Source organism: Calonectris borealis, chromosome 3, assembly GCF_964195595.1.
Source record: "Calonectris borealis chromosome 3, bCalBor7.hap1.2, whole genome shotgun sequence".
Classification (NCBI taxonomy): Eukaryota; Metazoa; Chordata; class Aves; order Procellariiformes; family Procellariidae; genus Calonectris; species Calonectris borealis.
This window is the reverse complement of record NC_134314.1, coordinates 11,163,795-11,235,052: the sequence shown is the minus strand read 5'-3', so window position 1 is coordinate 11,235,052 and position 71,258 is coordinate 11,163,795. Positions and strand designations below refer to the sequence as shown.

Genomic DNA, 71,258 nt, shown 5'->3' with positions numbered 1-71,258 from the left:
CCATGTAAAGCTCAATGTAATGCATGAGGAAGGGCAAACAGTAGCATTTTACCTTCCCTGGGTGTGACTACTCATTTATAGGCCATTTTATTATTTGCAGTTAACTGTACAGGAGGGACAAGTGTAATTATTTGCCCATCACGGGTTTTTTTGCTTTTTGCATTTTCTAGTGCATAATGTCTGGCAAGTTGCAAATAGCACCAATTTCCCAGCCTCTTCCATGCTGCAAAGTTAAGGTTCTTCACCCCTTCATCCACAAAGGATTCAAGAGAGATTACACAAGGCTGACTGCAAGAGAAAGGGAGAATAAATGCAACAGCTTTCACAGATGCACATAGATAATCCAGGTGTCCTTTTACTCTGAAGAGTGGAAACCTTCCCCTGGGAGGGGTGTTTCTGTGGATGACATACCACTACCTGAATAGACACACATAGTACCACAGCACAGGCAGGAAAATAAATGTGTGCGGATATATTCTGGCTGGGACAAAGCACCAACCAGAAGTGACTGTGGTGCAGGAATCTACTTGTTTCTTTTGTTCCCCCCTACAGACGATAGCAGGTAGTCATAGGGACAGACGGAAATAAAAAGAGGGGGATGGGTATGTGAGCTGTTTTCCTAAAAGCAGCCAAAGGGGTTTACTACATGAAATCTAAAAGATAAAGAGAGACAATAATAAGTCAGAGGAAGCCAGAATTCTCTTAATGACAGTTGAAAATCTTTCCTTTTCTTGATCACACATCTCACTAAGGGAACACAGCACATTTTAGCAGCTCCCTCGTTAAAGACGGTTGTTCAATGCATAGAGCAGGTTATGCAAGTCAGGACAGATGTGAAGCGCTATGCAGCTTTGAGAAGTAACACTTTGGAGTTACACTTTCATCATGTGATTTCTTCATGAAAAAAAACCTAAAAACATACCACATTGAAATAAAAGTTCTGCTTTTGTTTTATCTAAAGAAATTATAATAGAATCCAGATTAAGTCAAACCTTAAATGAAATTCTCCCAGGGAGCTTGGAAATAAAGCATCAAAATTGCAGGGTGAAAAGTTTCTAAATCATAGGAACTAGCCAGAACTTGTTACGTTCCTGACTGATAAACACAAAGTTCAGCTGATCTTTCATGAAAAAAATATAAAATTTCCCTTCTGGGGGTTATATTTACTTTTCAGGTTGCATTATCGCCCACTGTAATGTATTTAACTTCCATTCATGAGTCATTCTGACACTATATTGCTTTTCAGCTATGCAAACAATACAAAAACTGAGTTCCTAGCCACAAATAAGGAAGGAATTTTGAACATACTGTTTTTTATCTATGAAATGTGTTGACACATGACTATATTGATGTCAGTCATATTTCTATTGAAGTTAAAAGGAATAAGAGCAGGCCAATATTTGATGATCATTTCACTAATGCACCGCATGATCTCTGAAGACCAAGCCCTAAGAGACATTGAACACAAGTTATTCTACCAATTAGTGGCAACTATGGATCTGCAGCATCTTTAATAATTGGCCGTGTTACAACTTCCATCATAAAATGTGTATACTAATACATTAAAACACATTTTAAAGGTGAGCATAGTGTATATAGTATATTGGAATGTAATATATACCTTATTAACAATGTTTCACCATATTTAAAGTTAGAAATAAAACAGTCATGTAGTGCTCATTTATGTTACAGACACAGTATTATTATAAGCAATAAATATTTTATTAAAGTTGAAGCAACAAAGAAGCATAACACATTAAACTGAGAATTAAACTGAGGCACATTTATATACTATAAAATTGGAATGTGGATTTGGGAGTGGCAAACTCCCATCGTTGAGTTCCTACCCCATTAGATAGGCAGTAAAGTATTTTTAAAAGATGTAGTTCACATACACAGTCCTGGCGGGTGAGATTTCCTGAGATAATCAAAGCTATCAAATAATAGATTTGGTCTGGATTCGGAACTTGATCTCCAGTATGGTCTGAGAGGTGGTGTCACCTGTGCTCCTGTAAGAGATCCCAGCCTTTTTACTAGACGCTAAAGGGTCGGTAGCACATGCATCACATAGCTCCTTCCACATCTGGACTCAGCACAGCTCTTCTTGGTGAATGATTCTTGGGAAAAATATCTGCTTGATTTCAGCAAAACTTAACCAAGTAGCCCTGGCTTCACAGAACGGTCAGGGATAGCTGTACAGGGGAATTTGGCTGGTAACGGTTTGTCTTTGTCACTAATGAACTCATAAACCATGAAAATGCACTGTTTTGCCAAAGGGAAAGTTTTAGGAATGAAACATGAAAATTACACCCAAGTGCTGTGGTCATAGGAGCACCTATGCCTATTTTTTGCACTGGGAGAACTCGCTCGAGGTTCCTTCCTAGTGCCCAGATGGGTCCTTGCATGCTCTGTTGCTCCTGCAGTTCCAGGTAAATGAGATATTTATTACTTCCTCTCCTGAACTGCTGGGAGCCTGATTATACACTGCTGATGTTTGCTCTTTCATGTCAGGACCTGGCTGCATTTCAGAAAGAGATGCTGTTTCTTAATGGTCAAAATTATTTCTGCTGTCAATCTATATACACAGCCAGAAACAATGCAGCAGTGAGGTAGAGATTTCTTGATCTGAAAATGAGATGGTGAGCTTGGAAGTCCTACCTCAATCCTGCCTCCACATATACCATAACATATAGTAACCTTTACATTCTGCTACACGGTGTATAAAATAATGCAGTCTGTACATTGACAGAATGCCATTAATTATATACCTAGCATCCTTTACTCTCTGAGGTCTTAAAAAAAATCACTGTGTAAACCTGTGCTAACTGAAAATCACTGACCAAGTCTGTTAGCAGCTCATTATCCCACTATCCCAGACAAACAGTAGGTTAGCAATAAATACATAATAAATAATAGGTTGTTATTTGCTGTTTTGACACCAGATGTCATTTCTGAGAGGCATTCACCCCGTGCCATGCTCAGCCCATTAGACGAAAGGAGGAGGAGTAGGACTTGCTCTCTGCTCTGCCTTCGAGCGTCGAGGCAAGGAGCCCTCCATGGACTGAGGCTGCTTCAGGCTGGGCGGGCAGCGATGGTGCAGCGTTCCTGAGATAATAGCTCATAAGTTGTGAAGTTTTAGGTATAGGGTTTTTGTGTGATTCACTCCCAGGTATTGCCATACCCTCAGTGAAAACTCACAGTGACTGCAGAAGGAGCAGATTTAAGGACGGAGACAAGCACTTTGCAAAATCCCATGTGTTAAACCGCTAATCGACCATCTCCAAAAGCCTTTTGAGGAAGCACTTGGGCTGCCTGGGGCCCGGGTACTCACCCGTCTTCTCAGGCAGGTTTTGCAGCTTCCTGGGAACAAAACTCCGTCAAGGCTGGATGGTTATTGACATCCACTCTGGAAGCCCTTTGGGCTGTATTTGTGCAAACTGGCTGCAGCACAAGCACCCCAGGGGCCTGAACCCCACCAGGATTAGACAAAGATCCATGATTTGGCCCAGGAAATAGCACAAGACGTGATGCCCAAGGTGATCTCAGATCTCCAATCTCCCTCCCTTCTTCTGCGCGGTGCTGGACTTTTTCACAAACACTCCCGCGCATTGATACCCCTGTGTGCCAGGCCCCACTACTTCACATGCAGCAACCCATAAGGTCCATTGCCTGCCCAAAGCCTTCCTGTTCCTCGCTATGTGGACCATGGAAACCCCCTCGGGGAACCAGCTTCCCCCCTCCTGCCCTGGCGCACCACCCCGTCCTCATGGCTGAGGTCCCAGCAGGAGAAAAAGGGGGAGCAGTGGTCCCAGGAAACCATTCCTCACACACTTCAAGCAGGTGCTGCTGAGAAGGAATTGTGGAGGGATGGAAGTGCATGAAAAAAGAGTAAATTATTTTCTTCCTTCTTCACTGCCTCAGTAAAATTTCCTGGGCTAACTTTTCATCCCTCAGGCTTTTTGTCACTTCTTTTCTGATGTTCTTAGTCTTCCCACCCGCTGAACACCTATCTATCTGCTGGCACATTGCAGACTGATGGCACATCTTTTTGAAGTTGCTCATACTGAGGAAAAAAACTCAGTTTGTTGAAAGAAGCTTAACTGAAAGATGTTTAACTGAGTTTTATGAAAGAAAATCCTCTTCCGAACAATGCTGCTGGAAAGATGAGGCTTGCATTTATTACAGAAGATATAAGGGCAGATAAGCAGGCCCAGCATGTGTTTTGCAGACTGGCTACTGTATTAAAATATGATGAAAAAGCCCCTCAACAGGCACCGCAAAAGCCAGTGGACAACCTTTTTTAAAAAGGAAAATCGGTCTTTGCTTTAAAAATTCACGAATGCTCCCTTGATGACTCTGGCTGCAGGTAGGCTGGTGAAGCCGGCAATGCCCCTGAACTCCTGGTCCCAGGTGGATGTGTCCTGGAAATACCCCGGTTTCCAGAGGAAGGAAGGGCAGCGGGGACCCCAGTGGGGAGCTGTGCCACCATCCAGCTGCTGCCCCATCATCACAGAACGGGACAGGACACTTCAGTGCACCGCGACCTGCTCCACCAGCTACACAGCTTTCACGAATCCAGCCACAAAATGAAAGGATGACTCTGGAGCTTTGCGTTCTTAACTTTTATCCCTGCTGTGCTTGTCCTCTGCCAAAACATGTGCACAAGTGTGTCCACCCCAGTTCCTTCATCGTGTCTATAGGATGGAAATAACTTACACTTAATATTTTTCAAATGCCCAATTTCACGTTTACAAATTACTTCGATTTTAAAATCACTTAACAGATTGCATCCAGTTCTGGCTTATCTTTTCAATCTTTATTAATAAATAAAATAGGCCAGGGTACCATTTGCTAGCCCCGAGGCAAAGTGGCACAGCACAGCTCACATCCATATGGCTGAACTCTCTTTCTGCTCCTGTGCACTGTGGCTGAGTGAAAACTAACCACTGGAAACAGTCATTGGCCTGTGGTGTTCCCCAGATGGTGCCGGGGTGTTGTTGGGATAGTGCTGGTTGGTACAAGCCAACAATAACGGGGTGCATGTTAACAACTGAACATGTCTGCAATCCTGTCGCCTTCTAGGTACTTGTAGTATATGTTCCTAAGTAGCATGGATGGAAAAAGTTGAAATTTTTATCTAATTTATGTCACAATTTATCTGATTAACTTTCAACTTATGTACTTCATGGCTATGGTCAAGCAGGGTGTCAAGGTGTGCAAACTTGGCCTGAAAAAGCTTAAGAACTGCATCTGCAAAGGTGAGAAACACCAGAAGAAATACATAGGCAGATAGCTTAGGGGACAGACCACACTCAGAGTACAAGGTCTAGGAAAACCTCACCAAATACAAGTCATCCTAAAATTTAACACCCACATAGCCACTGATGCTTTCACCCTACAGAATCATAAACTATTTTTTTAAATTTTCATCAGTGATCTTGTCAGCATCCTGGAGCACAAGAAAGCTAATCAGCATCCTCCAATGGTCAAGGACCAGAAGGGTTTCTTTAATAGGACTAGATAAGCTTAAGAAATTGTCAGGAAGAAATAAAGCCCACACAGACCATTATTTTGCTATTTATTCTTCACTAAACACCTTCATGACTTGGATAGTTTCAGCCACAGTGTGAATGGGGGTGTGAGCAGGTAACGTTGACCAAGTTTTGCCAGGCAACCCGCACAGCCAAAGCCCACAGGCAGGTTCCTGTGGTGACTGAGCACTGTAAGGCTTTTTGCCTGGCTCTCAGGAAGCACTTAGCAAAGCAGGAATGAAATGTTACTCTGCTTAAAACCTTTTCCGCAGAATTTATTCACCTATAGCCTGGCAAGCAATTAACAAGCTGCATTACTCCTGAGGCAAGTGATAGATACTTGAAGTGTTGAGTGTATCTCAATTGTTCTTAGCTGTAACCATTTTTAGGACTCAGGAATTACTAGGGCTGAAATCTTGGAGATGTATTATCTGTCATTACTTGCATAATTCTCATTCACAAAAAAAAAAAAAAAGCCTTATTGAATTTACAGAGTTATAATACGGCTGGCATGCTACATAGCAAATGGATTATACACTAGTGGCAGAAGCAGGTTTTAAAGTAGTTTATTTATTTAATTGGCAAAAAGAATGAAGAGCCAGATTACAATTCATGCAATTTACAGCCTAACCCATTTATTTCTGAGTGTCTCATACAAGGCCCTCCCTGCGCCGATGAAAAACAGGAGCATCTCTAGCCTGGTCACACTCGCTTGAACTGCAGGACGTCACAATTTTAGCCCCGGAATTCAACTTTTAAACTTCTTCTGTATTACCTAAAATGGTAGCTACCACATCTGCAAGAGGAGCTGAGAGATAAGCTGCCCCTCAGTTCCCCATGTTGGTTCCCCCAGGAGTCGCTTCCCCTGTCGAGCTCCTGCTTTCCCTTCCACGCAGGTGGTCAGAAAATAGCTGGAGGCTTCAGGAGCTCTGTGTGCTGCCATAATCTGCCATAAACACAGCCGCTTACCCAGCTCACTGGTGTCAGAGACCATGTCACCTCTGGGCTGCCTCTGCGAAACACAGCGTGGGACTTACCTGGGACCGCGCGCATCGATGCTGCCCCTCACCAGGTCTGCAGCAGAGCTAGGTCTGTTGCTAGAGTCTAACCTGCCTGCTGGTTTTATGTGATCTTCGCAAATCATTCTTGCCTCTTTGTGTTAGGAGTCTTCTGAGCGTTGAGAGGAAAAACAAGTCATCCTGTGAGCAGTGGGATTAATTGGTCTTTTCCCGTGTTTGAAACATTCATTACAAAGCCCCTTCTCTCTTCATTCAGTTATCTAATATGGGCTGAACTCAGACTGTAGCCTCTCCCTCAGTACAGGCACTATTGGGGTCTGCTTTCTTTTCCTATTGCTATGAAACCCATGGGAAATAAAGACCTTTGCAGCTGCTACCTACTACTGGCTCCTAACTGTCCATATGAATGCAGGGTTTCGTGTAGGTATTGTACTTGACTCAGCTTATCAACACTAGGTTACCACGACAGTCAGGGTATATTCCCTAGGAAGGGAATATTTCTTAATCATGTTAATTTAATCCATTTTTCCATACTTCTAATCTTAGTCAGTGTAGGAGGACCTCCTAAAGTACAAGCACGCACAGTGTTCATCTGATGTTAGCAGCCAGGAATATATAGAAGAGCTGCTAAACCATACTAGAATCCTGAAATGGTTACAGCTATCCTGCAAATCAATGCAGCTGAAATTTGGTGGTGTCAATCATAAAAAATACACTCTATTTTGCACATGCTCAGAGTCCAGCTGGTTCTTCCCCCTGGACTGGCTTTCCAGCAGGAAGGAAGGAAGGAAGACACACACATGGCTCCATTAGCCAGGTTTGGCCTCCAGAGATCTGTTCCTAAGGAAGCATAAAAAGGCGCAGGTTTCAGCAATTAAGACATTCAGCGATGGTGTTGTATTTCACCATGATTCTTGCTCCTGAAGGACTTTGGACAACCTTTTGGCCTTCCTCCCTTGCATAAGCAGAACCATGCAAGAATAATAGGAACATGAGAACCTGCATAGGACAGGCTCCTTCAGTCTGAGCTCTCTGGACTTCAGAAGCCACGCGCTACACCGCAACCGCAGGACAGAGAGATGGCAAATGCAACCAAGTGCAGTGGCTGCTGGTGTGAGGCTGCTCTCCTGCCCCCTCAACAGATTCTTTTCCTGCCTTTTTCTAATTCATCACCACCAGCTGCTCACATCTTCATGTACTGTCCTGCTTGGTGGCCCTGCTTAGCTTATTCCAGCAGAGGAGTTTCATTCTGAACTTCAATTATTTTTTTTTCTTTTCACTTTCTTTCTAATCAGATACACTTTGTTTTGCAAAGGTTATTGTAAAAATACTTCCATTTCTAGCAACAAAGCCAGCAAGTGCTGGCAGACTTGTTGTACATCACGATGGTGTGTGATGTTTCCTGAGAAGTGAGTATTTGCTATATCTGAATGAGGTCAGACCTCACACCACAGGTGATGCACACTGGGTGCATGAAACAGCACAAGACTTAAACCAAGCAAGCTAAAGGAAAAGGCACTGCAAAGACAGGGAAATTACTCCACCGAAACCCAGCTGTTGGTTTCACAGTGACCACAGACATGGGACTGGTAACTAAATAATAATCCTTGTAGGAACAGGCATTCATCCCCTTTTTTGCTCCAGCAGTGATGCCAACTGATGAGATGATATTGAGCACAGATTTTTTCAAACAAACGTCTTCTATCAATTATATGCATATATACAGACTTTCACTGTGTGCTGGTAAAAACTTTTTAGCCCTGTCTGTACTAACTCTCAAATCATTACTGTAAGGCACAGGGTTTTTTCCCTGAATAGAGAAAGATCTTGGATACACAGGTGATGACCTTGGTGGAGAACAGCATTACCACATATGACATCCAAAATGGATTAGTCGTGTACTGCCCAATAAAGATATCTGCCTGACCCATGTTAATGAACACCTTTACAAATCTCAAATTCTATTAAATTTGTTTAACTGATTACTAGCTAGGTGAGCCCTAAAGCTCTTTTAAGATGCCTGATGATTAGACTATTAGATTGCATGCATATTTAAATTTAATTGTGCTTGAAGTTCTGGCACATTTGAGTTTTAAACATCTGAGTTTTACGAAGGTCTGCTTTTTACTATATGGAGAAAACAGAAGATAGCTGTGGGGCTTTGGACAACGTCACTGCACTTTAAAGAGATGCATGTGGCTGTGCTGGGCAGGAAGGCTCTGCTGTCATTATGCTCTGCTGGAAACCAGTTAACAGATATTCTTTTGGATTCAGCAGTAGCCACCAGTTTCTTGAGTGGCCAGGGGCTTAAAGTCTGACTTTTAGAAAAAGACACTGTTGAGTTACTGTATATTGTCCCTTAGCTAGTGATGTTTACGCACATCTTTAGACTTTAAGGTGTCAGACATGACTAGTTTCATTTGACTAGGTTCCATAAATAAACTATTTGCTCTACTGAAACCTATTTCAGCTTGAATTTGTTGTATTGCATATTTACAGACCTGTTAAGGAACAGAATACTCCAGTGTGACCATTTAAACTTTTACAAGGGAAGAGACAACACTGTAAACAATCTCTGTTTTGTGAATTCCTCTTTCTAAGCCTGAAAACCAATTTATAACATGACTAAAGTTCCTCCAAGACAGAATTGGGCACTATGCTTTTAGCCATTTAAAGCATAGTATCCAGTGTACAAAGGGTAATGTCACTACTTTATGATACTTCTTACATAATCATACAGCTCTTCTGCTTCCACTTTTTATTTGGGAACTTGCCAGAGGCAGATGCTGATAAGGAATTCATCTTTGACAGCACTGTGGTGATTGAACATCACGAATCAAAGTCTCGCAGTCCTCACTAGAGCACGGCCAGGCTCCACCCTGAGGTTTTTAAGACCAAAGCTTCAAATATCAGTGGGGTAGGCTGAACGGTTAATCACCAATCTAACTATCCTTTGTGAATAAAGAGGCAGAGTAGTTGGTTAATATTGCACCATCTTTTTGACTTACTGTTCAAAACAGCTGCCAAGAAAAAAAATGTAAAAGCAGCCTTGTTTTAGGAGAGCAAGATGGCCCAATGCAAAAGGACAGGGTGGAGATCTTCCTCCAAACTCAATTACTTTGTGCAGTAAGTTAAGAAGAGGATGATACGTGTAGAGGCTATCCTTAAGGTGTTAATATCATTTATGCAAGTTGTGGTGGCTTGTCTGTGGGCAAACTGCAAGCTCTCCAAGTTACAGAGAGGTCATTTACCTGGCTGTTCAAATCGGAGAGCTTTTGTGCGACAGCTGTCATTACGTCAGGCTGAGTTTGCAGATCTTCTCTTGTTTAAAATAAAGTAGGAGCTAGGAGTACCTTCTATACGACCTGGTATATCCTGCAGATAATGGAGAATTGTTAAATATCTTTGGTTGTGTTGCTTTGCCTATCTGGAGTCACTCTGGTGACAAGATGTCTAATTGTTTCCTATAGGAACTTATCTAACTCTTGCTATTGACTAGCATTTCGAACCAATGCTACAGGATTATTTTGCTTAGCCAAGTTCTATGTATTGAATGAAACCCTTCCAACCACTGAAGTCGGAAAGCCTGAAGTAAGCTCATTTGGTTCTTTTAATCTGGTGAGTGTATCAAGCCATTATTGTTACAGTTATAAAGGGAGTTTGCTATTGTGAATAAGGAAAGCATTTAGATACATCTTAACTGCAAGGAACTTCATAGTCTGTATATACTAATGAAGTACAACTCTGCTGCACTGCCACTGAACCTAGAAAGGAGCTACTCAGGCTTGCCCAAGTTAAAAGGGCTGTGGCATGGAGGTGACCTGGAAGCCCTGGGAGAGTGGCAGGATCACAACCCTGAGCTCTGGGGCTCACTAGGACCTCTACATGCCCAAGCACATATTGAAGCGAGAAAAAGATTGAGGAGGAGGATGTGAGCAGGATCCCCTAGTAGGCAGAAAAGAGCAGTGAGGGTTGGCAGGCGGGAGTGTGACGGAACAGCTCTTGCAGGGTCCCCTGCATTTCCTTAAGTGTTTAAATCACAGAATGGTTGAGATTGAAAGGAACCTCTGGAGGTCACCTGGTCCAAGTCCCCTGCTCAACCAGGGCCACCTAGAGCCAGTTGCCCAGGACTGTGTCCAGACAGCTTTTGAGTATCTCCAAGGATGGAGACTCCATAACCTCCCTGGGCAACCTGGGCCAGTGCTTAGTCACCCTCACAGTGAAAAAGTGTTTCCTGATGTTCAGAGGGAACCTCCCATGTTTTGGTTTGTGCCCCTTGCCTCTTGTCCTGTCCCTGGGCACCACCAAAAAGAGCCTGGCTCCATCTTCTTTGCATCCTCCCTTCAGGTATTTATATAAATTAATAAGATCCCCCTGAGCTTTCTCGTCTCTACGCTGAACAGTCCCAGCTCTCTCAGCCTTTCCTCATATGTGAGATGCTCCAGTCCCTCCATCATCTCAGTGGCCCTTTGTTAGGCTCTCTCCAGTATGTCCATGTCTCTCTTGTACTGAGGAGCCCCGAACTGGACACAGGAGCCAGGTGTGGCCTCACCAGTGCTGAATAAAGGGGAAGGATCACCTCCCTCGACCTGATGGCAATACTTCGTCTAATGCAGCCCAGGATACCATTAGCCGCCTTTGTTGGAAAGGCACATTGTTGGCTCATGTTCAACTTGGTGTCCACCAAGACCCCTTGGTCCTTTTCTGCCAAGCTGCTTTCCATCTGGGTGGCCCCCAGTGTATACTGGTGCATGGGGTTGTTCCTCCTCAGGTGCAGGACTTTGCACTTTTTGCCTTGTTGAATTTCAGGACGTTTCCATCAGCCCAAACATTTATCATCTTTGCTTCCCAATACCCTTACCAGTAATTCTATGCTTAAAATTAAGTTAAATTCTCCAAGTTGAATGTCCTTTGCGAACGACAAAAGTCGGAGTGCGATTGCTCTGCCTTTATTTCAACACATGAGTTTCCTCGCTGTTGTTCTTCCTAGTCTCTCCCCTGTCCCCACGGGTGCACCTCATTTCTGTGTGCATGGGGTTTTCCTGGACAATGTTTTGTAGCGGAGATGCTGCAGGGACGTCCTTTGTGGGAGGGGGTGAGGGGTTGCCCTGTGCCGGTGAAAATGCAGCCTTTTCTTTTACTGGCTTTGAATTAACACCTTTGAATTATCACCTTCCAGTTCCCTTGAAAATGGCTTTGTTCCTGTGCTGTGAGCCACAGGGCAGCTCCCAAAGTGCCCTTCTCTGCCATGCAGGGTGGAGCAGAGCCTCTCGGGACTGCCCGCAGCCACTGCCCCAGGGAGATGCCCTCGCAGCGCATCTGTGGTGGTGCTGGGAACCCAGAGCCGCCGGGGTGCAACCCGTGGCTGGAGAGAGCCTTGCTGTGGGAACCGGGGGGCTTCTGCCACATCTCAATGCTGCCCCGAGGAAGGGAGCGAGGCTTTGGCATCGGCTAATAGAGGGGTGTGCGGAGCCATGCCCCGATCCTGCAGTTTCTGCCAAGAAGCCACCCCCGGCAGCGTCGAAGCGTGAAACCTGTGATGCTGGACCATTCAAAACTGGAGGTGTTCTGGGACGGGTGTTTCGTAGCAAGTAGAGGTGGAGTCTGCAATGAACAGAGCCTCCCTCTGCCTTTTGGAGCCGTGCAGGGGCGGGGGTAAGGCGTGCTGGGAGCAGGGACGCCTTGTCCCTGCGGCCACCCCTGTTCCCACAAGAGACGGGTGGCGCTTACAGCGCGAGTCTGTGGAGGTGCTGATGGCGCTGAGGGCAGAGTCTGTCACGAACGAGCGCTCCAGCGGCAGGTCTTCGATCTCCGTTCTGCAGGGGCGAGGGGTGGCCTGTGCTGGGCATTAACAACAAGGGTTTGGCAGGGGGGCTGCAGGGGAGGCCTCTGTGAGGGGGGGCCGGGGCTGCCTAGTGCCGGTTACAGCCGGTTCCAGCCGGTTCCAGCCGGTTCCAGACGATTCCGCAATGGGTGCAAGGCCTGTCGGAGCTCAGCCAATCAGGGGAGTTCATGGTGGGGACATGGCGGAGGCCGGGTGGGGCTCGAGAGGGCCAGCAGGCAGTTCATGGGCTCTCGGAGGGGCAGCGCAGGCCAGGACCTGGGATTTGGCCCTTCCTAGTGAGAGGCCAGAGGCTTTGTGTGTCCCTGCACAGGGCCAGGTCTCGGGATGGGGTGGGTTGGCCATGGGCCAGCTGTGCTGAGCTTGGTCCAGCTGTGCTGGCCGTTGTCCAATGCTCGGGCGACTGTCGCCTCCCTCGGTTCAGCTCAGCTCGGGGAGGGTCTTTTCCCCCCATTGTCCCTGCATCACAAACGTTGCCGTAGCTGAGTGCTGGTGACACCAAAGATGGTGATAGAGTGAGAGCCCCGTGTCACGCCTGCATCACAAACACGGGCAGAATTTGTACGTGGGGCTGAGCGAGGCCGGGCGGCACTTTGCCTGTGACCTGACGGGTGAAGAGAGAGGCTCCTGAGCTGGGAAGGAAGAGCAAGTGGACTGCGAGCTGGGTCCGCCTGCTCCTCCTCAAGCTCTCCTTGGCTCTCTCTGGCACGTTGCAGGCATGCCTGTCATGTCCTGGGAAATGAGCTGGTTCTCCAGCCTCGCGGCCTTTGTCGCCTTCTGTGCTTTCCTGAGGTTGCTGCTGGCGGTGTTTCTCTACTGCCTCACACCGACCGTGGCCAAGCCCCAGGTAGGAGTCAGTGCTGGTGCTGAGCCGAGCCCTGGCCGGCAGGGTGGGGGGTCATCAGGGGCCTGGGAGCAGCCCCAGGGGCGGGCTGGAGGGGCCCTGCCTGGCAGGGGAGGCCGTTTCCCAGCCTGGGCCAGGAGGCTCGGGGCAGGCACAGGTCTGGCCCTGGCGGGCTCTGTGTTTTTGCTGGTGCCACTGAGGCTGCTGGGGACGTTCCCCTCTCACCCGCTGCTTTCTGTGCCTGTGTAGGAAGGGAAACCAAAGAAGCCCCGGTGCAGAGGCAACAAGTGTGATGGCAGAGGTGAGCAGCCCCTGGGCAAGGGCAGGTGCCCTGCAAAGACACCCCCTGGCCCCACATGCCCACTGCCCTGTCCGAGGATGCCCCATCCACTCACTCTGTCTCCTCTGCCTGCAGCCTTTGTCCTCCTGGAGACTTCAGAGTCCTCGAGGATACAGTAAGTGGAGCCGTTCCCCTGGAGCGCGATAGCCCCCTCTGGTATCCCCCCACCAAGGGAGGTCCCGCTAACGCTGCCCTCTGCCCCTCTGCAGCTGCCCCACACACCCGGACCCTGATGGCATGTGCGAAATAGCCCAGTACCTCAAGAGGAACGTCGAGGACATGCACAGATACATGGACATGTGAGGCCACTGAGGAGGGGATGGGGACAAGGACGGGGGGCGTGGCTGGGGACAACTGCCTGGGGAGGGCATGCGGAAATCCATGGGACTAAAATGTGAGGGGTGATGGCCTTCTGGAGGCAGAGCTGAGTGTCCCCCCCTTTTCCTGGGGCAGAGGGAGATGCTGTGCCTGGCAGGCAGGGAGGGGGTGTCGGGCACACGCTGGGTGGGCGCCCACGGCAATGACGCAGCCTGCCACCTCCTTCACAGCAGGAGGGAGAGCCCCAGGGTGCTGGGGAGTGCTGGGCTCAGGCTTCCCCTCCTCCTCCCCCTCCTCCTCACACAGGCTCAACAGGGACACGTCTGAGGGTAGCAACAACGCCTGGACTTCCATCATGGCCGGTGAAGTCGAATCCTCTTCGAGCATCTCTCTGTCCCTTTTGAGAGAAGACCCCCATTCTTGCACCATGGCGAGAGAAGCCAGCTCCTCTGCAGAGGTGTTTTTGTCCTCTCTGAGTGACGACTCCTGGACTTTGACCATGGCGAGCCTCAATGGCTTCTCTTCACAGGCGTTTCACCCCACTCTTCTGGGTGGAGCAGACATGGCTGATGCCTCCAGCATCCAGCCTGGCCTCGGGCATCCGAGGACCAACCTGGAGGAGCAGCCTGGCCCTGTAACTCACCCACCCTGCAGGGAGGAAGTGGCCAACTACCTCGAGGCCGGCAGCGTGCAGCAGCAGCAGCAAGACCTCGAGATCCAGCTGGGTGCTCCCACTCCACCTGCAGAGGTGCCCGAGGTGGACCCCAGGGAAACAGAGATGCCTATCACACACCACAAAGGCCGGGACACCTTGGAGGGCCTCATCCCAGCAACACAACTGAAGCGGGAACTGGGCTTGCCAGCCGATGTGGATAGGAGTCCGCAGGATGTCCCAGCCTCAGCTCCTCCATCAGCTCAGCGACCAGAAGAGCGTGACGTGATGGTAGTTCCCATCGTGCAGGACCTGCCCTTCCTGGATGAGGCTGTGAAAAGGCAGATGGAGCATCACATTGTCAAAATGAAGATACAACGGCGCTATGGGAGGCCAACCAAGGTTGTGGAATATGAGAAGAACTTCGAAGACATCGCCCTGGGAGAAAAAGCCTCCCAGACTCCCCCTCCACAGAGGCGCACTGGGCTGCCCTACCGCTCTCCCTTCCGGCACTGGGACAGGCGCGCTCATACCAGGAAGCCGGCAGGACAGCCGCCTGCCCCACAGGAAGAGTCCACAGATCCTGTGGACACATGCCTGCTAGGGATGCAGGCTCCATCAGCTCCTCCAACACCTCAGCCACCAGAAGAGCATGATGTGATGGTGGTTCCCATTGTGCAGGACCTGCCCTTCCTGGATGAGGCTGTGAAAAGGCAGCTGGAGCGTCACATTGTCAAAATGAAGATACAACGGCGCTACGGGAGGCCAACCAAGGTTGTGGAATATGAGAAGAACTTTGAAGACATCGCCCTGGGAGAAAAAGCCTCCCAGACTCCCCCTCCACAGAGGCGCACTGGGCTGCCCTACCGCTCTCCCTTCCGGCACTGGGACAGGCGCACTCGGACCAGGAAGCCGGCAGGACAGCCCCCTGGCCCGCAGGAAGAGTCCACAGACCCTGTGGACACACGCCTGTTAGGGATGCAGGCTCCAGTCCACTCTGGGCCAGCAGCGTTCCTGGGAGCGGCACAAGAGATGCCTCAGGAGCATGGGGAGACACCCCCATGCAAAAGCGAGCATGGGGGAACAGCCGGCAGCAGCACGGCCAGCCAGGAGACCCTGCCGGGCACCGATGGCAAGGAGAAGGGCCCTGGGACACAAGGGCATGTGCACAGTCCTTCCCCTTCTGACCAGGCAGAGCGGGCACCGCCACAGAGCGAGGGAGCTCCCGAGGAGCAATCAGGCCAGGTGTCTGACAGCTCCAGCAGCTCCTACGCGGACATGGGGCCACCAGAGCTGCCACTGGAGAACAGTGTCCCCGTGGGAGAAGGAGACTGCTCCCCGGAAGGCCACAGCAGCTCCACTGAGGACCTGGGGACACCTGAGCTGCCAGCAGACATGGCAGCTCCTCCAAGCAGAAGTTGCCAGCAGACACAACGCTCCTCCCATGAGGAGAGTCCCTCAGCTCTGCCACCACCTCCAGACACTGCGGGGACCAGCCTTCAGATCCCCCATCTGGAAGAGCTCCTCACAGCCCTCACTAATTACTACAGGACCAACCAAGCTGCTAAAGACCTGCAGAACCAGCTGCTGGCTTCATGGCTGCAGCAGCCCACAGACAATGCGGGGCGACCGACGACAGAGCTGGCAGCGGAGCTCCCCGGTGCCTTGCAGACCCGTGGCCATAGAGGAGCAGAGAAGGGCAAGGGAAGTGCCGAGGACACACCTGGCTCCAGGAGACTCTGCCCCAAGTGCAGAAAACCCCCACGCCAAAGCCTGCCTGGCAGTGAAGGCTCCCAGACTTGGGCTCCATCTGATGCTGCAGCCCCACGCGCAGGAAGGGAAGGGACAGTGGGAGAAAGGCGTCCACCAGAGGACAACGCCAAGAGGCAGCAGGGCCAGAAGAGGGCTGCTGCCACCCAGCAATCACAGCGGGTCCATGTGTGTGGGTCCACCGTACGGATCCCTCTGTTTCGGCATGAGTGGCTTCTGCCGTAGTGTGCTCCCACCAGGCTCATGCCCCCATGAGAGCAGCCAGACACGGGAGTCCTGGGGCAGAGACACCACCTCTGCCAGGCAGCAGCTGCTGTGTGCTCGCCCTCATCCTTGTTTGCTGTTAGAGTGCCTGCACCAAGCTCCAAAGAACACGCAAGGCCCAATCTGGCAGCAGCAGAAAGGAGAGCAGAGGTGAGGAGCCCCAAGGGAAGAGGACAAAGGGGATGGGAAGCAGAGCCTCAGTGCCCACCAGGCGCCAGGCTGAGGGCACTATGGTCTTTGGGTGGGTGGGGCTGGTCGCAGGTTGTTTTGGGGCTGGGGGATCAGCCAGACTCCTGGGGGATAGGGAAAGCCCGCAACCGCCTTGGGAAGCGATGGGCAAGGTTTCGGTGGGATCTCGGGGTGAGAGGCAGCGGGAGAGGCAGGTACCATCAGGACATGGTGCCAGTGAGACTGGGGGACAGCAAGGTGGCAGCAGCCCTGGGGACAACAGCTCCTCTTGCCTCCTGCTGTCCACATGCTGCTAGTTGGGAGTGGAAAGAGCAGCGCGACCCTCGGAATGTGACCGTGATCTTCCCCTTGCAGGTGTCCAGGGGCAGCAGGGCCCAGCGGGGTATGGACCCAGTGAGCAGCAGATCCCCTCCAGGCCCTACCAGGAGCAGGAGCTCGCCCAATAAATGTGTTTCTCCTGAAGTGAGCCTATGAGAGTCTTTTTTGCCTAGGGAGGAGCCGCCCCCTGGCCCACAGGAAGAGTCCACAGACCCTGTGGACACATGCAGGCTCCATCAGCTCCTCCAACACCTCAGCCACCAGAAGAGCGTGACGTCATGGTGGTTCCCATCGTGCAGGACCTGCCCTTCCTGGATGAGTTCGTGAAAAGGCAGCTGGAGCGTCACATTGTAAAAATAAAGATACAACGGCACTATGGTCAGCCACCCAAGGTGGTAGATTATGAGAAGAGCTTTGAAGACATTGCCCCGGGACAAAAAGCCTCCCAGGCTCCCCCTCCACAGAGGCACACTGGGCTGCCCTACCGCTCCCCCTTCCAGCAGTGGGACAGGCGCGCTCATACCAGGAAGCCAGCAGGACAGGCCCCTGGCCCGCAGGAAGAGTCCACAAACCCTGTTAGGGATGCAGGCTCCACTGCACTCTGGGCCAGCAGCGTTCCTGGGAGCGGCACAAGAGATGCCTCTGGAGCATGGGGAGACACCCCCATGCAAAAGGGAGCATGGGGGAACAGCCGGCAGCAGCACGGCCAGCCAGGAGACCCTGCCGGGCACCGATGGCAAGGAGAAGGGCCCTGGGACACAAGGGCATGTGCACAGTCCTTCCCCTTCTGACCAGGCAGAGCAGGCACCGCCACAGAGCGAGGGAGCTCCCCAGGAGCAATCAGGCCAGGTGTCTGACAGCTCCAGCAGCTCCTACGCGGACGTGGGGCCACCAGAGCTGCCACTGGAGAACAGTGTCCCCGTGGGAGAAGCAGACTGCTCCCCGGAAGGCCACAGCAGCTCCACTGAGGACCTGGGGACACCTGAGCTGCCAGCAGACATGGCAGCTCCTCCAAGCAGAAGTTGCCAGCAGACACAATGCTCCTCCCATGAGGAGAGTTTCTCAGCTCTGCCACCACCTCCAGACACAGCGGGGACCAGCCTTCAGATCCCCCATCTGGAAGAGCTCCTCACAGCCCTCACTAACTACTACAGGACCAACCAAGTCGCTGAAGAGCAGTCAGGCCAGGGTCCCACAGCAGAAGAGAGCTGAGAGTCCCAGCAGCTCCAATGAGGGCATGTGACTGTTCACTTAAGTCCTTCTCCAATTTTGGCTAACATGGAGGTCATGCAAAGGCCTGATGTATGCTGGCCATAGCGCCATGACGTCAAAGCGAGAGCAACACATGAGCAGGACACCGTGTCCAGGAAGGGCTAAATGTCGTTATACAGCCATTATCACCTGCAGCTTGCTGTCTGCTGCAGCCATCATGCTTACATATGGATTGTCTCGTAGTTGCTTCAGAATGTACGAACTGATAGAAATGGCATAGTCCAAAGTTCCACACCGGAAGGTATAAATCCATCAGGTTACACAGAATGTGAAGCCAACAGCAGCTGGACTCCTAAGGCTGTTGTGCTTCCTGGTGTGACACAGGGGATGTCCGTACTGCGATGGAGGAGGAAGGATAAACTCTCTCATGATAGATTATGCTACTATTTTGCTCTTAGGCCTGGGAGTTATGAGTTACAAGTTACAAATTCGGGAGTCGGGAATCAGGAGTCGGGAGTCAGGAGTAGGGAGTTGGGAGTAGGGAGTCAGGAGTCAGGAGTTGCGAGTTATAATTTGGGAGTTGGGAGTTGTGAATTGGAAGTTGCGAGTTGGGAGTCGGGATTTGTGAGTTATGAATTGCGACTTGCAAGTTAAATATTAGGAGTCGGGAGTCAGGAGTCAGGAGTTGAGAGTTGGGAGTTAGCAGTTGGGTTTTCGGAGCTGCGAGTTACGAGTTGGGAGTTTCGAGTTGGCAGTCGGGAGTTGGGAGTTGGGAGTCATGAGCTGGGAGTCAGAAGTCGTGAGATAGGAGTTGGGAGATGCAAGTTGGGAGTTGGGAGTCACAAGTCAGGAGCTGTGAGTTGGGATATGCGAGTAGGGAGTCGCAAGTTGCGAGTCCGGGAGTCGGGAGTTGGGAGGTGTGAGTTGGAAGCTGGGAGTTGGGAATTGCCAGGTGAGAGGTGGGAGTTGGAAGCCAGGTTTCAGGAGCTGGGAGTTGGGAGTTGGGAGTTGAGAGTTGGGAGTCGGGATTTGGGAGTTGCGGGTTACTTGTTGGGACTTGCGGGTTCAGAGTCAGGAGTTGGGAGTCGGGAGTTGAGAGCTGGGAGCTGGGAATTGCCAGGTGAGAGTTGGTAGTTGGAAGCCAGGTTTCGGGAGCAGGGAGTTGGGAGTCGGGAGTTGAGAGTTGGGAGTTGCGGGTTACGAGTTGGGAGTTGCAGGTTCAGAGTCGGGAGTTGGGAGTCGGGAGTTGAGAGTTGGGAATCGGGAGTTGAGAGTTGGGAATTGCGAGCTGGGAGTTGGGAGTTACAAGTTTCAAGTTGCAAGTTATGAATTACAGGTACAAGCTATGAATTACAGAGTTATGAGTCAGAAACCTCATGAATTAAGTGATGAATTGGTGAGTTCACTTTAGATCAACCTGTGTAAAGGGGATTAAGCCCTTGTTTGCCGTCTTTGCTTGTTTTCTTTCCTAATGAGCTCATAAAATAAAGTTTTATTGACGGAATACGTTGTCCTGTAAAATCGAGAGATCCAAACACACCGTGACAGGACATTGGGACCCCAGAAATGACATTGGATAATGGCTGCTGCAGGGGTGACCTGTGCCAGTGAAAATGCAGCCTTTTCTTTTACTGGCTTTGAATTAACACCTTTGAATTAACACCTTCCAGTTCCCTTGAAAATGGCTTTGTTCCTGTGCTGTGAGCCACAGGGCAGCTCCCAAAGTGCCCTTCTCTGCCATGCAGGGTGAAGCAGAGCCTCTCGGGACTGCCCGCAGCCACTGCCCCAGGGAGATGCCCTCGCAGCGCATCTGTGGTGGTGCTGGGAACCCAGAGCCGCCGGGGTGCAACCCGTGGCTGGAGAGAACCTTGCTGTGGGAACCGAGGGGCTTCTGCCACATCTCAATGCTGCCCCGAGGAAGGGAGCGAGGCTTTGGCATCGGCTAATAGAGGGGTGTGCGGAGCCATGCCCCGATCCTGCAGTTTCTGCCAAGAAGCTGCCCCTGGCAGCGTCGAAGCGTGAAACCTGTGATGCTGGACCATTCAAAACTGGAGGTGTTCTTGGACGGGTGTTTCGTAGCGAGTAGAGGTGGAGTCTGCAATGAACAGAGCCTCCAGCTGCTGCAACCCTCTGCCTTTTGGAGCCGTGCAGGGGCGGGGGTAAGGCGTGCTGGGAGCAGGGACGCCTTGTCCCTGCGGCCACCCCTGTTCCCACAAGAGACGGGTGGCGCTTACAGCGCGAGTCTGTGGAGGTGCTGATGGCGCTGAGGGCAGAGTCTGTCACGAACGAGCGCTCCAGCGGCAGGTCTTCGATCTCTGTTCTGCAGGGGCGAGGGGTGGCCTGTGCTGGGCATTAACAACAAGGGTTTGGCGGGGGGGCTGCAGGGGAGGCCTCTGTGAGGGGGGGCCGGGGCTGCCTAGTGCCGGTCACAGCCGGTTCCAGCCGGTTCCAGACGATTCCGCAATAGGTGCAAGGCCTGTCGGAGCTCAGCCAATCAGGGGAGTTCACGGTGGCTCTGAGCCAATGAGAGGAGTCCACCTCACCCTGAGCGAACACGCCTGAGCACACAGAAAGGCTGAGGAGGAGAGGAGGAGGTGAGCAGCGTCCCCCAGCAGGGAGAAGACAGCGGCGAGGGGTGGCGGAGCCAGGGGGGAGAGAAGGGCAGGGCCTGGCAGCCAGGGCCTGTCCCAAAGCACAGCCAGGGAGCAGGGCAAGCATGGGACTGGTGGGGGCAGCCCCAGCCACAGACACTGGACACCACTCTGGGGAGGGGGACAGGCGGAGGCCGGGTGGGGCTCGAGAGGGCCAGCAGGCAGTTCATGGGCTCTCGGAGGGGCAGTGCAGGCCAGGACCTGGGATTTGGCCCTTCCTAGTGAGAGGCCAGAGGCTTTGTGTGGCCCTGCACAGGGCCAGGTCTCGGGATGGGGTGGGTTGGCCATGGGCCAGCTGTGCTGAGCTTGGTCCAGCTGTGCTGGCCATTGTTCAATGCTCGGGCGACTGTCGCCTCCCTCGGTTCAGCTCAGCTCGGGGAGGGTCTTTTCCCCGCATTGTCCCTGCATCACAAACGTTGCCGTAGCTGAGTGCTGGTGACACCAAAGATGGTGATAGAGTGAGAGCCCCGTGTCACGCCTGCATCACAAACACGGGCAGAATTTGTACGTGGGGCTGAGCGAGGCCGGGCGGCACTTTGCCTGTGACCTGACGGGTGAAGCGAGAGGCTCCTGAGCTGGGAAGGAAGAGCAAGTGGACTGCGAGCTGGGTCCGCCTGCTCCTCCTCAAGCTCTCCTTGGCTCTCTCTGGCACGTTGCAGGCATGCCTGTCATGTCCTGGGAAATGAGCTGGTTCTCCAGCCTCGCGGCCTTTGTCGCCTTCTGTGCTTTCCTGAGGTTGCTGCTGGCGGTGTTTCTCTACTGCCTCACACTGACCGTGGCCACGTCCCAGGTAGGAGTCAGTGCTGGTGCTGAGCCGAGCCCTGGCCGGCAGGGTGGGGGGTCATCAGGGGCCCGGGAGCAGCCCCAGGGGCGGGCTGGAGGGGCCCTGCCTGGCAGGGGAGGCCGTTTCCCAGCCTGGGCCAGGAGGCTCGGGGCAGGCACAGGTCTGGCCCTGGCGGGCTCTGTGTTTTTGCTGGTGCCACTGAGGCTGCTGGGGACGTTCCCCTCTCACCCGCTGCTTTCTGTGCCTGTGTAGGAAGGGAAACCAAAGAAGTCCCGGTGCAGAGGCAACAAGTGTGAAGGCAGAGGTGAGCAGCCCCTGGGCAAGGGCAGGTGCCCTGCAAAGACACCCCCTGGCCCCACGTGCCCACTGCCCTGTCCGAGGATGCCCCATCCACTCACTCTGTCTCCTCTGCCTGCAGCCTTTGTCCTCCTGGAGACTTCACAGTCCTCGAGGATACAGTAAGTGGAGCCGTTCCCCTGGAGCGCGATAGCCCCCTCTGGTATCCCCCCACCAAGGGAGGTCCCGCTAACGCTGCCCTCTGCCCCTCTGCAGCTGCCCCATACACCCGGACCCTGATGGCATGTGCGAAATAGCCCAGTACCTCAAGAGGAACGTCGAGGACATGCACAGATACATGGACATGTGAGGCCACTGAGGAGGGGATGGGGACAAGGACGGGGGGCGCGGCTGGGGACAACTGCCTGGGGGGGGGCATGCGGAAATCCATGGGACTAAAATGTGAGGGGTGATGGCCTTCTGGAGGCAGAGCTGAGTGTCCCCCCCTTTTCCTGGGGCAGAGGGAGATGCTGTGCCCGGCAGGCAGGGAGGGGGTGTCGGGCACACGCTGGGTGGGCGCCCACGGCAATGACGCAGCCTGCCACCTCCTTCACAGCAGGAGGGAGAGCCCCAGGGTGCTGGGGAGTGCTGGGCTCAGGCTTCCCCTCCTCCTCCCCCTCCTCCTCACACAGGCTCAACAGGGACACGTCTGAGGGTACCAACAACTCCTGGACTTCCATCATGGCCGGTGAAGTCGAATCCTCTTCGAGCATCTCTCTGTCCCTTTTGAGAGAAGACCCCCATTCTTGCACCATGGCGAGAGAAGCCAGCTCCTCTGCAGAGGTGTCTTTGTCCTCTCTGAGTGACGACTCCCGGAGTTCGACCATGGCGAGCCTCAATGGCTGCTCTTCACAGGCGTTTCACCCCACTCTTCTGGATGGAGCAGACATGGCTGATGCCTCCAGCGTCGAGCCTGGCCTCGGGCATCCGAGGACCAACCTGGAGGAGCAGCCTGGCCCTGTAACTCACCCACCCTGCAGGGAGGAAGTGGCCAACTACCTCGAGGCCGGCAGCGTGCAGCAGCAGCAGCAAGACCTCGAGATCCAGCTGGGTGCTACCACTCCACCTGCAGAGGTGCCCGAGGTGCACCCCAGGGAAACAGAGATGCCTATCAAACACCACAAAGGCCAGGGCACCTTGGAGGGCCTCATCCCAGCAACACAACTGAAGCGGGAACTGGGCTTGCCAGCCGATGTGGATAGGAGTCCGCAGGATGTCCCAGCCTCAGCTCCTCCATCAGCTCAGCGACCAGAAGAGCGTGACGTGATGGTAGTTCCCATCATGCAGGACCTGCCGTTCCTGGATGAGGATGTGAAAAGGCAGCTGGAGCGTCACATTGTCAAAATGAAGATACAACGGCGCTATGGGCGGCCAACCAAGGTCGTGGAATATGAGAAGAACTTCGAAGACATCGCCCTGGGAGAAAAAGCCTCCCAGACTCCCCCTCCACAGAGGCGCACTGGGCTGCCCTACCGCTCTCCCTTCCGGCACTGGGACAGGCACGCTCGAACCAGGAAGCTGGCAGGACAGCCGCCTGCCCCACAGGAAGAGTCCACAGATCCTGTGGACACATGCCTGCTAGGGATGCAGGCTCCATCAGCTCCTCCAACACCTCAGCCACCAGAAGAGCATGATGTGATGGTGGTTCCCATTGTGCAGGACCTGCCCTTCCTGGATGAGGCTGTGAAAAGGCAGCTGGAGCGTCACATTGTAAAAATGAAGATACAACGGCGGTATGGGCGGCCAACCAAGGTCGTGGAATATGAGAAGAACTTTGAAGATATCGCCCTGGGAGAAAAAGACTTCCAGGCTCCCCCTCCACAGAGGCGCACTGGGCTGCCCTACCACTCTCCCTTCCGGCACTGGGACAGGCACGCTCGGACCAGGAAGCCGGCAGAACAGCCGCCTGCCCCACAGGAAGAGTCCACAGACCCTGTGGACACATGCCTGCTAGGGATGCAGCCTCCATCAGCTCCTCCAACACCTCAGCCACCAGAAGAGCATGATGTGATGGTGGTTCCCATAGTGCAGGACCTGCCCTTCCTGGATGAGGCTGTGAAAAGGCAGCTGGAGCGTCACATTGTCAAAATGAAGATACAACGGCGCTATGGGCGGCCAACCAAGGTCGTGGAATATGAGAAGAACTTTGAAGACATCGCCCTGGGAGAAAAAGCCTCCCAGGCTCCGGCTCTACAGAGGCGAACTGGGCTGCCCTACCGCTCCCCCTTCCAGCACTGGGACAGGCGCACTCGGACCAGGAAGCCAGCAGGACAGCCCCCTGGCCTGCAGGAAGAGTCCACAGACCCTGTGGACACACACCTGCTAGGGATGCAGGCTCCAGTCCACTCTGGGCCAGCAGCGTTCCTGGGACCAGCACAAGAGATGCCTCTGGAGCATGGGGAGACACCCCCATGCAAAAGGGAGAGTGGGGGAACAGCCGGCAGCAGCACGGCCAGCCAGGAGACCCTGCCGGGCACCGATGGCAAGGAGAAGGGCCCTGGGACACAAGGGCATGTGCACAGTCCTTCCCCTTCTGACCAGGCAGAGCGGGCACCGCCACAGAGCGAGGGAGCTCCCCAGGAGCAATCAGGCCAGGTGTCTGACAGCTCCAGCAGCTCCTACGCGGACATGGGGCCACCAGAGCTGCCACTGGAGAACAGTGTCCCCGTGGGAGAAGCAGACCGCTCCCCGGAAGGCCAGAGCGGAGCAGCACAAGAGATGCCTCAGGAGCATGGGGAGACACCCCCATGCAAAAGGGAGAGAGGGGGAACAGCCGGCAGCAGCACGGCCAGCCAGGAGACCCTGCCAGGCACCGATGGCAAGGAGAAGGGCCCTGGGACACAAGGGCATGTGCACAGTCCTTCCCCTTCTGACCAGGCAGAGCAGGCACCGCCACAGAGCGAGGAAGCTCCCGAGGAGCAATCAGGCCAGGTGTCTGACAGCTCCAGCAGCTCCTACACGGACATGGGGTCACCAGAGCTGCCACTGGAGAACAGTGTCCCCGTGGGAGAAGCAGACCGCTCCCCGGAAGGCCAGAGCGGAGCAGCAGAAGAGATGCCTCAGGAGCATGGGGAGACACCCCCATGCAAAAGGGAGAGTGGGGGAACAGCCGGCAGCAGCACGGCCAGCCAGGAGACCCTGCCGGGCACCGATGGCAAGGAGAAGGGCCCTGGGACACAAGGGCATGTGCACAGTCCTTCCCCTTCTGACCAGGCAGAGCAGGCACCGCCACAGAGCGAGGGAGCTCCCCAGGAGCAATCAGGCCAGGTGTCTGACAGCTCCAGCAGCTCCTACGCGGACATGGGGCCACCAGAGCTGCCACTGGAGAACAGTGTCCCCGTGGGAGAAGCAGACTGCTCCCCAGAAGGCCACAGCAGCTCCACTGAGGACCTGGGGACACCTGAGCTGCCAGCAGACATGGCAGCTCCTCCAAGCAGAAGTTGCCAGCAGACACAACGCTCCTCCCATGAGGAGAGTTTCTCAGCTCTGCCACCGCCTCCAGACACTGCGGGGACCAGCCTTCAGATCCCCCATCTGGAAGAGCTCCTCACAGCCCTCACTAATTACTACGGGACCAACCAAGCTGCTAAAGACCTGCAGAACCAGCTGCTGGCTTCATGGCTGCAGCAGCCCACAGACAATGTGGGGCGACCGACGACAGAGCTGGCAGCGGAGCTCCCCGGTGCCTTGCAGACCCGTGGCCATAGAGGAGCAGAGAAGGGCAAGGGAAGTGCCGAGGACACAGCTGGCTCCAGGAGACTCTGCCCCAAGTGCAGCAAAGCCCCACGCCACAGCCTGCCTGGCAGTGAAGGCTCCCAGACTTGGGCTCCATCTGATGCTGCAGCCCCACGCGCAGGAAGGGAAGGGACAGTGGGAGAAAGGCGTCCACCAGAGGACAACGCCAAGAGGCAGCAGGGCCAGAAGAGGGCTGCTGCCACCCAGCAATCACAGCGGGTCCATGTGTGTGGGTCCACCGTACGGATCCCTCTGTTTCGGCATGAGTGGCTTCTGCCGTAGTGTGCTCCCACCAGGCTCATGCCCCCATGAGAGCAGCCAGACACGGGAGTCCTGGGGCAGAGACACCACCTCTGCCAGGCAGCAGCTGCTGTGTGCTCGCCCTCATCCTTGTTTGCTGTTAGAGTGCCTGCACCAAGCTCCAAAGAACACGCAAGGCCCAATCTGGCAGCAGCAGAAAGGAGAGCAGAGGTGAGGAGCCCCAAGGGAAGAGGACAAAGGGGATGGGAAGCAGAGCCTCAGTGCCCACCAGGCGCCAGGCTGAGGGCACTATGGTCTTTGGGTGGGTGGGGCTGGTCGCAGGTTGTTTTGGGGCTGGGGGATCAGCCAGACTCCTGGGGGATAGGGAAAGCCCGCAACCGCCTTGGGAAGCGATGGGCAAGGTTTCGGTGGGATCTCGGGGTGAGAGGCAGCGGGAGAGGCAGGTACCATCAGGACATGGTGCCAGTGAGGCCAGGGGACAGCAAGGTGGCAGCAGCCCTGGGGACAACAGCTCCTCTTGCCACCTGCTGTCCACATGCTGCTAGTTGGGAGTGGAAAGAGCAGCGCGACCCTCGGAATGTGACCGTGATCTTCCCCTTGCAGGTGTCCAGGGGCAGCAGGGCCCAGCGGGGTATGGACCCAGTGAGCAGCAGATCCCCTCCAGGCCCTGCCAGGAGCAGGAGCTCGCCCAATAAATGTGTTTCTCCTGAATTGAGCCCATGAGAGTCTTTTTTGCCCAGGGAGGAGCCACCCCCTGGCCCACAGGAAGAGTCCACAGACCCTGTGGACACATGCCTGCTAGGGATGCAGGCTCCATCAGCTCCTCCAACACCTCAGCCACCAGAAGAGCGTGACGTGATGGTGGTTCCCATCGTGCAGAACCTGCCCTTCCTGGATGAGTTTGTGAAAAGGCAGCTGGAGCATCACATTGTAAAAATAAAGATACAACGGCACTATGGTCAGCCAACCAAGGTGGTAGATTATGAGAAGAGCTTTGAAGACATTGCCCCGGGACAAAAAGCCTCCCAGGCTCCCCCTCCACAGAGGCACACCGGGCTGCCCTACCGCTCCCGCTTTCGGCACTGGGACAGGCACGCTCGGACCAGGAAGCCAGCAGGACAGCCCCCTGGCCTGCAGGAAGAGTCCACAGACCCTGTGGACACACACCTGCTAGGGATGCAGGCTCCACTGCACTCTGGGCCAGCAGCGTTCCTGGGAGCGGCACAAGAGAAGCCTCAGGAGCATGGGGAGACACCCCCATGCAAAAGGGAGAGTGGGGGAACAGCCGGCAGCAGCACGGCCAGCCAGGAGACCCTGCCAGGCACCGATGGCAAGGAGAAGGGCCCTGGGACACAAGGGCATGTGCACAGTCCTTCCCCTTCTGACCAGGCAGAGCAGGCACCGCCACAGAGCGAGGGAGCTCCCCAGGAGCAATCAGGCCAGGTGTCTGACAGCTCCAGCAGCTCCTACGCGGACATGGGGCCACCAGAGCTGCCACTGGAGAACAGTGTCCCCCGTGGGAGAAGCAGACTGCTCCCCGGAAGGCCACAGCAGCTCCACTGAGGACCTGGGGACACCTGAGCTGCCAGCAGACATGGCAGCTCCTCCAAGCAGAAGTTGCCAGCAGACACAACGCTCCTCCCATGAGGAGAGTTTCTCAGCTCTGCCACCGCCTCCAGACACTGCGGGGACCAGCCTTCAGATCCCCCATCTGGAAGAGCTCCTCACAGCCCTCACTAATTACTACAGGACCAGCCAAGTCGCTGAAGAGCAGTCAGGCCAGGGTCCCACAGCAGAAGAGAGCTGAGAGTCCCAGCAGCTCCAATGAGGGCATGTGACTGTTCCCTTAAGTCCTTCTCCAATTTTGGCTAACATGGAGGTCATGCAAAGGCCTGATGTATGCTGGCCATAGCGCCATGACGTCAAAGCGAGAGCAACACATGAGCAGGACACCGTGTCCAGGAAGGGCTAAATGTCGTTATACAGCCATTATCACCTGCAGCTTGCTGTCTGCTGCAGCCATCATGCTTACATATGGATTGTCTCGTAGTTGCTTCAGAATGTACGAACTGATAGAAATGGCATAGTCCAAAGTTCCACACCGGAAGGTATAAATCCATCAGGTTACACAGAATGTGAAGCCAACAGCAGCTGGACTCCTAAGGCTGTTGTGCTTCCTGGTGTGACACAGGGGATGTCCGTACTGCGATGGAGGAGGAAGGATAAACTCTCTCATGATAGATTATGCTACTATTTTGCCCTTAGGCCTGGGAGTTATGAGTTACAAGTTACAAATTCGGGAGTCGGGAATCAGGTGTCGGGAGTCAGGAGTAGGGAGTTGGGAGTAGGGAGTCAGGAGTCAGGAGTTGCGAGTTATAATTTGGGAGTTGGGAGTTGTGAATTGGAAGTTGCGAGTTGGGAGTCGGGATTTGTGAGTTATGAATTGCGACTTGCAAGTTAAATATTAGGAGTCGGGAGTCAGGAGTCAGGAGTTGAGAGTTGGGAGTTGGCAGTTGGGTTTTCGGAGCTGCGAGTTACGAGTTGGGAGTTTCGAGTTGGCAGTCGGGAGTTGGGAGTTGGGAGTCATGAGTTGGGAGTCAGAAGTCGTGAGATGGGAGTTGGGAGATGCAAGTTGGGAGTTGGGAGTCACAAGTCAGGAGCTGTGAGTTGGGATATGCGAGTAGGGAGTCGCAAGTTGCGAGTCCGGGAGTCGGGAGTTGGGAGGTGTGAGTTGGAAGCTGGGAGTTGGGATTTGCCAGGTGAGAGGTGGGAGTTGGAAGCCAGGTTTCAGGAGCTGGGAGTTGGGAGTTGAGAGTTGGGAGTCGGGATTTGGGAGTTGCGGGTTACTTGTTGGGACTTGCGGGTTCAGAGTCAGGAGTTGGGAGTCGGGAGTTGAGAGCTGGGAGCTGGGAATTGCCAGGTGAGAGTTGGTAGTTGGAAGCCAGGTTTCGGGAGCAGGGAGTTGGGAGTCGGGAGTTGAGAGTTGGGAGTTGTGGGTTACGAGTTGGGAGTTGCAGGTTCAGAGTCGGGAGTTGGGAGTCGGGAGTTGAGAGTTGGGAATCGGGAGTTGAGAGTTGGGAGTTGCGAGCTGGGAGTTGGGAGTTACAAGTTTCAAGTTGCAAGTTATGAATTACAGATACAAGCTATGAATTACAGACTTATGAGTCAGAAACCTCATGAATTAAGTGATGAATTGGTGAGTTCACTTTAGATCAACCTGTGTAAAGGGGATTAAGCCCTTGTTTGCCGTCTTTGCTTGTTTTCTTTCCTAATGAGCTCATAAAATAAAGTTTTATTGACGGAATACGTTGTCCTGTAAAATCGAGAGATCCAAACACACCGTGACAGGACATTGGGACCCCAGAAATTACATTGGATAATGGCTGCTGCAGGGGTGACCTGTGCCAGTGAAAATGCAGCCTTTTCTTTTACTGGCTTTGAATTAACACCTTTGAATTAACACCTTCCAGTTCCCTTGAAAATGGCTTTGTTCCTGTGCTGTGAGCCACAGGGCAGCTCCCAAAGTGCCCTTCTCTGCCATGCAGGGTGGAGCAGAGCCTCTTGGGACTGCCCGCAGACACTGCCCCAGGGAGATGCCCTCGCAGCGCATCTGTGGTGGTGCTGGGAACCCAGAGCCGCCGGGGTGCAACCCGTGGCTGGAGAGAACCTTGCTGTGGGAACCGAGGGGCTTCTGCCACATCTCAATGCTGCCCCGAGGAAGGGAGCGAGGCTTTGGCATCGGCTAATAGAGGGGTGTGCGGAGCCATGCCCCGATCCTGCAGTTTCTGCCAAGAAGCTGCCCCTGGCAGCGTCGAAGCTTGAAACCTGTGATGCTGGACCATTCAAAACTGGAGGTGTTCTTGGACGGGTGTTTCGTAGCGAGTAGAGGTGGAGTCTGCAATGAACAGAGCCTCCAGCTGCTGCAACCCTCTGCCTTTTGGAGCCGTGCAGGGGCGGGGGTAAGGCGTGCTGGGAGCAGGGACGCCTTGTCCCTGCGGCCACCCCTGTTCCCACAAGAGACGGGTGGCGCTTACAGCGCGAGTCTGTGGAGGTGCTGATGGCGCTGAGGGCAGAGTCTGTCACGAACGAGCGCTCCAGCGGCAGGTCTTCGATCTCCGTTCTGCAGGGGCGAGGGGTGGCCTGTGCTGGGCATTAACAACAAGGGTTTGGCGGGGGGGCTGCAGGGGAGGCCTCTGTGAGGGGGGGCCGGGGCTGCCTAGTGCCGGTCACAGCCGGTTCCAGCCGGTTCCAGACGATTCCGCAATGGGTGCAAGGCCTGTCGGAGCTCAGCCAATCAGGGGAGTTCATGGTGGCTCTGAGCCAATGAGAGGAGTCCACCTCACCCTGAGCGAACACGCCTGAGCACACAGAAAGGCTGAGGAGGAGAGGAGGAGGTGAGCAGCGTCCCCCAGCAGGGAGAAGACAGCGGCGAGGGGTGGCGGAGCCAGGGGGGAGAGAAGGGCAGGGCCTGGCAGCCAGGGCCTGTCCCAAAGCACAGCCAGGGAGCAGGGCAAGCATGGGACTGGTGGGGGCAGCCCCAGCCACAGACACTGGACACCACTCTGGGGAGGGGGACAGGCGGAGGCCGGGTGGGGCTCGAGAGGGCCAGCAGGCAGTTCATGGGCTCTCGGAGGGGCAGCGCAGGCCAGGACCTGGGATTTGGCCCTTCCTAGTGAGAGGCCAGAGGCTTTGTGTGGCCCTGCACAGGGCCAGGTCTCGGGATGGGGTGGGTTGGCCATGGGCCAGCTGTGCTGAGCTTGGTCCAGCTGTGCTGGCCGTTGTCCAATGCTCGGGCGACTGTCGCCTCCCTCGGTTCAGCTCAGCTCGGGGAGGGTCTTTTCCCCGCATTGTCCCTGCATCACAAACGTTGCCGTAGCTGAGTGCTGGTGACACCAAAGATGGTGATAGAGTGAGAGCCCCGTGTCACGCCTGCATCACAAACACGGGCAGAATTTGTACGTGGGGCTGAGCGAGGCCAGGCGGCACTTTGCCTGTGACCTGACGGGTGAAGCGAGAGGCTCCTGAGCTGGGAAGGAAGAGCAAGTGGACTGCGAGCTGGGTCCGGCTGCTCCTCCTCAAGCTCTCCTTGGCTCTCTCTGGCACGTTGCAGGCATGCCTGTCATGTCCTGGGAAATGAGCTGGTTCTCCAGCCTCGCGGCCTTTGTCGCCTTCTGTGCTTTCCTGGAGTTGCTGGACATGGTGTTTTTCTACTGCCTCACACTGACCGTGGCCAAGCCCCAGGTAGGAGTCAGTGCTGGTGCTGAGCCGAGCCCTGGCCGGCAGGGTGGGGGGTCATCAGGGGCCTGGGAGCAGCCCCAGGGGCAGGCTGGAGGGGCCCTGCCTGGCAGGGGAGGCCGTTTCCCAGCCTGGGCCAGGAGGCTCGGGGCAGGCACAGGTCTGGCCGTGGCGGGCTCTGTGTTTTTGCTGGTGCCACTGAGGCTGCTGGGGACGTTCCCCTCTCACCCGCTGCTTTCTGTGCCTGTGTAGGAAGGGAAACCAAAGAAGCCCCGGTGCAGAGGCAACAAGTGTGATGGCAGAGGTGAGCAGCCCCTGGGCAAGGGCAGGTGCCCTGCAAAGACACCCCCTGGCCCCACATGCCCACTGCCCTGTCCGAGGATGCCCCATCCACTCACTCTGTCTCCTCTGCCTGCAGCCTTTGTCCTTCTGGAGACTTCAGGGTCCTCGAGGATACAGTAAGTGGAGCCGTTCCCCTGGAGCGCGATAGCCCCCTCTGGTATCCCCCCACCAAGGGAGGTCCCGCTAACGCTGCCCTCTGCCCTTCTGCAGCTGCCCCATACACCCGGACCCTGATGGCATGTGCGAAATAGCCCAGTACCTCAAGAGGAGCGTCGAGGACATGCACAGATACATGGACATGTGAGGCCACTGAGGAGGGGATGGGGACAAGGACGGGGGGCGCGGCTGGGGACAACTGCCTGGGGAGGGCATGCGGAAATCCATGGGACTAAAATGTGAGGGGTGATGGCCTTCTGGAGGCAGAGCTGAGTGTCCCTCCCTTTTCCTGGGGCAGAGGGAGATGCTGTGCCCGGCAGGCAGGGAAGGGGTGTCGGGCACACGCTGGGTGGGCGCCCACGGCAATGACGCAGCCTGCCACCTCCTTCACAGCAGGAGGGAGAGCTCCAGGGTGCTGGGGAGTGCTGGGCTCAGGCTTCCCCTCCTCCTCCTCACACAGGCTCAACAGGGACACGTCTGAGGGTAGCAACAACGCCTGGACTTCCATCATGGCCGGTGAAGTTGAATCCTCTTCAAGTGTCTCTCTGTCCCTTTTGAGAGAAGACCCCCATTCTTGCACCATGGCGAGAGAAGCCAGCTCCTCTGCAGAGGAAACGGAGGTGCACCCCAAGGAAACAGAGATGCCTATCACATACCACAAAGGCCAGGACACCTTGGAGGGCCTCATCCCAGCAACGAAACTGAAGCGGGAACTGGGCTTGCCAGGCGATGTGTACGGGAGTCCGCAGGATGTCCCAGCCTCAGCTCCTCCATCAGTTCAGCAACCAGAAGAGCGTGACGTGATTGTAGTTCCCATCGTGCAAGACCTGCCATTCCTGGATGAGGCTGTGAAAAGGCAGCTGGAGCGTCACATTTTAAAAATGAAGATAGAACGGAGCTATGGGCGGCCAACCAAGGTCGTGGAATATGAGAACAGCTTCGAAGACATCGCCCCGGGACAAAAGGCCTCCCAGGCTCCCCCTCCGTGAGGCGCACTGGACTGCCCTACCGCTCTCCCTTCCGGCACTGGGACAGGTGCGCTCGGACCAGGAAGCCGGCAGGACAGCCACCTGGCCCACAGGAAGAGTCCACAGACCCTGTGGACACACGCCTGCTAGGGATGCAGGCTCCAGTCCACTCTGGGCCAGCAGCGTTTCTGGGAGCGGCACAAGAGATGCCTCTGGAGCATGGGGAGACACCCCGTGCAAAAGGAACCTTGCGTGAGGGAACAGCCAGCAGCAACACGGCCAGCCAGGAGACCCTGCCGGGCACCAAAAGGAAGGAGAAGGGCCCGGGGACACAAGGGCATGTACACAGTCCTTCCCCTTCTGACCAGGCAGAGGAGTCACCGCCACAGAGCGAGGGAGATCCCCAGGAGCATTCAGGCCAGGTGTCTTAGAGCTCCAGCAGCTCCACTGAGGACCTGGGGACACCTGAGTAGACATGGCAGCTCCTCCAAGCAGAAGTTGCCAGCAGACACAATGCTCCTCCCATGAGGAGAGTCCCTCAGCTCTGCCACCACCTCCAGACACTGCAGGGACCAGCCTTCAGATCCCCCATCTGGAAGAGCTCCTCACAGCCCTCACTAATTACTACAGGACCAACCAAGCTGCTAAAGACCTGCAGAACCAGCTGCTGGCTTCATGGCTGCAGCAGCCCACAGACAATGCGGGGCGACCGACGACAGAGCTGGCAGCGGAGCTCCCCGGTGCCTTGCAGACCCGTGGCCATAGAGGAGCAGAGAAGGGCAAGGGAAGTGCCGAGGACACAGCTGGCTCCAGGAGACTCTGCCCCAAGTGCAGCAAAGCCCCACGCCACAGCCTGCCTGGCAGTGAAGGCTCCCAGACTTGGGCTCCATCTGATGCTGCAGCCCCACGCGCAGGAAGGGAAGGGACAGTGGGAGAAAGGCGTCCACCCGAGGACAATGCCAAGAGGCAGCAGGGCCAGAAGAAGGCTGCTGCCACCCAGCAATCACAGCAGGTCCATGTGGGTCCACCGTACAGATCCCTCTGTTTCGGCATGGGTGGCTTCTGCCGCAGTGTGCTCCCACCAGGCTCATGCCCCCATGAGAGCAGCCAGACACGGGAGTCCTGGGGCAGAGACACCACCTCTGCCAGGCAGCAGCTGCTGTGTGCTCGCCTTCATCCTTGTTTGCTGTTAGAGTGCCTGCACCAAGCTCCAAAGAACACGCAAGGCCCAATCTGGCAGCAGCAGAAAGGAGAGCAGAGGTGAGGAGCCCCAAGGGAAGAGGACAAAGGGGATGGGAAGCAGAGCCTCAGTGCCCACCAGGCGCCAGGCTGAGGGCACTATGGTCTTTGGGTGGGTGGGGCTGGTCGCAGGTTGTTTTGGGGCTGGGGGATCAGCCAGACTCCTGGGGGATAGGGAAAGCCCGCAACCGCCTTGGGAAGCGATGGGCAAGGTTTCGGTGGGATCTCGGGGTGAGAGGCAGCGGGAGAGGCAGGTACCATCAGGACATGGTGCCAGTGAGACTGGGGGACAGCAAGGTGGCAGCAGCCCTGGGGACAACAGCTCCTCTTGCCCGTAGGACAACAGCTCCTCTGGCCTCCAGCTGTCCACATGCTGCTAGTTGGGAGTGGAAAGAGCAACCCGACCCTCAGAATGTGACCGTGCTCTTCCCCTTTCAGGTGTCCAGGGGCAGCAGGGCCCAGCGGGGTATGGACCCAGCGAGTAGCAGGCCCTACCAGGAGCAGGAGCTCGCCCAATAAATGTGTTTCTCCTGAAGTGAGCCCATGGGAGTCTTTTTTGCCTAAGGAGGAGCAGCCCCCTGGCCCACAGGAAGAGTCCACAGACCTTGTGGACACATGCCTGCTAGGGATGCAGGCTCCATCAGCTCCTCCAACACCTCAGCCACCAGAAGAGCATGATGTGATAGTGGTTCCCATTGTGCAGGACCTGCCCTTCCTGGATGAGGATGTGAAAAGGCAGCTGGAGCGTCACATTGTCAAAATAAAGATACAACGGCGCTATGGGCGGCCAACCAAGGTCGTGCAATATGAGAAGAGCTTTGAAGACATTGCCCCGGGACAAAAAGCCTCCCAGGCTCCCGCTCTGCAGAGGCGCACTGGGCTGCCCTACCGCTTTCCCTTCCAGCACTGGGACAGGCGCGCTCAGACCAGGAAGCCAGCAGGACAGCCCCCTGGCCTGCAGGAAGAGTCCACAGATCCTGTGGACACACGCCTGCTAGGGATGCAGGCTCCACTGCACTCTGGGCCAGCAGCGTTCCTGGGAGCGGCACAAGAGATTCCTCAGGAGCATGGGGAGACACCCCCATGCAAAAGGGAGAGTGGGGGAACAGCCGGCAGCAGCACGGCCAGCCAGGAGACCCTGCCGGGCACCGATGGCAAGGAGAAGGGCCCTGGGACACAAGGGCATGTGCACAGTCCTTCCCCTTCTGACCAGGCAGAGCAGGCACCGCCACAGAGCGAGGGAGCTCCCCAGGAGCAATCAGGCCAGGTGTCTGACAGCTCCAGCAGCTCCTACACGGACATGGGGCCACCAGAGCTGCCACTGGAGAACAGTGTCCCCGTGGGAGAAGCAGACTGCTCCCCGGAAGGCCACAGCAGCTCCACTGAGGACCTGGGGACACCTGAGCTGCCAGCAGACATGGCAGCTCCTCCAAGCAGAAGTTGCCCTCAGACACAACGCTCCTCCCATGAGGAGAGTCCCTCAGCTCTGCCACCGCCTCCAGACACTGCGGGGACCAGCCTTCAGATCCCCCATCTGGAAGAGCTCCTCACAGCCCTCACTAATTACTACAGGACCAGCCAAGTCGCTGAAGAGCAGTCAGGCCAGGGTCCCACAGCAGAAGAGAGCTGAGAGTCCCAGCAGCTCCAATGAGGGCATGTGACTGTTCACTTAAGTCCTTCTCCAATTTTGGCTAACATGGAGGTCATGCAAAGGCCTGATGTATGCTGGCCATAGCGCCATGACGTCAAAGCGAGAGCAACACATGAGCAGGACACTGTGTCCAGGAAGGGCTAAATGTCGTTATACAGCCATTATCACCTGCAGCTTGCTGTCTGCTGCACCTGGGCTGGGCATTAACAACAAGGGTTTGGCGGGGGGGCTGCAGGGGAGGCCTCTGTGAGGGGAGGCCGGGGCTGCCCGGTGCCGGTCACAGCCGGTTCCAGCCGGTTCCAGAAGATTCTGCAACGGGTGCAAGGCCTGCCCGAGCTCAGCCAATCAGGGGAGTTCATGGTGGCTCTGAGACAATGAGAGGAGTCTCTGTGCCCAGAGACTCTGTGCTCTCTCTGTGCCCAGAGGCCTGAGGCAGGGCGGTCAGCAGCAGGAGCAGCAGGCGGTGCCCCATGGCAGATGGCATGCAGCCCACCGTGCTGCCTTGGGTGTGGCGAGCGGGAAGCAGGTCTGAGTGGTGTCTGCAGAGATGTGGAGGCTGGGCCTGGGGTGGGGGGCATTCTCCCTCAGCGTTTAAATATTTGTCGTTGTTGTTTCCCAATACCTGAACCAGTTTTCTGCAAGAACAATTTTGCAGGCCCACCTTCATCCCCTGCTCACTTCTCAGCCCTCTTTGCATGAGAAGGCGGGCACCGGTGTTGGCAGTCTCAAAGGAGAGGACCATGATGGCCTTCCACATTCCTAATGGACTGTGGCTGTGGGTGACCCGTGCTGTGTGGGAACACTGAGGAGAGCAGCATAATTTCCACTGTGACCTGGGGCTTCCTCCATGTCTGGAATGGGGCTGTGTAGCAATGCTAGTTCCAAGAGGGTGGCCTGGGGTGTCCGAGCCTTTACCCATCATGGCCTCCGTGCTGGCAGTTGGGCACTGTCCATTCCAACCAGCACCTAATTGGATACCTCCCCCTCCAACTGGGACTGCCCAGTGCCTGCCCCTACCCCCAGCCAAAGCTGTCCTGGAGCAGCGTCTCTGGGCAGGGCCAGGATCAGGCCTGCCCTGGAGTGGGACTGTAGCACTCCCCGCTTAAGCTGCGCCAGTGACCCCATGTACACATAGTACAAGGACTTCTGAAAACATATGTTTGCTTTCTGGAATAAACAAGGGAATATTTGGCTCCAAGAATGTCATTAATGTTAATAGCAGGGGGGAAAAGGGTTAAACACTGAAACTTCAGTATACTTTTTGGCTCCCTAACTGTGATACAGTCCTTGCGTGCCCAAAGGAGAAGCAGCAAGGGCTGGACATTAACTACAGCACACAAGGCTGTGTAACTGGCCTTTGGAGGGGAAGAGGTAGCAGTGCCCTATGAAGATTGTACCGTGGTGGTTCTCATTGATCTTACCTCGTTTCACATGGATGAATGCAATGGAAATGTGCTGGAGGACTCATGAGAACACAAGCAAACTTCTCAAGAGGCAGCTGTAAAATACCATGCAAAGTGTCTTAACTGGCCAGAGGAATTGTGTTGCGCAGACTTTATTTCCCCATTTACGAAACTGGGGATCAGTGTAGGAACCCACCACATGGGATAAGTTCAGATCTCCTTTTTCTCTAAGGGGTTTTCTAGGTAAATAGTAATGGCTTCTTGCTCAAGGCAAAGTTGGAGTTTATGTTGCCCCATGCAAAGAAAACATAAGGAGCCTGAGGCAAGCTTCTGTTACTCACTGCAGGTAGGGAAGGGTAGGGATTGTCTGAGACATGTGCCACTGGGGTAACAGGAAAACAAGCTGGAGCAGGCATTAGAGGCAGCGGTGCTTGGTAAGAAGGGAAATGAGCTCAATGCACAGAAAACATGCACTTTCTCAGAGCAATTCAGCTTCTCACATTACTGTAATATGTAAGTTCCTACCACAGCCTAAATTGCCTTTTCCAGGCAGGAGCCAGGGCGAGGACATGGCTTCAGAAAGCAGAATGGAACCACAGAAGCTGGCTGAGGATTCCCACCTTCAGTCCCCAAATACAGGGACGTCACTTCCAGCAATACCAGAAAGCTGCATTGCCTTGTTCCCAATGCTCAGTTCTCCTTGAGGTACTCAACAAGCAGTTTGAGTCTAAAGGAGCCTCACTTATTTATATGAAAGAGACTTTGTTGGTTGCTGACTTGCAATGGACCATGTGACACAGGCCTGGAGCAAATCAGTAAATTCAGAAGCCAGACTAATGTATAGAGAATTTTCTCTTGAGAAGGCAAGGGTGGGGCAGAGGACATGGTAATTACATGTTCTTCTTGAGTGCTGCTTTTCTTCTTTTGCCCAAAGCAGCTTTGGAGAAAGCATTCCTATTTGTGTTTCTCTCATTTGCACTGCCTTTCCCTCCCACAAGAAATATTCACATTAAGAAGGTTTGTCATTCTTTCAAGGGAATTCAACAGCAGTGGGGAGATAACGGAATCCGTGGTTGGTTGATGATGATCTGGGACTCGCTGGAAGCCCTGAAGTGTGGACTGTAGCACCAACAGTTGTCAGAGGCCAAAGCTTGATGCAGAGTGGCCCTACCAAGTCACATGTTCCTAGGGGGGATGCTGTCCTCTTTCTCCTTCCCCTCTCAGCTCTTCAGCTTTACTACCTCTGAGAAGATCCGGAGAGGATGACTTGGAAATGGAGTGCAGGATCCATACTTTCCTGAAGGCCTATGCAGAATGAGGTGTAGGGACATGTAGAGAGAAGGACGACAGTAATGGATGGTGGTTTTCTATTGAATAAAAAGCAAGAGAACTTGCTACAGCCTTTAGCTGTCATCTTGGCAATGAGCAAGGGTGTCCTTGCTCCTCACGGGCCTAAAGTTGTTATAATCACAGAGCCCTAAGTCATCATTTGGCACCACCTGCTTTGCCTCAGGTAGCAATGAAATAGCGTGGCTAAACACCATAACAGTGTGAGTGCCCCCCCCTGCCCTGGCAAGACTTGCTGGTTTAGAAACATTGGCTGACTCAGCTCTACCTGTAAGACCTTAGTGGACCATGGCCCATGGAAGTGGGGGAGACAGAAGACTGCCAGAGGAAAAGCTATGATGCATCATGATAGCAAAGTAAACAGGCCAGATGTATGTTGCACAATGCTGAAGAAAAATGGAACAGAAACCCACCTCCTCAGTAATAAGCAGCAGACTCAAAGGCCCTCAGTGTTTGGATGTGATTTTCCCATAGACATGTTTTTACAGCTGTGGTTAATGTGTGACTAATCCTTACTGTGGAGTAACCACACAACCACTCCTTAGAGCTGTGCAAGCACACATAGCTGCGCTTCAGCAGTAGGTAGGGGTTTTGTCTGAAAGTAGAAATGGTAACATCAGAAAAGAATACTTAAAACCAACAACACATTTGAACAGGGCTCTAATCATTTATGCTATGCCCAAGAAACTTGCAGCTAGGCTCCAGTTTACATATATAACAAAAAAGACAAACCACCTCCCAAGAACAATAAACAGTTCAAAGGCTTCTGTTTTCAGGCGGCTGCTATCAAACATTAACAGCAGTATTTGAGCAGGAAGAGCAGACTCAACCAATATATTCAAGAGCATATGCAAACTGGCTTTTTCTCCAGTAGTACATTAATAGCAATAATAATAAAGCCACATTTTCAGTCTGCATAAAAGGCAGGTAATGTAGCTCCAAAACAACCTTATTTTCCCCTGTGCCATCCTGAGAACAATAAAACTCCAAGAAGGCCTTCTTGACCCAATGCTCTGGGTCATGAAGATTGAACACTCAACTGCTATTTTAAGTTATTCATAAAGTCAACTTCAGGCGTGGATGTACTGAATGAGAAAGGACTGATTCCTCCATCAGCAGGGCTGTGTGCTGCATGTAGCTGCATGTACAATCTTACTCACTTCATGTGACAGTCCCTGAAGAGCTGGCCAAGCCCTGGTGTCCACTCAGAGCTGGGCTGTGAAGGCCTCTGACCATAGAGGATGGGCGATTAAGATGATTTCTGATTGCCAGCAAAGGTAGCTTTTCAGATATCCTCCAGGTATGGATGGATAAGTAATTAGATGGGCCATCCGCTTACGCGATTGTGATACATGCAAACTTTCTCTTTTTATGCAATCTCTGCTTTATTTTGAGGGCTTCTAATCTGTGGGGTTTTTTTTGAAAAGACAATAATATTCTTTTATGGCCTTTTGAAATTATTTCACCCTTAATTCCAGTTAGTTTGATTTTGTTCTGCACGGAGAATATCCTAAGTTTTAAATGCTTTTAAGCTTTCCTCAGCTACGGCTTTGCATAAGGAAATCTGGGTGTATCTATTAGAATAACAAAAAAAAAATGTGTGATTCCTTTAGGTCACACACTGGCTGGTCTCGTGCAGTGGGGAATGGCATCCAGCACACCACCTAAGCAGGGCAGCAGCAGGTTTATGAGCAGCATGTGCTCATGCTTAGGGAGCCACAGCAGCCTGGAGCATCCCCAGAAGAGCAGCCCCTTGCTCTCAGCACCTACTAATTCCAAATTCGATGGGAATCAGGAGACACTGCCTTGCAGAAAAGAAAGATATCTTGTTCAGAAGCTGCATTTCTCAGCTACTGCTGAGTTTCTGCTGGCACTCAAACCCTCTCCTTTCAGAAAGAAATGCAACCTGTTTTACCACTCCAGGAAAACAGCTAGCCAGTCACCTAAGCCTCGAGTTCCCAGGCTTTGTTTAGAGGGAGAAATGCACTGGTGGCATTAGCAGAAGTTTCTTCCATGCCACCCAGTCCTTTCCTCAATGTTCCCCCCACACCTTAATCATCTGCAGCAGCTCCTAGCTCTGTGTACAGAAGGAGGGATCTAGCTGGCTCCTGCCTATCACTTCCAGAGATAAGGCAGGTGTGACAGGTTTTGATGGCGGATTTTTGGAGGTTTGTTTTTTGTGGTTTTTTGTGCATATTATTTGGAAATATATTGCATATCACAGTGGTACATGTACCACAGTTTGGGGACCCCTGGACTGGTGGCGCATCTTAAGCATACAGCTCTCCCCCACACAGGTTTTCGGGGGTCAGGAATGCTTTGATGGTTGGCTCAGCCAAGTAGGAGCTCATGCTGAGGACCTTCCTATACAACAAAGTCACATGGCTTTAGTTAAACTGGAGCAGTTGTGTTCTGAGATCCACTATCTATCTAAATGCTAATCTTTCTTTATTTTTAAATTGTGCCTATTTATTCTTTGCTTTATGCCATTTTGAAGGAGGATTTTCTATTTCTAAAAGCACTTCATATTTTCTGACTTTTTTAAATTTAGTGATAGCCCTTACCTAGTTCCTGTTTTGATTTCTAGTTAGCACATACTTGTGTGTGCATGCACATGCATACACATAAGCACATGTACATACATACATGTGTGTTTGCACACGCAAAGCAGAGTACATTGGTCCCAATTATGTTTTGTTATCATCTCAAAGAATGGTCAAGAAGGCTGCGCGTCTGCTTTTCCCACGCTAAAGCACACTAGGGGAAGCATAGTAGTAGTAAACCCGAGTAAATAAAATATGGGATAAATAAGAGCAGACCATTGGCAATAGCGTAAGATGAGACTGTCTATGTGTGGAACAACAGAGCAAACTTAATGGCAATTCATAAACCCAGCAGTGTTGATACCTGAAGAAGCATATTGCTCCAGATGGCTACATGTTGCATCATCCTCTCTCTGTCCCCCCACTTTCCTCTTGCGTTTGCTGCTTTTATGCTAGTGGGGCTAAATCTTGTTAGAATCCCAGCCTGGCTTATCTGCACTGTGCTATAAGCAACGGTAAGTGTAGAAACATGATGGTTTAAAGTTTGAATTAGGATTTTTTTTCAGGCAGTGTTTGCAGAGAGGTATAATTTAGAAAGTTTAATGATAGACAGTTTGAGGGAACAAGTTGAGGAAGACCTATTTCACATTTTCTCCTAACAGAAGTGACACTGACTTGCCTAATTAGTCTAGTCTCTTAAAAGAGGTGTCTTTCCAGAAACCTCCACCTGGAAACGTGGCTCAGCTGATCTTGTCAGTATTAGACAAAGAATTTTCTTCTCAGCTCATAGTGAAGTGGCCTGAAAAACTCCTATCTTGATCTAGAGATTGTTAGGAGGAGAAACAGGATAAGAGAGGAAGGGTTTTTAACTGGTCTCTGTATTCTTTGCACAGACTATTGGCTGAAAGATGTCCTACTGGCTAGGAACATTTCATACCGTAATCTTCCTCAACGTCAAACTTTGTATTCAATCCATTGTGATCTTTTGCCCCCATCACTAATGGAAGGATTTTCAAGGTTTTAAATTATTTCAACGTTTATACTTGCCAGTGTCTTCTTTTTTTTTTTTTCTTGCTCCCATATTATTCATTAGCTTAAATTGCTCATCTCCATCATTTGTATTGTCCTGTACCACGACAAGCATGCAGACAGCAACTGTAGGACTTGTCAGTCTATGTTTTCCTGAGCTGAACAAACCAAACACCGTTAGTTTACTGTGGGAAGAGACTCTGTACTCTCACATCATTCTAATGTTTTTCTTCTGTTTCTTCCCAGCATGTAATCTTAGGTGATGGTAAGCAAAGGGCTCACTAGTTCTTTGTATAACGATACCCACAATGCTGAAAATTCCCTCTATTTGCTGGAAATGCCTTGGCTACTGCATCCTGTATTTATTTATTTTTTCCTTTCTTACAGCTGCATCACACAGATAATTATTCTAGAATCGACTAATTCACCTAGCCCTTTCTTCCCCTCTCTTATTCCCAGGTCAGAGCAGAAATTGTTGTTGTTACCCCTTCCAAAGCCTGACCCTGTCCTGTTGAAGTTGATCCTAATTGTTACTTGTCAGAACATTAAAATATTCTACTCTTGATACTCCACACTGTTGAGGCTGCCCAAATTCCCAACAGCAAATGTAATTCCATGTATTCCCTTCCATTTCAGCTAAATGACAGTATTTAGAAAGATGTCCCCAAAATGAGGTCTTTTCTTCCTACTAACTCCTCCTGCAGGCTCCTCCTTTGCCTGTTCCTCACCACTTTACAATTCTTCCACTAATCCCTAGCTTCCTCCTTTCGATTATTCATTTTCTGTGTGGCACTGATAAATTGCTTTACTTAAGTTCAATTAGATTAGATAGCAGTTTTTTCAGTCAAAGGCAATCAAAAAGCAAGAGATCTGATTGGTCTGGCACAATCTGCTTTTGGTGAATCTATTTTATATTTTATCCCTTATATTTTATCAGCATCCTATCTTTTCATTTTTCTATCTGTAAGATCCTGCATACTGCTGAGGCCATACCTTTTCTCCCCTCTTTCCTTAGTGCAGACACTGCATTTCATTTTCTGCAGTAAAATTGCTGTCCTCTAATTTGACAAGCCTATTAAAAATGCTGTCTGTCAGGCTTCCAGTTTCATGAGCTAAACACCACCCCAGAATGCCAAGTAACTATTTGGTTTTGAGCCTCTAGCTCATCTCCTGTATATTTAAAGTTTTTTTGAGTTTTGCTGCTACCTCAAACAGAGCAAATTTCACCCTGTACCTTTATGCCACTACTCATTTTCATCAATATACATACTAGTCCTGATGAAGACTCAGATAAGGCATTTATGAAATGTCTGAAATAGCTTTTCATCTCAGTACCCCCATAGAGCGGCCCTCTTTTTTTCCTGTTCTCTATTTCAATTAAAAGATTACACAGCCTTTTAGATTTGCTTTAGCTTCCTTTATTCCTGACAAAGTGAGAATTGTGAAAACTCCTCCTACTCTCATAGTTTGCCTTCCTTGACATTCGGTGCATTTACACCCTCCAGCTCATTTTTCCAGAACAAAGAAGGGGCCAGATTTTCTGCCAGCCACATTCTTTGCATCTCACTTGTGAACAAGAGCAAATGTGGTAATTGCTCCAGCACAGAAGAAAGTCAGGAAGCACAGTGAACAGAAACGTGACTCACGAAAACCCAGGCTGCCCTGTGCCAGAATAGAGGCAGACTATCCCTTCTATGGATTATACTCTCTTAGTACAACAAGATTTCTCTTAAGGATCATAGAATCATAGCATCATTAAGGTTGGAAAAGACCTCTAAGATCATCGAGTCCAACCGTCAACCCAACATCACCATGCCCACCACACCATGTCCCTAAGGGCCTCATCTACACGTCTTTTAAATACCTCCAAGGATGGTGACTCCACCACTTCCCTGGGCAGCCTGTTCCAAGGCCTGACCACTCTTTCAGTAAAGAAATTTCTCCTAATGTCCAATCTAAACCTCCCCTGGGGCAACTTCAGGCCATTTCCTCTTGTCCTATCGCTTGTTACTTGGGAGAAGAGACCAACACCCACCTCGCTACAACCTCCTTTCAGGTAGTTGTAGAGCGCGATGAGGTCTCCCCTCAGCCTCCTCTTCTCCAGGCTAAACAGCCCCAGTTCCCTCAGCCGCACCTCGTAGGACACTGTCATCAGACACTGTTTCACTTGTAAGGGTTTTCACATAGAAATTTCCCACTTTCCTCAGCAATTCATTTTTTCCCTCCCTGCCACCTTAACTTCCCACAATATCACTGACAAGAAAAGTGGAAGCAAAAGTCTTGGGAAACCCTAAGGAAGAGAATTCTTAGCAGGTAAGACACTGCTATGCAAAACAGTCAACTCTGATCTTACACAAGACTTTTACCCAGTTTAAGGGACTGGCAAAGTTGGCATGCAGTTAGAAAGCACTTTCCAGCTTTGTTTAGCTATGGAAGCAAAGTCTCCTAAACAATCCTTCGATCCTTTTGCCTGACCTCAAAACCTTCTGATTACCAAGATTCCTCCAAACACTTTCTGATGGGAAACACATAGCCCACATGGTTCCAGTGTAAGCAGGAGGAGATTATAAACTAAAAATATACTGGCTAGTTTACAGAACAAAAAAAGTAAGTAAGTTTCTTACAATTCAAAGCCTTGTAAAAGAAAATAATTGTATAAGCTGCAATAAGACCCACCCAGACGGGCAGCAGCTTTTGACTTCCCTATTTTGTGAAGGACATTCTCCTCTACTTCTGTTTTGCTCCATCTCCTCCCACACAAGCCGTGGCACCCCAGCATAACTGATGCTGTACAGCAGAATACTTAGGGCAGGCCTGCTCTCTCCCTCCTCAGAGGTACAATCTCCAAATTTGTCTTGGGAAGCACATTTTAACAGAAAGACTTGGAGCTGCCCCCTCCTGCAGCCCTCTCTGCTCTCAAACTCCTGGAGGCAGAAGACAGGTAGCAAGAGGGAGCCCTGTGGAAGACTTACAACTTTTTTCACCTTTTGGGGGATGGTGACATACTGCACAAGCAAGGAGAGCTCCCAAAATCAGAATCAGCATGAAATGCTGCAGGGCTCTGACAAAGAGATTTCATTCAAGTCTCCGCTACAGCCCATTCATAGCCCACACCACTGCCTCAGGGCAGAGCAGCTCACCGCAACCCGGACATCCAGGGCAGGGTAAGAGGGAAGCAGGCCACACTCGCACTCTTCAAATTCTGAGCTGAACCTCCATATGTTTAGCACCAAAATTCACATTTCGTACTTGGAATCCAACTTCCTTAAAGACCTGGGCAGTCTTAAAAAGCACATCTACTTTGTGAAGTATTATATATAGCAATGTTCACAGATCAGACACATTCTTGCCAAAATGCCATTTATTGCAGTATACCTTTACATGGCATACAGATAACCAAATGTTGCATCTTTTGTTAGAACTCATATTTCATTTGTACCACTTAAATAACACAGAATGTCATGTTTGTTTCACAAACTGTCAATTTAGACTACCAAAATATACAGTTTTTTTTCCTTTCCCCCTAGCAAGGTTGTGAGGTACAACTGAAGTTTACCACTTTATCTTCCTGTGCTTTACAAGAACCTTTTCATAGATAAACCTATCAAACAATATTTCTACATTCCTATACAAAGCAAAGAATTACAGCTGAAATTAACACCATCTGGTCATTGCATTAACCTATAAAAATTCATTCAGTAACAAAAAAAAAAAACCAAAAACAAAAAACAAAGATGTAATGGACTTTGCAGCCTTACTTAAAAACAGCCAGCTACATGTATGCACAAGTTTTCCTTGTGCATAAAGAAGAGTTTGGAATCAATGTGGTTTTTCTTTCTTGGGTTTGCAGAGAAGGCACCAATTTTAGCTGCGTAGCAGCTCAGGAGTGTTTTATACTTCATTTAAATTACAGAGGTTAAGTTTTACTGTTAATATGTGCAACATTTGTACCAACTGTTGCAATATTCTCCAATATTCTCCAATCATTCCCTCTGGCTCAACAGTACAAATATTTACATCAGTTGTAAACACTCCTCTACCCACCCCATACCTTCTGCACTGAGTGATGAGGAACTGAACTTGCAAGAAGCTAACCAAAGGCAGAGCAGAAGTAAGGCTTGTGCGGAACACCACACTTTTCTTCTCACTCGGTTTGAGATACTCTGGAGAACTCCAGACCCTCAGTGAGGCCTCAGTGACTCGCATCTGACAGCACATTGACCACCAACAGCTTCAGGCATCCGGACTTTGCTCAGGAGGTGCTTTTCGTCCCTTACTAGTCTGACATCCCTGGAGTTGCTTCTCTCCAAAGTGCAGGAACAGCTTCTGAAGAGCCGTTCGGGAGTCGTGAGAGTCAAGCACGCCAACTGTTGTATATATTTAAGGCCACCTACACTTAGCCTTCATCAGGCTTGTTTCAGATGCCATGCTTCTCTACTCCTTAGCTGCGAAGTCATAATATGCTGCTTTCTACCTTCCACCCCTGTGTGCCAAGGTATTCTGTGGCATAGACAGCAGACCACGTCCCGAGACAACCACTGTAAACAGTGCACAGAGAGGTAGGTGCTACAACACGCCATCAGTCCCCTGGTGACTACACAAGAGTATTTGCAGCACGACAGCCCAGCCTAGATTCGGCACCTAAGAAGAGGGAATGTCTGAGATGAGACTGCTTAGAAAAATCTATTTCTTACCTAAGCCTAGAAGGAGCAAGAGGGTAATGGGATCGTCCAACGCTATTGGTAAAATGAACTCTCCACTTAACATTTGGGGTCTTTGGGGTTTGTTTTGTATTAGTGTATGCACCAACTGCTTAGGTGCTGGGTCCGAGTATGGGATAATGTTTCCAAAACATAAGTTATTTTAAACCATGTGACAGTCATTTGCTTGCCCTGGCCCTCACACCTCATTTCACTAGAAATCATGTTCAGCTTGATGTTTCATAGGCATTAAGTGCTCCAAATACGGCAGTTAGAAAGAGCTAGAGGATTGCAGTGTACCAAACGTCTGCCCAGCACAGCCATTTGTTACACTTAAAACACATCTATGAGTTAAATAGGAAGGATCCCTGCTATACAGAATTCGAGCACTGATAATTGTTTATTCTTGCTAGCCCTTTCCCTAAATATCAAGAGGTTTATACATACAGTGCTCCCTTATCTTCTCCCCACCGCTTGCCCCAGCAGTCTTTAGATAAACCAAAGTGAGTTTAGGAACTTGCAGTTCCACTTTTGTTAAAAAAAAAAAAAAAAAAAAAGTTGTGCAAGAAAGTGGGGAATGTTCAATGAATCCAGATCTACTTTGTAGTTATAAAATTTCCAATGGCAAAGTGGTAAGGGCAAATAACCCAATGATCATATGGCTTAAGTTTAACGCAAAGCACACTAGGAGGTCCATGTGCAGGGAGAGAAGAGTCCAAGAAAGATGGAATAAGAGTGTCCTGAAGATCAGTGTTTATGCATAGAATTCTTCTTGTTTGTGTGGTTTTTGGTATCCTCCATTAGACTGTTTTGGTTCATCCAGTGAATAGCTGCCTTCATCTTTTTTCTTCATTCTGTATAGCATAAATGCAACTAGAAACACTGCAAACACCAAGCCTACTAGTCCTCCAGCAATAACACCTAGAAGGGGGAAAAAGCCACAAATTACTCTAGATGCCACACCAGATAATGCTAGTATGATTCTAAGTTCCAGATTGTTCTTTACTGCGCGGTCCCTAACTTCATGACTTCCAGAAATTTCTTCTTTTGCCCTCTCCCAAACCAATCATCCTGCCCTTACCAAGAGCCTGCTTATCTACCTGAGGTAAGCCTAGAGAAACAGATCTCCCAACGGGCCACGCTGCAAAGCACACAAGGCTACGTTGTTCAACGCTAGTAATTTGACCCAGGCAGCATTAGAGCAGTTTTACTGTAATCTTTAAAGGAATAGGTTTAAACATAAAATTCCAAATAACTAGCAGTGGCTGCTTTGCTATCACAGCAGATTAGTATTTGCCCCCGTTAGGGTTTTGACAACACAGAATCATGAACCACCATCCTCATTTCAGAGGTCTAACGTAAAAGGTTGGCTTTCACCCTCAAGATGTACTTGCAGAACTGTAGCTTCTGCTGCCTGGAAGATTCCTAGAGTCTGCTTTTACCAACTACAAATCCAGAATATCAGGTACCTCCAAGAACTTCTTTTCTGTCCATAATTCCCGAGGCTCCTGCTGCTTTGGCATTCCTCCCAGAGTCAGCCAGTACTTCTGAGTTCTGGGTGGGGACCAAATCCTCATCTTTAGTCAAGATGAAGTCTCCCTGTTGGGACATACAAGGCAGGTTATTCATGTTTCTCATCATGTCTGTTACTGGAGACTTTCCACAGCTTTGGTTTTTCTCATTTAAAACCCTCCACCAATATAACCTATAAAATCAATCATTGCTTTTGACAAATTACCACTATTTCCTGCAAAACCAACTTACTACATACTACTAAAGCCATCTCCCTGGAAAGGGTGTCAAAGCTATTGGTCCTCACCGGGTCTCCAGAGCCATCTTCAGAAACCTCCTCATGTGTAGGAACAATGTCCTTTGGAGCTGTCGTCGTGGGGGTGGCAGTGATGTCTTCCTCATGATGGATGGTGGAGTGGGGCTCAGGCACGTCTTTAGTGTCTGGCGCATCAGAGCTAGGGATTTTAGGTTCGAGCTCATGGACCGTGCCTGAGGCTTCTGAAGGAGTTACCTGAACCACTGAAGAAAAGCGAGTAGTGGGGCTTCTCACTGTTGTTGTAACCACATCATTTGTTGGTTTCTCATCAGGTGAGCCCAGGATGGGTACTTCATCCTTCACAGCTACAACTGGCTCCTCTGTCACTACATTACTAGTTGCAGAAGGAGATATTATTTCCTTTTCAGTTCGGCTCTCAATCCCAGGAAACGGCTGTTCATTGAAATCCATTGGTGTTGCCAGTAATGAGGAATTAGTCGGTTCTCCTGGGATTCTCCAGGTGTGAGATTGGTCAGTCAGGGGACCTGCAAAACAAAAAAATATTATTCTTGGCCAGTTCAGAGACCTATTAATAGTATCTTCAGGACGCTGGTCTAAGAAGGATGCCTAACCTGCACAGCCAATTTTTGTAATAACAGCGGTTCAGTTTGTAATTCCTTATCCTTTTCAGTGGCATAAGGAAGGGACAGACCGATGCGCTACTCAGCAATACTTTGTTAGTCATCTGCTTCTCCCTAAGGCACAAGAGCCAGTCTGTTTGCGGACAGGTCAACATGGGGGATGTCTGCTTTCAGTACACTGGTTGCTCAGGATGGTTATCTGACTCTTTCCCATAAATATCTTTTATGTGATTCAGAGTAGTCACCCATATATTCAACACCTTTAGTCATTGGCATATTTGGCACTGATTTCAGGGTCTTATTCCTGCAGAATTTAATCTAAAATACAAGCATGTGGCTGGAAGGAAGCAGAAGGATACCATGCTTTAGCTTTCAATAGCTTGCTCTTTTCTCAGTAGCATCTCCTCAACTTCCGCACTGAACACCAAAGGTCTCTCTCATGCAGTTTAGTAATCATTCCGATAGACTTTTTCCCCACCCTAAACCCCCTTTATTCCACTTTTAAAAAATTTTGGCCCATGGGAACTTGCACATCTGATGACAGATAAAATTTGCACTTGATGTATGTTGGCAAGTTGGGGTTTACACACCCTCAAATGGTATCTCCTACCAGCTCTTAAGAGAGGACAAAGGCCCTTCTTACGGTCTCTCTTCCCCATGAGTAAAGAATGACTCCAGTTCCATAACATTCTTCATGCAATATTTCATATTAGCAGTGACATGGAGTATACCTGCTTCTGGTCCCTTTCAAATCTGCCACAAATCATTTTCCGCTAATTGTTAGTATCTGAAGCAATACAAGATGAATAGATTAAGCTCCTTCTCTGTTCCCAACTCTCATATTCTGGGGCGGGGGTGTGTGTGTGTGATTCCTCCCTCCCCCCCTTTTAGCTTGGATGCTCATCAAGATCTCGATCGCCACATTCTGGAAGGATCAAGCACTAACAGTACAAGTGCTAATAACTCACCTGCACCTGAACCTGAGAACGCATCGTCGTCATCACCAGAGGAATCAAGATCTTCAGGAGGAAGGTTCAGATTTATAGTTTGCTTTAAAGAGAAGGGGAGAAGGTGTGTTAGTGATGAGATTACTTAAAGTTATCATGTTGCTTGCACAGAGTCCTCTAAGGGCTCCTGAAGCTGACACAAACTTTCTTTGTTCAGACTGCATTTTCTCATTTTTCTTCATTCCATCCTCCCTCCCCAAAAGAGTAGCTCTGGTTAGTCTATTCGGTGTTGGAAAGGTCAGTCTTGCTGTCTCCCTTCTCTGTGCTGCTTCCAGACTGCACTTGCTTTGGGAAAAAAGCAAGCAAGGAATCCGGTCAGAGCCGCATCCTGGTCACAGCCGGTGCTCAGTCCTTACACAACATAACCATTCTGCTTCGGGTTCTGACTGCTCATGTCTTCGCCATCTACCAACCACTTCATCTGTGAATTCCTGCATTACTTCTAAGGAGCAGAAAGGAAGGGGAGACAAAGGAGTTTGGCTTCTCTGCCTTTTTGAGCCCTTCCAGCACAGTTCACATATCTGAAACTACAGCATCTAACTGGAAGTAGAATGAGATTCCCTTTTTTTAAGTGTGGGCTCTCATACTAAGTCCTGAGAGAGAAGCCAGCCTTCCATGTAGGAGAATACAGCCCTGAGCTTTCTCCATTTATGCTTCAAGGAGTACACTAACAGCACAGAAGTTCAGCTGCTGAAACAAGAGGCCAAACCCCTGTTCTACTGCACCTGTTTGTCATAACGTTAAAACGTTAAAAGCTGTTCAGAATATCCAAAGATGACAACACTGAATAAAGCAGAGTGATTACTTCATGCATCTTCTTGGCCTCTGCTGTATGCGCTTACTGTTCCTATCGGTACAACATGCTCGACTCTCAGCTCATGACTAGCCCCAGGTTTATTTCTGCAGGGCTACCATTACCTAACCAGTCATTCTCCCTTCTCCGATTTCAATCCAAAGCCCTCTAAGTCACTTCTTTTGAATTTCATCTTTCGCCATCCAACTACATTCCCCGTTTTCCAGAATTTTGACTTCTATCCGATCCTCAAGATGCCCTCGTCATCCCTTTCCAGGACTGCCCCATCTGCAGGTTTAGGAGATACTGCATCGCATCATCCAAGCTGATCATGGTTTTATTGAAGGTGTGAAATCTCATTTTATTATGTAAAAAGAAGAACATACATTCTTGCCAGCTTTGCACCCAGGCCCACTGTATTTCTTTAGCTTGCATTAACACAGTGTCACTTAAAAATGACTATAACACTTATTTTCATCCTAGGAAGAAGTTAGCCAGCACTAGTATCATCTGTCAAACAAAGCAGCTGAGCTCTCTCATTGTCACTTTATTACCTACATGGCTGTATTTATTGGCCCTATCTCCTTTTCATTCTTTTAAGATATCAGGTTTATCCAGTTTTCTCTTCCGTCCTTAATACCTTATCCATTTGCCACATTTCCATAGAACAACTAGTTTCCAAGGTGGTTAACTAGCCCATTAGATTTGACCTCTCTGAAGACAAAGAAGCATGCAAGCTGCCACCAACCTAATCAGACCCAAGATCTTACCCCTTCTAGGAGATCATTGTAGTTAGATGATTTTTTTTTAAAATAACAAAAAAGTAAGAACAAAAAAAACTTATAGACATTAAACTTTCCTTCTCTACTGGAAAAACAAACCAAACCGCTTTTCTTTAAGCTTCTGCAAGCATATTTCTAGAGTAATTTCTAAGAAGATATTGCCTTTCAATCTTTTGTTTAACTGCATGTCATGAGGTAATTTGGATTTTTAGATTTGTCCCTGCTTGTTTGCACTGTGCTTTTGCACTCATCCGTGGAAAGTGGGTCAGATAAGTACTTCCTGTATGTTTTCCTTCTTATGTCGAAGGTCAGTGACTCACACAAGCTGATCTCACCACACTTCAAATATTAAAGAGTACGAAACTGTTGGTGCAGAAAGAATACGGAAGGAACTGCCAGGCTTCCCAAACTCAGCTTCCCTGTGAAGTCAGACTTCAGAAATTGCACCATTTTGGTTGATGCGGGGGGTGGGGACCATTTTTCTCCCTCCTTTCTTGCACTAGCAGTGGCAAGCACAATCCTTTGTTCTCCCACTCAGCTTGGTTTTGAGTGCAAAGGGGGATGCATTGCAAAAGGGGGGGTGCATTCTCCCAGCTGAAAGACTCTACCTTGGAGCAGTCAGAAAGCAATCTCTCCAGCTTTTTATTGAAGAAAGGGACTGTCGATACAGTTTAAGACATGTCACCATACACGTTATTGAGGATCGAGAATAACTTCCCCCCAAATCTGAATCTTCAGGGGTAGCTCATACAGGATTTCCAAGAACACCTGCTTCTTGGTGGTGGTCTGCAGACCTTAGCAACACTCCTGAAAGGATCACAGACTGTCAGGAAATGAAATAGCAACTCCTGATCTTGACTACCGAGCCAGCACCCCTTCCCCTTGTGGTGTTAAGGGACGAGGCTTGTTCAGTCATGCCATGCTTCCCTTCTCGTTACCCTGCCTGTTCAGCCAGCCTACCCTTACATTTCCCCTCACACCTGAGCTTTTAGCCTCTTCCCAGGCTGCTGCATGTTCTGCTTCTCCATAGCCTTTGTCATGTTCTTGTTTGAATCCTAGTTTGTTTTCTGTATCTTAGTGGGGATAGCTAGGTCCTCCTCAGAGGAGGAAAGTCCGGTCTAAACCAATGGAGACTCATGCTGTTCCAGTGTAGAGTTGCCCAGCTGCTGCTCAGCAGCAATCCTGCAAACATGAAGGGCAGGCTCAGACCGGTTCCTGTCCCCTGAGGTTGGCTACGGTACTTCAAGAGGATAATACAAAACATGATTCAGGATTAGTAAAGTCTGCTTTCCACAGCTTTATATGAGAACTTAGTGAAGTTGCACTAAATGTGTCCTTCTATTAGTTGTCCCAAAGGGTCTTGTCCCAAACTGCTCCTCTGGGAGTTGCGGCATCTCCCTTTAACCAAGTAGTTTGAGGCCCCAAATACTCAAGGGACAGTATAGGATTATGCACATGTGGATACCAGTCAGAATATCCACAAAGTGATGTAACGTCATGATATCATCCAATTTCATGACATATGAGCATTACGGAACATTTGCCTAAATTACGTAACTGTACGGTTATATAAAGACTACACTTCTTGCTCCATAGACTACAGCTTTAGTAGGCATGAAAGGCAGTAACCTTTCCTTATGGCACCACAAAATACAAGTACTGCAGAAAGGTCATGCTTCCATAATGATCTGCTGCTGAAGGATTTCAAACACAGCAAGGTTAACATAAAACACTGACTCAGGACAGCATCAGAAGGGATTGAACTAATTTGGGTTTGCATCAAGAAGATGGACCATGCTGTTCAGACAACAAACACCTCATGGTCAAGGCTTTTCCATGACCTTTTATTGCAGCTGAGTTACACCAACGAGAAAGGTTTTGATTAGTTAAGAGGATTAGGGGCGCAGAACACAGATTGAATCACCAGGTTGTGCTATCATACAAAAGAGTGGAAAATAAATTCTAGCTTAAAGCAAGATTGCTCTACCAACAACTTTGCATTACTTTAGCTCAAAATTTTATTATCAGACTGTTAAGATATAATCAGCTAATGTGGATGTGCTTTTAGAAATTACTTCCATCATCATCCAGTTTATTTTTCAGTCCACTGAGACTATTTGTGGACCATTCACATTGTAATTGATGCCACAGAGGTTGGATGAACGCATTTAAGTTCAGGTGGTGGATCCTTTGAAAGATCTCTGATGGTATCTCATGTATTCTAGTCAAAAAACTTTCAATTCTTATACTGCACCTACAACATGTTGCTTTTTTACCATTTAACAAGCTCATATTTTTTTACTTGTCTTTTTTTTTTGGCAGCTCAGACAACTGATTAGAAGTACTTGCCTAACCCTTTTGATTTGGTGTCACTGAATTTGGTTGCTTGTGAGGGGTAAAATTTTTAACAGCATTTTTGATATGCATTAACCAGTTCCCATTGATCAGTGGAAGACCCCCTTCCCCAAGTATCAAAGCAGCCTGTTTAGGGGAAACCCTGGGGAGACTGTTCCTTGCTGAGCACTGTATTGTTGCAGAACAATAGTTATTCAGTTCTGCTGGGACAACCAGAAAGCTACTTAGTGGCATCTTCAATTTAATCAGGCTTTCACATCTCATTAGCAATATTATTGGCTCCAGAAGTCTGACATACTCGAGACTTTTTTTTCATTTTAAAAAAAGCATCATTTCTAACTATTCTTCAGTCTTCATTTTGGTCGCAGTCTCAATACGTGAATCTTTTTGTGCTTATCCCATCAGCTGCCACAGAGTTCCCTCCTGCTAGAACACAGATCTGAAGTACTCTCTTATGATGAAGGGGAGATTTGTAGTTTATTAGTTGATCTCACCCCACCCAAACTGGGAACCACATTTCTTTAATTTGGAGCCATGGTATATGTAAAAGGAAGCAGCTTTTTTCAAATTGCTCTTTGAGGTAAGCAAAAACACTGGCTTTGCCACAAGCTGCTACAAGCCCTAAACTAGATTAAGGATGATTTGTATCCCACTCTTATTAATCCTAGTTAGTGATCAGCCTATTACAGCAGTGTCAAAAACACTTGAAATCCTCCATTACCTGAATAATGCTGTTAAATTTGCACATTTGTTTCTCCTAATAAATCCTTCTTATTCAGCTGAAAAGGGATGAGCTGTAATGAGCTCTCCCACCTCAAACACCTCCCTAAGCATCCTGCAAGATTATTCCAACTTTATGGGAAGCAAAACCAATGGTTTGCTCTTGTTTAAGAGAGATATATAAAAACAAGACAAGCATTTGCTCTCTAGTTTGGCTATCAAATATGACACTGGAGCATCTAGAAAAAGACTTTCACGAGGATTTGAACAGCTCTAAAATAAACAGAAGGGTTTGTCTTTCACCTTTTTCTATACATTGAAGAGCAGAGCTAGTGCCGCTAACAGAAATGCTATCTGAGACAGAGCAGCCTGAAGAGCTTCTAACCTCAAAATATTGATATTAGTGTGTGGGAAGACAAAACCACCTGCTGAAAGAAATTTTAGCTTTGTTAAACCTTGATATTCTGCATTTAATAGCCCACACATGATTAACTCCAGTCCCAGATGCCCATGGTCTGCAGACAGGTTAAATGGTTAAGGGAAAAAAAACACCCCACCAGCATCCTAACCTATTCCCCCTTCTTCTGCAGGCATACAGACTGCTAGCATTAAGTTGACCATGCACACCCTCAGTTTTAACAGTCAGCCATAAATTCTGGAGTAGCTGAAACAGAACTGATGCTTTTATATGGCAAGTCAGAAGAGAAGCTTGCGTGCAAGTCCGCTATGTCAGAAGGCAGTAGCAGCATGGCACCGTCTCAGCTAAACGCTCTTCCAGTTGTTTCTCCTGTTACTCCACTGCTCAAGATGAGCACCAGTGCTGCCTGGTGATCCTGCAGGTTAATGAAGTAGTTATCTTCTTGAAGAGCCAAAGATGCAGACTAACAGCACAGGCCAAAGAGCAGAAAGACAGCTACAAACCGTCCCACGAACAGCCCATGGACTGGATACCCTAGATTTAAGCAGTGTTCCAATCAAGGCTGTTCAAAGCATTACAACTACCTGCCCTCCCTGTTTCAGATAGTGTCATTTCCCCCCTCTCTCAATGAGTTTTTGCTGTGTACCAGCAGGTTTTAGCATCCCCACCCTTCCATCCATCAGTTTATGTCAAATGGAGTAAGGCTGGATAGTGGCTCACAGGGTGCTCCTTCCAAAGGGAAGCGTCAGGCAGCTCTCAAGTAGAAAATAAAGGATGCTCTTTTGCTCAGCAAGGCAAGCACCATTTTAGCAGCAAGAGGGATGTACGCCAGTTAATCTGGCTGCTTCTCTATCAGATCATTATTAGTGTAAAGAAATCTGGAAAATCTTGGTTAATTGAGTTCTTACGGGCCTCCTCTTCTATTTTTGGCTGGTGACTTGAGAAGGGGACTATCTTTGACGGAGAGGTCCTAGCTGCAACAGCAGTTGCTTTTGTTTGAAGCATGAACCACCTGATCATCACACGGCACTCGGACTCTCAAGGCAGTGAAACACCTTCCAATGCCTACTCAAAATGGGATGAGAGCTTTTAGGATCTGTTCCACTACGGGCAGAACAGACCAGACTATAAACTCTGCCCACTGTCCTCTAGGCTTTGATCCTCCTTTTCTGCCAAGTTTTGTGGCCAGAGCTGTAGAAGCATACTCTGATCCTTTGCACAAGATGCAGTGGCCAAGGAAAAAGAGCATCCAGCTACTCCATATGCACAGCAGCTACAGTCCCAATACTTCTAGAGGCTCACCTGGTGAGTACGACACTACTGCCCAATCAGCATTACATTTTCTCCTTACTGTGACAGGTCAACTTTTTTAATTAAGTAGGGCTGAAACACAGCAATCAACATGCCAAAAGCAAAAATGAACCAGCCTGTCACTATCAGGTTGGGTTTCACATTCTGCAGCGGGGCCCTTTAAACTACCACCTCCCACGAGAGCGTGTCACTTCATGCTTCCTGGACCATCCCCTGCATAGCTGTTCCTGCAGCCTCATGGTGAACCAGATCAGGGAACTGGTCTGGTTGAAAAAAAAAAAAAAAAAAAAAAAAAAAAACAACCAAAAAAAAAACAGAGGAGAAAACATCATGCAAAGAATTTTCCAGCAGGACCAGTTCCCCAATCCTGCTCGGTGCATGAATGCACAAGTGTTTGTATTGGCAGAGCGCGGCAGCCAGGGTTGCTTAAGCAATTCACAGAGAATCACAGCCTGGGTTCCCGGGATGCTGACACACATTCACCTACCCTGCGGCAGAGGGGCAGTAAAATACCCTGCCACCGCCATGCATTATGGAAATGCACATCACCACCCTCAGACTGCAGGCAACACGCAAATCAGAGGCTGACTCAAAGGGCCACGCAGGTTTATACAAAAAGGAGCAAGGAGAGGGGTTGTAAGGAGAGTTCTCTTCTGCAGAGTTTGTTTGTTCACAACGGATAAGGTTTGTTCCTAAGTCTGACAACAGTGCTTTTAAGTCCTCCCTGATCTCCTTAACGCAGTAGTAAAGGCTAGATAGATGCCTTATTCAGAAAAGCAGTAGTACTGCTTTTGCCTTGAGCCACCTGAACTTTACAGGAGCGACTGCAGTTCAGTACTGGACAAGGAGTGTATGCACATCCTTCAGGAGAGAGGGCTGAGCAAAGCCAGGGGTAGCAGGAGTCCAACACGTTTATGGACACCAGAGCCGGGGAAGCTTGTGGCCATGCAACGTACACAGCATCAGCGACAACACGTCACGTGTGCGCGCTGCTAGGAGTGTACAGAGCACCACGTCAGTTCTGATGCAAAAGAGCTGAGCTGCCTCCCAGTTCTCTCTCAGCCAGCTCCACTAGAAGTCTGGTCAGTCCTTCAGCAATACAGAGAAGCAACTTACAGTCTGTGCTCCTGCTTTCTCACCTGGAGGTTGTACCAAACAACTAAGTCACTACACACTGCTCTCACTCAGGCCAGCCTGCTCCTTCCAGCCAAGCAATACAGCCCAGGCCAATGACTGAATCTCACTGACAGGTCAACACATCCACATACATGGCACACAACACGCACTCAGCTTAACTCTGTATCAGTAGCAGGTGCGGGTTGTCACAATGTGGCCAAAAGTGGGGTACCTTTTGTCTCCCACACAAGGTAGCCTGTGTTTTGAAGATGCAGTCTAATGAGAAATCTCTTTTCCCATGCAGCCTGATGAGAAGCAGCCAGTTCAGTTTTATGTTATAACTGCTTTTCTTTAAAGAGCCTTCCCTGCAGCTCTTTAACATACTTGATAGTTCAGGCATTCATTTCTTCAGATAGCGCGAGAAAGCCACAGTCAGTGTATAACCTCAAAGAGCTGCGCAAAGTAGGGGCAGCTGAGTGAGGCCATACAGCTGACAGCTCCAGTTCATCTTGAGGAATTAATTTCAGTCTATTTCAGCTGGCTTGAGAGAAGCAGTGAGCTGCGTAAGCTACGGCCAGACAAACCTAACTTGTCTTAAAACCCTCTGACTTGAAGTCACCAGCACTTCTTACTTTCTAGTGTAGCAAAACCGGCAGAGAAGATTCCCTCTTACAGCAACAGCCAGTTCATCTGCTTGTTTTGAAAAGCACAGATGGGGAATTGCTTAGTTTCAGCCAAAGCCAGTGGTGGGCTGCCCATCCCAGGAACCCTGACAAAGTAAGGTTAAAAGAGAGGAGTATGCTGCAGGTCAGAAAACCTTTATGAAATGGAAACCCACCCAGCAAAGGACTCCAGTAGCGCAAAACCCACTACCTATGCATACTAGTAACTGCAACACAGATAAACATGACCCTCCTGACGGAAGAAGAAACTAAAAGTGACAGGATCTAAGGCACCTGCTGCCTCTTCCTCCCCCTGCAGTAGCACAGCCACATGCCCCCTGGCTACCACGTATTCCGACATGGCTAGTTTACAACATGTGTGATGACCGCAGCATACACACAGCCCCTGCTGTGGAGTTCAGGCAGGTGAGGTTGAGCAACTCACCTCAGCCAAGCCATCAGCAGTTATAGCCACTTAAATGGAGACTGGACTTTGTAGCATTGCCCTCCAATACATATAAACACATTGACCTTATGGCTTCAACAGCAGTCCCAGCAAAACCAGTCCCTGTCCTTAGCCAATCAATCCCATGCATGCATTGACCTCTGTTGCCATGAACAAACAGTCTCGCTTGCATCTGGGTGCAAATTCCTTTCTTTGCCCCATCTCCTGCCACCCACTCACCATGTCTTATGGGATCAGCACTGACGACTGTCACTGGAGTGAATCTCGCTACAGAACCACCGAGACGTCCTGCCAAGTGCAATAGTGGTCTTCAGACCGCCTGATTGCTCCTTGACAGCATGCACGGGTTGGAGAAGCCAGTCTCCTCTCCCCATAAAGCTAAGAAACAGCCCAGCTCCCAGTAAAGCAGACCAGTTAGCGTTACAGCCCTAAGACTTGTCAATGTAGTCCAAAACTGGGTTTGAGGGAAGAGCTGCAAAGTGGCTAGTGTCTCCATTCGTCCCATTTGAGACTGTCTTCTTCCAGGAGGTCTGTTAGCTCAAACCGGTCAGCATACAGCTGTAGGCCATGTGCCGGGATGCCGAGAGGCTCAACCCTGCACACTCCTGCTGAGGCCATCACTGCAGAACAGAGCGCAAGCCTGCAGCACACCAACGTCAGGACAGCAGAGCGGCAGTTCAAGGACTTTGGTCCCACAGGAGCACAACTTGCTCTTTTCATCTGCAGCCACTCAGCTAAGGAAGTCCCAGCTCAGAAACCAGAGACGTGTCTATAGGAAAGCGTGACGTGGCCTATGGCATCTGAAGTCTTCAAATTAGGCTGATGGCACACTATGAATCACCGATGCCTCTCAGCAGCACTGGGAAAACATGTGTGTGCCTCTGGTCCTAAGGAAGCCTGTTTCCTGGAGACAAATGCCATACAACTTGGCTGGTGGAACTACTACCCATTTACAATGAGCTCCATGCCAGCTTTTGGGTGATCAGCAACACTACAGCTGCACAAGTGCTCTGACCCGAGCAGATGTTCCCAGAAGCAACCTCATCACCATGCTACACAGTATTCTGGGGGGGAAGAAGCTGTCCTGCTTCACCTGAGGAAGGGAAGCCAACATGCAGCCAGGAATACTTCCTGCCTCCAGGAATTATTATCAGGCAAGAGTAAGTGCAACAGCCTTCGGTATCCAGGCACATGGCTAGGAGAAGACCCAGGTTCTTATCTCAGTCCTGAGAGTTTCCCTCTTCTCGTCTTTGAACTCTAGCAATTACCTAGTGCGAGATACGCCAAGGACCCAGGAGACAAGGCTGTAAGATCTTCTTGAAGGATCACAGAAGCATTTTCACTCTATTAGTGATACATATATATGTTTCTAATTTGAGCAAACTGCTTGCAGTGCTACGCTAGGTCAGTGAAATCCAAATTTCAGATAAAAATCCCTAGTGTATCATCAAACTAAGGGTTTACTGGCAGTACTTCTGGCTCCTAGCAGCTAGGAAGTTATTTACACCTCAGCAGAAAGATGAGCTCGCAACCCTGGAGTACTAAAGGTCTCAGCTAAAGCAGGTTAGTTAGTAAACTTAATGAGACTACTTAAACCTACAAATAGTTAGCTCTACAACAACAAAAAAGCTGACAAGGTATTCTGATTAGTTACATAAAGTTACAGTGGAACCACCCAGACTTAAGGTTTTATAGGAGGATATATCCTATAGCAACTGGATATATCCTGTAGCAACTGCCTGTGCATAAGACAACAAAAATTACTGTTTGCTGACACCTCAGTGGCAGAAACACCTGCCAGCTGCAAGGCCTGCTGCTATCAAACTCTGCTTTAGCTTCCCAGCTGTTTACTCGTAGTTTACCCTACAGGACATACATCAAGTCCTTCATATCACGACAACCAGCCGGAGACTCGACAATCCAAGACAAGGCCTTCTTGATCGCTTTTGTAAACTCCACATTTTCTCCAGAAGGAGGCACGGTGAAGTCTCCAATGCTTATGAAATGTTTTTTTGCTAACAATCTGTATTTTCCATACCTACATCCCAGACCTCCGTTACCTTTGAATGCCTATTTCATTACAAATCTCATACCCAACTTCTTAGTTACAGCACCACCACTAACCTTGATTGATCAGGGAACTGGAAGCTCCAGAAGGAGCTGCCTGGCTTGAACAGACACTGTCCCAGTCTCCGTCTCACATGTGCACACCAGATGGCAGGACCAGTCACACCCCACAACCTGGTCCCTTGGTGCTGTTACTTGTCAGTCTGCTACAGAAGACCTTGACTATTTGCAAGGGAGCTGCAGAAGCAAGTTAGACTTGGGCAGCAAAACGAGCAAAACGGTTGGCATTCAGCAGCTCCCTTCCGATTTGGTCACGCTCCCTATAGCTAAGCTCTAACCAGTTCTAAGAAATTCTGTTCTTGCCCAGCAGGACTCACACCGGTCAGCCGCCGCCCTATCAAGAAGGAACTTGCAAGTCTCAATCAGCAGCCAGTTGCTGGACTCATGCAGACCATGTGAGCAGCTTTAGATTTTGGTTTTGATCCAATGCAGGGCAGTTCCTGCACCTTGGCAGGTCTTACACTAACACACACGGTTAAGTGTACTTTTTGCATTTGCTTCTATTCCTCACTATTTCCAGTTTCAAGTAAACCAGCATGGATGTGAAGAAATCAAGTCTCTCCCTCCATTATGAGGCATGCTAACATATATATAATATATATCAAGGATCTTACAGTGTTGACTAAGCCTAGATTGTTTATAATGCAGAAGTCATCCCTGCCAAACAGATGCAGCATGACTAAGCCATGCGCAAAAGGACTGAAACATCTCCACCATGTGCAGGAGCCACATCTCAGATCAGGAATACCCTGTTCCCCCGTCCCAAGAGTCTTCTCAAAGAGGCACTTTCAGCATCACCCCTTCCTTCCACACAGTCTTAGCAGCTCCTGAGTGCAGGTGCTGAAGAAAAGCAAAGTGTAAGTGTTTTGGATACTACTAGTCTCCTCGGAATAAACAGCAGTAGGCCAGATGGTCTTTGAGCACAGGCTGGACCACATTTCACTGAATTACTCTAACGTAAAACACAGTTCAGACTGCATGGACTCCCTTTGAGAAATATGCATGCTCATTATCACTGGACCATACAGCAAGTGATCTACCCATATAAAATGGTGCAGAGATCAAGCTCTCTGTGCCTCTTGCTAGGACACTAATGGTTTCTGTGTGCAGGTTTACGAAAGTATTGGTAATCCCGCACTTAAGACAAAGTTCTGACAGCAGTTGCTTACTGCTGCCCCGTTTACAGTTAAATTATGCAACATCTCAATGAGATTATGGAAACTGGCTGAGGTACTTCCAAGCTGAGTCATGAGGGTGTTGAAGTACCGTTTCAAAGCTGAAGCATCAAATGAAATCCTCCCATCAGAAACAGTCTTAAAAAAACTGCTGCTGCAATTGCGCTCTAGTCACCTATAGTTCTACTCATTTCAGAAATGAGCATTAGGCATTTCTTGACCAAACAGCTAGCGGATTAAACTAATTGACCCAGAGTCACTCAGTTGCACTGTTTAGTACCACATCTGCACAGCGGAGCCCTGAACAAGGGACTGTTATAAAGGCAGGATAAACCAGAGAGCTTCCCTCTGATCCAAGCTGTTAATCCAAGTCTCACTGTAACAGATACTAGCTTCAGCTACCTCATGCCTTCATTTTTGGGTATGCTTGTTCACCTGCCTTCCCCATGGCCTTGTTTCAGAGCAGTCACCAAATCAACTGAGGAGGTTAGAATTTAGGGGGAGACGCTACCACATTTGTGGAGTCTAGATGCTCTCTGGCCTCCTACGGGCAACTGCAAGACTTAAGTTGTGATTCGGACATCCCTGTGTTTTACGCATCTATACTGTGAAGAGACAAGAGACATCGCTAATGCCACCTTTGATGGACTGTCAGGCATTAAGACAAGTCAATAAAACAGTACTAAAAATTGCGAGGCAAAGTGAAGCGCTTTAGTACCAAGTTACTCGTAGCACAACATGCCCCTTAGTTCAGACAAGTTTCTGGCAAGGAGTACCATCGGGATAGCTAGATGCTACGTAACAATAGATCAAACTTGTAAGACATTGTTCAAACATCACTAAGTTAAAGATATTTCATATACGAATAAACTTCTGGGTCTACTCACTGACTACCAACTCTAGTCAGCGCAATATATTTCTAACAAAAGTAGAGCATAAAATGCTGAAGGACCACCTTATAGGCCAATTCTAAAAGCACCGGCTGAATCACTGGCACGTACCAGCACCATCACTACTACACTGAATGCTTTGCTGTTCCAGGTTTGTAGTGTTCACCTCGCAAACCTCAGCTGATTGATGACACAGGATTTTTCACGCAACTGTAGGTGCTCATCCTTCTGAAGCATCCAAAAAGGTTCAGTTTTCAATGAGAGAGTTGTGATCTCCTATTACGAACTTTCACTTTCTTTTACTGGATACTGCAGTTTTCACAATTTCGTAATATTCTGGGCCTGGTGCCAGAGACCCACTGGCTACATCCATACTAGTAAATTAAACAACATCAGGGAACGTCCCCAGGCACTGGAACACAATCTATACCATCAAATTATTAGACTGATCTCTGGCATAGTTTCGAGCCTTGCCAACTGGTATGCCCCCAAATAATGCATGGGAAGGTTCCCCAGCAGGCAGTCTGGTAGTGGGGGAGTGTTAAAGATAGGTCTGAAAATCAGATTTGCTATACGATTGGGACTCTAGCATTTAAGTTGGTCACTAGGACAACTACTTACTAGAGGCAGTGTAAGGAGGTTTGGTGGATCTTTTTAACCCCTTTTGGCTGCATGCGGGGGAGGTGGGGGCATACTGAGCATTTAGCACTTTTCAGCTACTACAGTAGTAACTTCTAAATATTCATAATCGCATCTTCCAGTTTCTGTAGCAAGCAGCTCACCACCATTTCACAGCTCAGTGAGCCTACAGATGCAGACTGAGGAGCTTTTTGCAAGTCAAACACGCTTCAGAGCGGAGCCGATGCTGCTGGAGGATTAAGCTAGCAGCTTTCCTCTTCGAGGCCATGAGTCAGTTGATGTAAGCGCACGATAGCGGAGCACTCCTTTGCCACTGCCCAGACATGCCAGAGTCAGCCTCTTTTGTTAGGTGCTTTGTTCACTGATGGGAAAGTAGACATGATCTAGATGATTCCTCCGTTAGGACAGAAAGAGATTTAGAAGTCAAAGCTGTCTAGCTGCAGGCTGTTAGGCAAGTTTCGATGCAAGCCTCACTACCACTTTTCCACTGCACGTAGGTGCCACTTACGCCCTGTTAGAGCCAGTGAGGTGGACGAATCTCATTTGGCCATCAAATCTGCTGGTGCGAGAGTCTCTATTACAGTTTCATAAGCACAGAGCACAGCAGGGGAGTGAAAAATATCACATATATTAGTGTTTGTGTTAGATATGAACTCAAGCACGCTTCGTGGTTCCTCTAACTTGGGCTTTTACTCCTCTTAGCTCTGAACTTCATGACCAAAGAAAGCCTGGACTCTGTCCCTAAAGAAGATACCTATTAGCTGGTCAATGAAATAATAGGTTCGCTCTTCTGCAGAGATGCTCTTACCCGAGACTGATGTTTTGGTAGATAAACAAGCTGCTCTGAGCTCCTGTGGTTGTGCAGAGCACAGGCATCAAATCTCCTAGATCACCATCCTGGGGTCAGGGCATACAGCCTCCAGATCCTGCTGTCAGCTAGTTAACAAATAGCACAACAGGGATAGATATCTTTCTATATAAATATGTACATACCTATATTTGTATTTCTCCACTCTACTAGTCTCAAAGCATACAATAAGGCAGCAATAGGGTCCTGTTTTGGGACAGGAAAGAGCCAGGTAGTCTCTTCCTACAGCACTGTAGCTGGCAGCTCTGATCCCCGGGGAACATACAAAGGCTCCTCACCAACACAGCCACAGCAGTACCGCTGCTACGACACGGAGCTTCACAAGACCTCTCATCTGGAAATCGTTACGTTAATCACCGCTTGCTCTCCAGATGGTAGACTGGCTCCACTCTCCCCTGCCCACCTCTGGCTTCAATATACAGTCTGCTCGTCTAGTAATCCCTAGATGCAAGGGGCTGGACTGGAGCTGCTGACTGGCTCTGACTGGGATGTGTACTGCCACCAGCATTAGAAACTAATTAGAAGAGCTTTCCTGTGTACAGCGCAGGACAGTCATGGTCTGCAGTGCTGCCCAGAAAGCATTTGGCACGCTCCCCTTACAACCGGAATGGAGTTCAAGTTTCCTTCCATTTAAGAGGCAATAAGCTCCTCATCACGTGGCACAGGCAGACAAAGAGCAAGCCCCGTTCTCTAGCTATGGCTTGTGTGCGCTCAGGTGATGGAGCCAGGGCGCTGAGAGAAGTTCTTGCATGAACCGGCTGTACTTTGCAGAAGGCTGGTTGACAGGAGTGTGTGCCTGGGACTGCCTGCAGCCAAAAATCAAGACTGTCAGGCTTTGTTTCCATGACTGGCGTACAAGACGTTGTCATTACTGCACAGGCAGTGCAGGGAAGTTAGAGGGTGGAGTATGTCAAGAACACAGAGCCTCCACGAAAGGCAAGATACCCATGAGTATTTCAAGCTGGTTGGCAGGCAGTTCCCTATCTTTTATCAGTGCCTTTGATTTAGTCAGGAGTCATTCTGCAATAGAATAGAATCATAGAATAGAATCATAGAATCATACAGGTTGGAAAAGACCTCTAAGATCATCGTGTCCAACCGTCAACCCAACACCACCATGCCCACTACAATAGCAATCCTGAAGACCTTTCAGTTACTAGAAAAGCCCTGAACGCTAAGAAGAAAATGTGTGGACATTAAAGAGAACCATAATGCAAAAACAAGGGGTATGGAGAAGATAGTTTTGCCAAAGACCACAGCAGCAAGAGCTCTTCAACTGATCAATATCCGAAGGAGTTTCAAACTAGAAGCCTAGCAGGGAAAGCCATGACTTACACCACCTCCATGACTCAGTTGTAACTGCAGCTCCAGTGACTCAACAGGAAGTTGTATTACCAACTCCATCCAAATCCCACTAACACACTGGTTCTCATCCAGCAAAGCAAGCCTCACTGGTGAGACTGGTCTCAGCAGTGAGATACAAACATTACAGTCAAACATGGCAAGGAGCCCAAGCTAACAGACTCTGTTGGACACATGCCGGTTCCACAAGACCAGAACATCAACTGCAGCCAAGCACTGCTTGAGAAACTGAGAGGTTGGGAAACCACCACATTAGCAGATGTTGCTCCACAAGAGTTGCTTGCAGGAGGTCCAAATGTTATCTCACCTTGAGGTAAGGCTTCACCGTGCAGTAACTTTTCCACTAGCATGTCCACAGTAGAAAGTGCACTATCCCAGGTTTCTAGCCAGGCCAGATAAAGCTCATTTCTGCGGTACACCAGTAGCCTAGCAGAGCAGTAGTTCAAATGAAATATGCTAGTCAACACTAACTTAGGGACCTGTTAACAAAATTGACACTCAGCACTCCTAAGGAGACACCACATGCTCTCTGCACTTCAGAGTATCTTCTCAGCTCAGAGGAGAAGTGAACCTCTAAGAAACACCAGAAGTCCTTGCACCGTTGGTCAAAACAACTTCCACTTTGCAAGTTCACTGCCTGTATCAAAGTCTGGGGAGTAACAAAAGTTCCTCACTTCTAATCCACAAATAAACAGTGCCTTTAAGTACTAAAATGCTCTGATGCCTCCTCAACAGCTCACATTCCCCCCCCAAAATACATCCACTTACGTTTCTGCTCATATTCCTCACTTCAGAACGCTGATACAGGACCCAACTATACTCCCTAATTTCTTCCACAGCCTTTAGCAGAGCAAGACTACGGTACTGTTTGGAGACACTGATCCAGTAGCACTAGAACAGGAGAGAGCTGTCGTTCTAGCTGAAAGCTGATGTTTCCCACTGCTTTGCTAGTTCTCTTGGCTCAGAAACAGCACCTGTCCAGTCTGTTTGTTTATGGGGAGAGTTACCATAAAAGTAAGACGACTAGCACTTTGAGCTTAATTGCTCTCAGATAAAGACACTAAAGTAAAGGTGTCTATGCTCCCCTTATAGGCAAAATGAGATCTAGTCAACAACGCCCCAACAGAGCAACTCACCTTGAAGCAGACGTGCAGGGGCTGGTCAGATAATCGCTCACTTTGGCTCCACTGATTACATCGCCATGACTATAATGAGAGCTTAGGCACTTAGCACACACAGACACCTACATTTAGGTGCCTGAACATCACCTGAACATTGTCCTGAGGGACTAGTGCCATTTGAAGTACCCTATGTCTCAGCGAGTGCATCAATCTCCAGCTGTCCTGGAGCGCTGTATTAATAGCTCCGAGTTAATATAGAGTAGGAGACATCTAAGATGAAAATACTAACGCTGCAAAGCTGAAGCATTGCAATTTTATCATTGGCAGCACCTCCTCAGGAAAGGGGTCCTATCCTCTCTCTCCTAAGCAGCTCCATCCTCCCTGTAGCAGGCCCTACGAAAATCCCAGCTCCCTAGATGCCAGATGACACAAACAAGCGTGGAATGTCCCTCTCAGAGGCATTAGTAGGGTTCTTGGACACAAGAGCCACTTCAAACAAAGTTAGGATGAAATGCTACTATACAGGCCACCTGGAGACATCTAAGCACCAGCAATGCAAAACACATACTTAAAATGGACCAATTTTGCTGCTAAAACAGCAGCCTACATTTCAGGTTAGTGCACTAGCTTAATTTTAGAAGGCTTACAGGTTTCTTGCACTTGCTGTAACTTGTCTCGGGTTGTTAGAGAGGATTGTTTGGTTTCCAGAAGTTTCAGAGTGCTGCCATTAAAAATGTTAGCTCTTCTAGCCACTTGAAACCGAGAGAAACCTGGAACAAAAGACGACAAACTTGCACAGAGCCCCCTTACACGATACAAACCACAGCTTATTTGTCTCTGCTCAAATCAGAGTTGACCAGGTACAATAAAGTCACCATTTTACTGGGAGGTAGCCACCAGCAAGTGAGTCTTCAGATGGAGAAGCGCTTGTTTATAGTGCTTGATAAATAATGTGACCCTGCTCTGCGTGTATCATAGAAGAAAGTGTTTCCTCCTTATCCACTGCCTACATGTTTAATAAGTAAGATGGACTACCTAATTTCTTCTAATTAGTTTACATTCAGATAGGAATGACATCACCCTTGGAAAATGGTTTTGCCTGCTCTGCTAAGCTTGTGTTAACTGCCAGCATGCACCTACACCAGATAAAACAATCGAAACCCTGTTTTCCTTCACGATACAGGCTGGATTGTCCGCTGCCCTCCTGCAGCAGGCTATGCATCTTGGCTCAGTTGGCTTCATGGCAGGGTTATACCACGTAAAAGTTTCCACTTGAGAGAATAACTAGGTTAATCCATTAAGATGCATCAGCCTTCTTATGTCAAGGAAATCAGTGCCCCCATCATAACAAAGAGGGCAATTACTCTCATACAAGGTGTTTTGAACAAGAAAACGTCACCTTGAAGAAGAATGGGAACCTCCCCAACCATTCCTGCAGGTTAAGAGTACTCAGAAAGAAAACAGCTATCATTTGGCCACTGTCTTGTTCCCGAGTATTCCACGACAATATGCATGGATGAGTCAAGTCATGCAGCACTAGCCAAGGGTCAAGCGATGTGCCAGCAGCAGTGGCATGCTTTCCAATAATCAGACCACCAAGAACCCAACACAGCCGTGCCAGTGCCCGTAGCACTGTGATTTAGCATATGCAAAGGACTGTGTAAGGTCACTCTGCTTTCTGTGCCCACACAAGAGGTTTTCTGCCACTTGATGCAAAAGCATAATTATTGCAGACGGGTGGGAAAGGCAGCTTAGTCCGTGTCACCGACATTTCGACATGGGAAAAAGTCCACGTGATCACCAGCAGGGAAGCAGCTTCAGCGCTGAGTCACCACCAAGGACTTCTGCTGCTCCATGTGTTCACCCAGGAAACCCCTCGATCTGAAGTGTCATCCAGGCCCATGTGTCTCTTACACACAGGAAAACTCCAGACAAGCATTTACTTTGTGTCCTTATCATTTCTAGTAAGGAGTATTTATCACAGGGGAATTTTATCCAAATGCACCACAGAAGCTGCAAATTAACTGCAGTTTTACCACTTTATTCAGTAGAAGGCTTATTCAGAAGCTATGAGCAGAGCCCTCTCCCCATGAAACAGGGTTGATTATGCTCACATGCTTGTCATTTTTAGCCATCTCCTAACTACTCACTACCATGTGGGCTAGAAGGGTACGTGTCCAGATCTACAGGTAGAGCTCACAGACAGAATGGTACAGCAAAACTGGGGGTTATTTTGAGCAGCTTAGATCCTGCCGTGCACTTTGTTCTGCCACTCCTTATCCAACTGCTGCTGTAGTTCATCTCCAGGCAAGTTTCAAATCAATTACCCCCTTTCAGAAAGAAAAAAACATGTTTTGACTTTGATGATCCTGTCTGCTCACACAAAGCCTCACGTTCCACTTTTTCTTTCTAACTCATCCAAAGGAGAAGACTCCACGAGTGACGCGCACACAGGACTGGCACACGCAGGCGGGAAGCGGGGAGCGAGTGTCCCTCACCGCAGAAGAAAGGGATGGCAACTTGGGCTTTGTGCCCTTGAGCGGTGGCCACAAGGACTCCTATCCCACACTCGCTAGCCCCACACAAGCAGTTAAGGGACGATGCAGAGCCCAGGCCCCCAGTACACACCTGGAGCACCAAGCAAAGCACTTTTACCAGGCTGTGGTGCCAGATTTCTGTGGAAAGGCCCCGCGCAGGCAGAGCAGAGGCAGGGAGCAGTGGGAGAGCCATCCTCTGTCCATGGATGACATCTGGCGGCTGCTGCTCCGCGGAAGCAGAGCTCTCTAAGGCTGGAAGGCTGCCCGCAGCCCTACCGAGCCGCTCTGCATGTCCCCGGGAGAGCTTCTCCCGAAACACCGGGGTTTGGAGGACGTGCGAGCCTGGCTATCGCAGCGTTACTCTGTTCAGGAGGAGCGCATGAAGTCAGCGAGCGCAGGGCTGAGGAAGGCGGTGAGGAGGCAGAAAGCGGGTGGCCCCAGGCCCTGCCCAGGCGGCTCCGGTGGGCTGGAGGCACCGGCGGGGCGCCGGGATGGCCGCACGCCGCCGCCCGGGGGGTAAACGGGGCTGGCGGGGCTGGCTTCCCGGCGCCGCTGCCGAGCGCGGGGGAGCCGGAGGATTCGTGGGCCGAGTCGACCACCAGGATTTTTGTTTAGTGGGCAGAAAGACAAGGCATCCGGGCGTACCCTGCGCTGGCCGAAGGCTCTCCGGCCACAAAGGCGGTCGGGGAGCAGCCGACCCCGAGTTCCCCTCGGAGCCGGCTTGTGCCAGGGGCACGGCAGGAGCACCCCCGTTTCAGAAGCCACCCGTGACCGCGGACCGCGAGGGGAGGGCTCCCCGGCCACAGCTGAGCCACAAAGGGCCACATGCGAGCGCTCGCCCAAACTTACCGCTTGCCCTCCCCCCCCCGCCCCGGGCGCACCACGCCGGAGGGAGGACGCCAGCATCCCCCCCCCGCCCCTTCGCGGGCGCACCGAGGGGCTCCCGCGCCCCGGCGGGGGTCACCGGGCAGCGCCGCCCGCCCCGCAGCGCAGCGGGGCGGAGCCGCCGGCAGGTCGGGAGCCGCCGCAGCGGGTCTGGTTTGAATTAAGGCTGCCGGGGCAGCCCGGGCTGGAGCCCGCCGCCAGCACAAAAGGCCACCGAAGCCCTGCTGGCAGGGCAGGGCTCCCCTGCGATGAACTCTCGGAAGGGGGGAGCCGGGCGCCTCACGGGGCGCGGCGGCCCCCCAGCCCAGCCCAGCCCAGCCCCGGCCCCGGCCCCGCGCGGCCGCCCGGGCCCCGCCGCCCCACGTGCGCCGCGCCCCGCTCGCAGCGCGCTCACCGGGACAGCAGCCTGGAAGCAAAGGGCCACCAGCCACACGGCCACTACGTCCACCATCCTTCCCCCTCGCCGGGCCTCGGGAGCGCACAGCCTGCCCCTTCTTCCCGCGGTCCCCTCCGCCGCTCCTGCCCCGCTCCTGTCTGAGTCTTCTGAGTAGCCGCGGGTTTTCTCCCTTTTCTTTTTTCTTTCCTTTTTCTTTTACCCCTTCGCAAGCCGCCGAACCAGCCTCCCAGCAGCGCTCTGCGGCGGCGAGGAGTTGAACTCTGTCTTTTAATGAACCCACGGCAACAACCTTCACCTTACGGCCACCCCCCGCCCGGCTCCGCCTCCGCTCCCCTCCCCTCGGCTCGGCTCCCCGCGCCGGCCCCGGCCCCAGCCCCGGCCCGGCCCGGCCGGCACGCCCCGCCGCCCGCCCCCGCTTCCTGCCGCCGCGCTACCTGCGCCGGGCGGCCGGGCCCGGTGCCCCCTCCCCGGCCGGCGGCAGCCGCCGCCTCCCTCCCATTGCATTCCCAGATTTCCTCTGCGGCAGCGGCATTCCTCCC

At 50.4% G+C, this 71,258-nt stretch overlaps 1 protein-coding gene across 1 annotated transcript; it reads right to left on the bottom strand.

Moving 5' to 3' along the window:
* Positions 1-47,060: 47,060 nt before the first annotated feature.
* Positions 47,061-70,910, bottom strand: SDC1 (syndecan 1). The gene is made up of 5 exons (XM_075144989.1): positions 70,717-70,910; positions 50,057-50,138; positions 48,499-48,992; positions 48,149-48,278; positions 47,061-47,600 (listed from the first exon to the last, which is right to left on the bottom strand). The coding sequence occupies exons 1-5, from the start codon at positions 70,771-70,773 to the stop codon at positions 47,434-47,436; spliced, it is 930 nt and encodes a 309-aa protein (XP_075001090.1). The 5' UTR covers positions 70,774-70,910; the 3' UTR covers positions 47,061-47,433.
* Positions 70,911-71,258: the final 348 nt, after the last annotated feature.

Coding starts and splice junctions, on each gene's coding strand:
- SDC1 (XM_075144989.1), bottom strand. CDS start 70,773: ATGGTGGACGTAGTGGCCGTGTGGCTGGTGGCCCTTTGCTTCCAGGCT. Junction 48,993..50,056: donor GTTCTCAGGTTCAGGTGCAG/GTGAGTTATTAG, acceptor TTTGTTTTGCAG/GTCCCCTGACTGACCAATCT. Junction 47,601..48,148: donor CAGAAAAGAAGTTCTTGGAG/GTACCTGATATT, acceptor TCCCCCTTCTAG/GTGTTATTGCTGGAGGACTA.